The sequence below is a fragment of the Lotus japonicus genome, chromosome 5 (genome assembly GCF_012489685.1).
Source record: "Lotus japonicus ecotype B-129 chromosome 5, LjGifu_v1.2".
Taxonomy (NCBI): domain Eukaryota; kingdom Viridiplantae; phylum Streptophyta; class Magnoliopsida; order Fabales; family Fabaceae; genus Lotus; species Lotus japonicus.
In genome coordinates this window covers 59394806-59452648 of record NC_080045.1, presented here as the reverse complement: position 1 = coordinate 59452648, position 57843 = coordinate 59394806, and the positions used below count along the sequence as shown (strand labels likewise).

At 33.8% G+C, this 57843-nt stretch overlaps 5 protein-coding genes and 1 pseudogene across 6 annotated transcripts; 3 read left to right on the top strand and 3 right to left on the bottom strand.

Annotated features, from left to right (window-relative positions):
* Positions 1 to 10041: 10041 nt before the first annotated feature.
* Positions 10042 to 13872, top strand: LOC130720219 (leucine-rich repeat receptor-like tyrosine-protein kinase PXC3). The gene is made up of 2 exons (XM_057570845.1): positions 10042 to 12882; positions 13361 to 13872. The coding sequence occupies exons 1-2, from the start codon at positions 10311 to 10313 to the stop codon at positions 13657 to 13659; spliced, it is 2871 nt and encodes a 956-aa protein (XP_057426828.1). The 5' UTR covers positions 10042 to 10310; the 3' UTR covers positions 13660 to 13872.
* A 416-nt stretch (positions 13873 to 14288) lies between these two features.
* On the bottom strand, positions 14289 to 17965 carry LOC130720220 (dihydrolipoyllysine-residue acetyltransferase component 5 of pyruvate dehydrogenase complex, chloroplastic). Its single transcript, XM_057570846.1, has 6 exons — positions 16901 to 17965; positions 16320 to 16511; positions 16129 to 16216; positions 15062 to 15132; positions 14869 to 14952; positions 14289 to 14753 (listed from the first exon to the last, which is right to left on the bottom strand). Exons 1-6 carry the CDS (start codon positions 17960 to 17962, stop codon positions 14649 to 14651), a joined length of 1602 nt encoding a protein of 533 aa, XP_057426829.1. The 5' UTR covers positions 17963 to 17965; the 3' UTR covers positions 14289 to 14648.
* Positions 17966 to 20968: 3003 nt separating this feature from the next.
* Positions 20969 to 25663, top strand: LOC130720462 (tetratricopeptide repeat domain-containing protein PYG7, chloroplastic). 2 transcript variants are annotated; one of them, XM_057571107.1, is made up of 6 exons: positions 20969 to 21227; positions 21609 to 21696; positions 21925 to 21976; positions 24378 to 24661; positions 24912 to 25058; positions 25283 to 25663. In XM_057571107.1, exons 1-6 carry the CDS (start codon positions 21040 to 21042, stop codon positions 25565 to 25567), a joined length of 1044 nt encoding a protein of 347 aa, XP_057427090.1. In that variant the 5' UTR covers positions 20969 to 21039; the 3' UTR covers positions 25568 to 25663. The 2 variants fall into 2 exon arrangements, with proteins under 2 accessions (XP_057427090.1, XP_057427091.1); XM_057571108.1 differs by having other exon boundaries at positions 21088 to 21227; positions 21550 to 21696.
* Positions 25664 to 37615: 11952 nt separating this feature from the next.
* On the top strand, positions 37616 to 40241 carry LOC130718243 (protein SENSITIVE TO PROTON RHIZOTOXICITY 1). Its single transcript, XM_057568775.1, has 2 exons — positions 37616 to 37768; positions 38561 to 40241. Exon 2 carries the CDS (start codon positions 38580 to 38582, stop codon positions 40077 to 40079), a length of 1500 nt encoding a protein of 499 aa, XP_057424758.1. The 5' UTR covers positions 37616 to 37768; positions 38561 to 38579; the 3' UTR covers positions 40080 to 40241.
* Positions 40242 to 41700: 1459 nt separating this feature from the next.
* On the bottom strand, positions 41701 to 46103 carry LOC130721070 (uncharacterized; annotated as a pseudogene).
* Positions 46104 to 50799: 4696 nt separating this feature from the next.
* On the bottom strand, positions 50800 to 52539 carry LOC130718767 (GRAS family protein RAM1-like). The gene has a single exon (XM_057569391.1). The coding sequence runs from the start codon at positions 52389 to 52391 to the stop codon at positions 51012 to 51014; it is 1380 nt and encodes a 459-aa protein (XP_057425374.1). The 5' UTR covers positions 52392 to 52539; the 3' UTR covers positions 50800 to 51011.
* Between the last annotated feature and the right edge of the window lie 5304 nt (positions 52540 to 57843).

Genomic DNA, 57843 nt, shown 5'->3' with positions numbered 1-57843 from the left:
CTAGTAGGCGTCAGAATTGATTATAAAAAAAAGATGCTATGAGATAGTTACAGGGCCGTACATACCTAAACACAATACAAGGCAAAAACTATATAAGACAGTCATTCAGTACTCATCATCTGCTTCATGTGACTTTGATCATACATATCTCTCCTTGTTTATTTTTTTTTTCTAAATCGGAAAATTTCTCTCCTTGTTTATTAAAGGAGGATCAAATATAACTCCAGGTTTTAATATGTGATGTAACACTAGAATTTATAGCATCAGCATTCTACTTTGAAGGGGGAAACTAAAGGGAAAATAATTCATATGCTAATTTATTTTCCAAATAGTGGTGTTGAATAGTTGAGTCTTGAAGGCATCTTTGAACCCTTTATGAGGTCAAGCAATTCATTCATTCAACCACTACTTGTTAAAATGAGCAAATCAAGGAGTTGGGTTGAACAGAGTAAAATAAGAACTATATGTGTCTGATTGCAGGTTCAAGTCCCACGCTCTTAAGGTGGGGTTACAAGAGTATTTGGCTTTTCTATGCTCAAAATGTATGGTCAAGGAAGTTAACCGCATTTTTCCAATGACCAATTAGAAGTTTAGAACATCTTACTTGCATGATAGGCTAGAAAAGTTGAAGTTTGCCAATATTGTTGTTCCACAAGATGTATTAATTATAGAGTTTTAAAGGAAAAGACAAAAAGAAACGGATTCACGGTCAACATAAAATTCACATCTAAATCTAAATAGTATATAAAAGAGAACCTAAAAGATAGCAAGTTTTGACACTTGACATTCAATTCATTGGGAGATGTTTCAACTATTTTTCTAGGATTAAAAAAAATCAAAAAGAAATTAGTATTACTACTTTAGGAAACTTGAGAATGGCTCAATTGCTATTTGATATATAATTAAAGGGTGAGCATGTAATAAGCCATGTAAATTATTTTATTTTTGAATTTTTTAATCTGAAATATATCTTACATTAATCAAAACGCACAAGTTTTTATCCCACTACCTACCTCTAAACCAATCAGTTTTTAGCATATTAATAAATTTAAAAAATCTGATCATGTTATTGAAATGATTCAATAGTGTTGTTATTTAAGCATTGTGTAGTGCTGTTTTAAACTTTTTAATGTCTTTTTGAAGAAAGAAAAATTCCGTACCTTTCCCTTGACTACCTCTTTCCCTTCTAATTTCCTAATTTTGAAAAACAAATCAAATAATATAGCCTCCCAATCTAACCAATTAAAAAAAGGCTAAATAAATATCTGATCATTATGTTTTGTTTCACGTGCATAATCATTGCCTTGAAAAAATTCCAATGACATTAATTCTCTAAACTTCCCAAACGTATTTAACTTTAGTATTCAATTTTTTTGGATACTATCAACTATTGTTTGTGATTGTTTAATTTTGACAACCCACTCTGATATCATTCATGATACTTCTCCTATAAATAACTCCAGAATTTTCAAGGCAATACACAATATCTTCTTTCTTAATCCACTTTTCGTTTTTGTTAATCAAGTTTGTTATATTGGTGATGACTTAGTCTAAGTTTATTATACAGGTTTGTTTCCTATTCCTATATGAAATCTTCTAAGTTGTTGGCTATACTTTTATGCTTGATTTATGCTTCCTCTTTTATTTTTTGTCTATAGCTTTTATACCCGCACGATTAAAAAATGTTGGAATATATTAATCTTGCAAGAGATAATATGGAGCCAGATGGATATTGTAGATTAGAGAATCCATCATAAGCAAAATATATAGGTAAACTTCTAATTTCTTTACCCAATTTTTTTTTTCATATTCAGTGGTTCTTACAGTGTGTTATTTGAAACTTTGCAGTTGAATTTTGGGCTTTTAGTGTTTGAACGCTCTTCTTTGCGTCCTGGATTATGTGAAGCATACATTGACTCTCATTGATTTGGCTGCAATTTATAATGATGAGTTGAACTCAATTGCTTTTTAGTATTCTTCTTGATTCTTTCTACCTGTTCACTTATTCACAATTAATTTCTTCTTGGTTGCTTTGTAGTTATTAAAAGTAGGCAATGACTTGATAGATCATTCAGATTGTGAGTTATGGGTTCCATGATTGAATTGATTCTAATCATTCAATACAATCTGTTTCTTGGTTCATCATTTACGGCTTTCGTGAATTTTAAAAACCAAAGGCTTATTGGTGATCAAGGTTGTTGATGTACGTGTGTTGCTGGACTATGAGGAGATAAAGAAAGGGATATTCCTATGCACTATCAGAATGTCTTTGAAAGGCTGATAACTTTTGGTGATTTTTTCTGTACATGTAATGTAATATTGAGGCCTAAGTGTTTATGATCCTTTGTTGACTTAATATCTTTTGTATTGTGGCATACTTAAGAGTGTGTACTCTTTTTCCTTATCTATGTTTTTTCTAATTGGGGTTTTCCTAGGAAGGTTTTTATGAGACATACTCTCTCTGTCCCCTATTATAAGTTACTTTTAACCAATTATCTTTAATTAAGAAAAGTGGTTAGAATTAGTTAGCAACAATAAATTTCTATCATTTTTCCTAAATCACCCTCATTTAAAGGTATATTAATTCAATTAAACTCATTTACTTCTCTCTCCATATTAATGTTCCACTATCTTGAAAACCTCATTCCACCTATAAAAAATAAGTTTTGAAAGTTTTTTTTGGAGTAGATATAAATAAAAGTGGCCTTGAAAATAAATAAAAGTTTTGGAAAGTAGGAAAATTCTTTCAATGCTATAAGGTAAACATGGAGAAAAAAAATATTGTATAGATATTGTAAAGTGACTTATATTTTAGGACAAAAAAAACTCATAAAAAGTGACTTATAATAGGGGACAGAGGGAGTACTCTTTAGTAAGGTTTTTTAGAAGGGGTTTGTAATAAATGAGCTATAGTGTTTTCTTTTCCCCATGAGAGATTTGTTCTCATGAGAGTTTTTCTTCATCAATAAATCTTCATCAATATAGTTATTCACCACTACATTATGAGTAGAAATTAAATTGTCATCTGTATTGCTGATCACGATGAGTCTAAGTACCCATTTTAGTGGATAATTGAATTTGTGTTTTGCCTAATGTCACGCAGATTTTATTTCCTCCACCAATGTTTCCCTTGCTTTAAATTATCTTAAACATGAATTGACTCAAGTAACACCCTCCTAGACCACTGAAATGTTATTATCTTTATAATAACTTCTACTGTAAGTTTAATGTCATTGACCAGATCTATTTCATAAGATTAAAGGCAAATATATATAAAAGATGGAAAGGAGGTTTGTTTCTAGAAAGATATGTGTGGTTGGTGTCGGGGCATGTTTTAATTTAATTTTGTACTTTTTACAAATTTTTTAATTAATTTAAGAGTAGATATATAGAAGCAATATAATTTGATTGTGATTATATAGGGCTCCCATGAGGAAATAGAGAAGAATAAACATTTTAGTTTTGGATTATTTTATACACTAAAAAGTAAAAAGACTACTATTAATGACTAATTCAAATTGGATTCCCACTAATATTTTGTTGGTCAATCATATTTTTTCAGCTGATTATTTTCAACCATGTATTTATCTATAATTAAAACCACCTTATTTCAAAAAAAAACCACCTCATCAATAGCCAATCATATTTAATTAATTTAAACATTGTAAGTGTTCTTTTAAACCTCATAAATTCCCTTTTGATTCTTTTTTCTTTTTACTTCCCTTCCCTTGACTACCTTCCTATCTTCTAATTTCCTATTGTTGAAAGAAAAAAACAAAAATATTCTCCCCCCCACCCCAATCTGACCAGTTAAAAAAAGGAGAAATAAATAGCTTATCATTTTGTAATGTTTCATGTGCACGTACAATTGCGTGTCAAGAAAGAAGGAGGTCAAGAATTATTATTACATATGGTGAAGTCAAGAATTTTTTAATTATTATTAATGAGGTCAAGAATTTATAAGGAAATATCTTCTTTTAGTAATTCAGATGGTGAAGTTATAATTAAATATGTTTAGAAGTAAAAATATATAAAACTATGATAAATATGTCATACTATTTTCCACGGTATTTATCAGTCATTTTCGATAAAATTTTCTACACAAGTTTATGCTATTTTTAGACTTTTAAATTATTTTAAGAGAATATATATAGAAGCAATATAATTTAATTGCGAAAATTGAGAAGCCAGAGGGGAGAACATTTTCAGTTATATTTATTTTTGTTTAATTTTTTTTTAGAAAACAAAATGTATATATTAGCTAAATGCTTGAGAGCAAGACTCTCAAGCAAGAAGTACAATCCAACTACGGAGAGGAACATTTTGCATGAAAATGCTTTCAAGTTGAAACTAATAGAAAATGTTTTGTTATAATTTTAGTACTTTTCTTATACTTTTTAAATAATTTAAGAGTAGATATACATAAGCATTATAATTTGATTGTGAATATAGGGCTCCCATGTGGAATTAGAGAAAAATAAACATATTTAGTTTATATTTATTAATTATATAGCAAAAAGCTCCTACATGAGCAACATTTTGGATGAAAATTCTTTGAAACTAATAGAAAATGTTTTGTTATAATTTAATACTTTTCTCAGACTTTTTAAATAATTTAAGAGTAAATATACATAAACATTTTAATTTGATTGTGAATATAGGTCTCCCACGAGGAATTAGAGAAGAAAAGCTCCTACATGAGGAACAATTTGTTATTCATTAAAATATTTTCAAAGTTGAAACTAATAGCAAATGTTTTAATAGTAATTTTTCCATATTTTAAATAATTTTAAAAAATAGATATACAAAACCATTTTTATTTGATTGGGAAAATTTGGATTCCACGGGGAAAGAACATTTATATTAAAATATTTGAAGTTGAAAATAGCAAACAATATAATTTTAGATTTTTTTTCATAAGTTTAAAGGTATATAAAAAGTCTTTTATACATGAGTGAGAGAGAGAGAGAGAGAGGAGAGAGAGAGAGAGAGAGAGAGAGAGAGAGAGAGAGAGAGAGAGAGAGAGAGAGAGAGAGAGAGAGAGAGAGAGAGAGAGAGAGAGAGAGAGAGAGAGAGAGAGAGAGAGAGAGAGAGAGAGAGAGAGAGAGAGAGAGAGAGAGAGAGGAGAGAGAGAGAGAGAGAGAGAGAGAGAGAGAGAGAGAGAGAGAGAGAGAGAGAGGAGAGAGAGAGAGAGAGAGAGAGAGAGAGAGAGAGAGAGAGAGAGAGAGAGCCTTGAAGAAGGGGTAAGAAAAAATTCATCAAAGCGAATAACCTTACAAAGAATCATTATGTTTGGTTTGAAATTCAAAAAGATGATCAACACGTTATTCATGTTGGGGTCATGAACGAAATAATTTCGTGAAAAAATTCTCCCACCAGAAGTCAAATATTGAAATTTTGCAGTTGTGTTTTTTATTTTTCTTGGTGGTTAACAATTAGATAGATTATAAATTTTAAATCCAACAATTTTGTATGCTTTACTAGAATGTAGTGTTTTTCCACCAGAGATATCTATTGTGATTTTTAGTTAAACGTTCTTGCTTTTTGATAAATATATTATAGTATTTTATACAAGAGAATTATTATTGCATCCTTTAAATTTTTGTACCCATCTGTATTTATTTAAAGTTTAGAAAATCACAATGATATAGTGTAAAGAATGTAATTTAATATGTAATCCATATTCTCTATCAATTTTTATAAGTTATAAATTGTGTAAACTTATTTGGAGATAGAAAAAATGAAAAAAAGAAAAGAAAAAAATTATACAATTTATTATATTATTATTTCGTAAACAAATTAATCAAATAAAAAATAATATTTACATATACTTTTCATTTATACAAAATAAATGATTCTATATATTAAAAGAAAATTATTATGTACTTAGAAATATGTCCCATGCATCGACACGGGTATACATAGTAGTATCTTATAATTTTGAGATTTCTTATAACACAAATATTTATATGCAAGTATTTTATATGTATTGTTCTGTCGCTATTGTGGGTGGTGTTTCCTTCCAAGCGGAATTGAATTGGTTTTGGGGTGATGGTTTGTGGTGTTATCTTATCTTGTTCTGTCTTTATAGTCCCCTGGAAGTTTTGCTTTGATCTTAGTTAGTAGTACTCTTTTTCCTTACTAGGTTTTTCCTAGGGTGTTTTTCCTAGTAAGGTTTTAATGAGACTTATTTCTTTTATCTTTCTTCCAAGGTGGTGGTGGGGGGTGGGTTACCATTTTTAACATTCGGTTCATTTGCTTTTATAACTATTATCTTTTCTCAATACTTGTATAATTGTATTGGGTTGAAATACCTTCTTGTACTCCATTCAATATATATTTATAGCATTGCCTACCGAAGAAAAAAAATGTATTGTTATGTCGTTAGCACATGTTTGGTAGCGAAGAGATAGATAGAGAAGAGAGAGTAGAGAAGAGAGAAGTTGAGTAGAGAGAAATATGTGAGAAATATAGTAGATTTAATAGGTTGTTTGGTATGGTAGAAAGAGAAGAGAAATAGAAGAGAAAGAATGAGATGAAAAGTTATATTTTTATAAAAAGACATTTGCATCCAATAAAAATTTTTTAGTTGCAAATATACATCTGCACAAAAAAGGGTACTAAAGGACAGCGTCTTCGGTGGGTCAGTTAAAAACTGACTCACCGTAGTACACTTGAATTTTTTATTGTGATGACAGTAATGCCCTGAATTTATACATTTTTAGGACAATAATATCTTCATCTTCTCTACCACTCCTCTGAATATTCTTGTGTCAATCCCTACACATCAAAACCAGATATCTTCCATTGACATCAAAACTTTCAGATCTGGGAATTAGATGCTATTGTTATTCTTGTAGCTGTTCATGCTCAATGCTCAGTTGCCCACTATTAGTGTGCCCCAAAAACAGACATTAATTAGTCTTCAACAAATGCCCAAATATGAACTTTATTTGATTTTCTTCCAATAAGAACCAAAACAATCTGATTCCAAACATTAAATTACAAATCCACATTAAAAAGTCAAGCAAAACGGTTCAACATGCGTCGGATCGGAGGAGTGGAGCGCCAGCCTTGATGTTCTTGGTGTTGTTACTGGGTTCATTTTGTGAAAGTTTTGCTGTAGAAGGAAAGAAGGAGAGTACTACAATGGTGGATGAGGTTCAAGAGAAGGTGGGCGCTTCCATAAAGGTGGTGATGATGGTGAACGAGGCGGAACTGGCAACTGAAGACTGTGGTGGTGGCTGCACATGGGAGTGGAGGTGGAGGGTGGAGATCAAGAAAAGGGTATTTTAGTAGTTGTAGACTTTTTTTTTATTGAATCTGAACCATTGAATATTTAACATTATATCTAAGGGCCAAGGAGAGAACTGAACCACCGTGGTTCATTTTTTAACTGTCTCACCGAAACCAACACCGTACTAAAGGGAAAAGATAAAAACAAACTTGCGTGGCTTCATCTCTCTTCAATTTGAAGAGAGGGCAAAAAGCTGATGGCCCCACCACCTGCCATCTCTCTCTTGTGGGTAGGTGCAAACCAAAAAGAAGGAGATTATCTATCTCTTGCTAAACTCTCTTTATGGTACTTCTCTCTTCTTAAGTTCAGGTTAAGCACCTAACAAGTACTATGAAGGGATATGTATACGCTTTCTAGAATAGCAGAAACAAGTACCGGCCGGTTCCAGCACCAACAATATTGTTTATCGATCTCACATAAATATTTACATTTCGTGACTCATCCATCTGCATTCAATAGAGAAGACCGCCACCATATATATATGAGATTGTTTATACAGCGGTCACATTTTGATTTTTGTCATGTGGAAACTCATAAATGAATGTCTACAATTATGAGCCAAAGGATGCTGCAAGAAATTTCTTAAGGGTCCAATAGACCAAAGGTCATAAAGACAAGTATAAGCTCAATATCAAAGCTAAATTCTTCCCCAACTTGGGTTTGCAAAAATAAAGATATGGGTAGATAGAGAGTTCGAATTTCTCTGTATTGAGTAAAATCTTAGTTAGTGGATAATCATTTTTAAGACGATCTCTGACGCTCTTTTTTAGGAGGAGTTTTCTCGTGGTCTCTCCGGTATACTATTGTGTAGTTTAGACGAGTCATCTTACTATTCTACTATCATTTTTTAAATGCTAATTTTTTGTTATATCACAAGTCTTGAGCATACTAGAGTGCAAGAAGATTCATAGCCACTCAACCCGTTAAAGAGATCTAAAATAGTCTTTATATTCATGAAGAGACTAATCACCAGGAAAAAAAAGTCCAAAGATGAGAAAGAATAAGGCCATTAATTCTTTCAATTAGCCATCACAGTAAATAGGCCAAATATTCAAAATTGGCAAGAATTATTCAAATACTGCTATTTATCCATCATAATAATCCTTTTAAGCACTAAATCAACAAAATATTAAATTACAACAATTTTTTTTTATTAATAACTCTTTTTCGTTGAGGTAAGAATATCCATAGCCAACAACGTACATCAACTAATATCTTCATTACAAGTGTTTGTATTAAGCGGTAAGTACGGACTATAATATGAATTTCATTCTCATGCATAGTTGATGATAAAATCTTCAGCCCCATGGTTAATTAAGAGATCAGATGAGACGAACAACGATTATGTGGTGACATATACATATATATATATATATATTGGTAACTCTAAAATTAGATACATCGGAAACTAAAAAAGACAGTAAATCCTGAAAATAATTCTTAACACTAGCTATGCCCAGCTCATAATATAGAAAAGACCAATATAGTATATAACATCAACAACGACAGTATAGTACCTTGTGTGACATGGAATAACAGAGAAGATGAAAGTAAAAATGAAACTAATTCAAATATATTAAATTATGTTAATAGTAAAATAATAGAAAAGTATATGGGAGTATTTGTAACGGCATATAATATGAAAATTCTATATTGACTTTAGGTCAATGCACCTCTAGGACAAGAATTTTGGACAGGCATAATTGCAACGTATAGACCGGACCCAGAAAATTTGCGTCTAGACTCATTCATTGTCCATTAGCTCTACGCGTCTTTGAACTTTTAACAATTTACAAATTTCAGAAAACTTTTCAGTGTTCGTAATTGCTTCAGTTGCTAAGAATTCAACAACCCTATTAATAATGCTTGACTAAAAATCTCTATTATATTCATGTTTAACTAAGTGATGATTTCTATTGTAATGGAAGAATTGTACTCATCCACTCGTTGTCCTGCATGATCACATAAGTTATATATTTTGATATTTTTCTCTAACCAGTTATATATTAGTTATAATCTCAATGGATTAGTTTAGTAGAGCATGACAACAATCTAGTACCTAATAGGTTGCAGGTTCGAACTCCACTAGTTCCCTTACAATAAAATTAATTAAGTCTTCCGTTAATGCTCTTCAAGCACAACAACTTTCCCTGCCCTTGACTGGGAAACATCTCAGCCCTAAGTTTTTATATAAAATAAGGGTTATATATTAGTCATGGTTAATTAATACTAAAATATAATTAAAGTTAGAGTAAGATCACAAGATCGATCGATGAGAAGAACGATATCCCAAACATGGTGATTTTTTTTTTCAAGATAACCACTAACCCAACACATAATTTTCATGCATTCTCAATCCTCTAAGAGAGTTGCATGACTACGAATAGTTTCTTACTTTCTTTTAAGAACAATTGCATATAACTTTTTATTTCTATTAATAACTTCAATATATTTATACTTCCTTTCTATATTTTTTATGTAATTTCCACCCATTTTCATTTCTTTTCTCATCACATCATTCATTCTTTGTATATTTTACTTCTGTTTCTAATCTTATAACTTTAGGAGAAGTGAAATTAGTGTTAAACATTTTCCTAATTTTTATTATTAAAAGTAGAAAGAGTTGCAGGCAAGGTGATCAGTGTTGAGTCAGAGTCAAAGACCAGGAATAACTATAGCATAAGAAATTAAGAAAAAGACACTACTATAGTACTATTACCATTACCATACCAGCAATCACTATCCCAGTCAACTCCACTTCCAAAACTTCTTCTCTCTTTTCCACCAAATTTCCTTGCACTATGAAACCATCCCAAAACCCAACATCTCTCTTGCACAGCAATTTCTACCTTTATTACCACACTACATATTCTCTTCTTGTTCACTTCACTTGCTCTTTCCTTCCTCTGATTATGTTCTCTTCCACATGAACAACACAATAAAATAGATGATACATTATAGTACTGGAGGGTAATCACAGTTTACAAAGCAGACAGACAACACAGCTAGAAACATGGGAATTTGCAGGTATGAGTACAAAGCAACCTCTTTCCTGCTTATTACAACTTTACTCATGTTTGGGTTCTGTCCTCTGGTTTTGTCTCTGCTCTCTCAAAACCAAACAAACACCATGATCAATCTCTCCAATCTTCTCAACATCCCTGGTTGGAATGATTCCAAAGACCCTAATCCATGTGCATGGAAAGGGGTCAGTTGTGATCTTACAAACTCATCTGTGATCAAGATTATCCTATCTGGGTATTCTCTTGGTTCTTCAGAATTTCTTCCTGTTGTTTGCAAAATTGAAACTTTGCAGCACTTTGATGTCTCTAATAACCATCTGAGCTCTATCCCAGATGGGTTCATCTCTGAATGTGGAAAGATTGAGAGTATAAAGCTGCTGAATTTCAGTGGAATCAAGTTAAATGGTTTTTTGCCTACTCTTGATGGTTTTGAGGGTTTGGAAACCCTTGATTTGTCTTTCAATGGTTTGGAAGGGGAAATTGGTTTGCAGCTAGATGGATTGGCTAGCCTCAAGGTTTTGAATCTCAGTAACAATCACTTCACTGGGAATCTTCCTACCAACCTAGGAAAGTCTATGGTTTTGGAGCAGCTTCTGCTTTCAAAAAATCTTTTTGGAGGACCAATCCCAGATCAAATTTTGAGCTATAGAAATTTGACTGTGGTTGATTTTGATGAAAATCTTCTTTCTGGGCCAATCCCTATCAATATTGGGAACCTATCCAAATTGGAAAATTTGAGTCTTTCCTCTAATAGACTCGTTGGCGAAATCCCAGTAACGCTCATGAACATCACAACCCTTACAAGATTTGCAGCACATCAAAACCATTTCAGTGGTGCAATTCCTCTTGGAGTTTCAAAGTTCCTGAGGAATTTGGACCTTAGTTATAATAATTTATCTGAGTCCATTCCTGAAGACCTTTTATCTCCACCACTGTTGGTGGCTATTGATTTGTCCCATAACAAATTACAAGGGCCTTTACCTGCAAACATCTCTCCTAGTTTAGTCAGGTTGAGATTAGGGGGAAATTCCCTCACTGGAGCGATTCCTTCAGGTACTTGTCAAACCGTTCAAGATTTGACATACATGGAGCTGGACAGTAATAAGTTGACCGGTTCGATACCTCCCGACTTGGGTTCGTGCCGGAAATTGGCCTTGTTGAATTTGGCTGAGAACCAATTGACTGGTGCATTGCCTCCAGAACTTGGCAAACTTGGCAACCTTCAAGTCTTGAAGCTTCAAATGAACAAGCTTAATGGGACTATCCCAATTCAAATTGCTCAACTACACAAGTTATCTACCCTGAATTTGAGCCGGAATTCTCTGGATGGACCAATTCCATCTGAGCTATCAAGCTTGACATACCTCACATTCCTGCACTTGCAAGGAAACAATCTCAATGGTGCTATACCCTCATCCATTAGAAACTTGGGGTCTCTTATAGAACTTCAACTTGGGAAAAACCAGCTAAGTGGTGATATTCCACATATGCCTGTGAGTCTACAGATTGCTTTGAATCTCAGTAGCAACCACTTCAGTGGAACTATTCCTAGCAGTTTTGGTGATTTGGCTAACCTTGAAGTTTTAGATCTCTCAAATAACTACTTTTCTGGCACAATTCCTCAGTCTCTGACTAAAATGCTATCATTGACACAGCTGCTACTTTCAAACAATCATCTCACAGGTGTTCTTCCAGATTTTGGTTCTCATGTTAATATCGATAAAAGAGGAAATCATGTCACAGAAAATAGAAATGTCTCACCCAACAACAATTCTCCAAGAGCACAAAAGAATGGGAAATCTGTTGTTGCGGCAGTTCTTGCTGCAATTGCTGCTGCTGTTTTTCTGGTTGGCCTGGTCACCCTGGTGGTTTTATCAATCTCCCGACACTATACCAGGGTTAACGTCGAACAAATGCAGACCGGTGAAGGTGAAAATCTTCATCTTCCTCCTCAGGTCACTCATAGTAGTTTGTTAACTCCAAACAGGATCCATATATCAAACATTGACTTCTCCAAGGCCATGGAAGCTGTTGCTGAAACATCAAACATTACACTGAAAACCAGGTTTTCAACTTATTATAAGGCCACTATGCCTTCTGGATCAATCTACACTGTCAAGAAGCTTAACTGGAGTGACAAGATATTCCCGGGTAGCAGCCTTGATAAATTTGGGAGAGAGCTTGATGTCTTGGCAAAGTTGAACAATTCGAATGTCATGGTTCCCCTAGCCTATATTTTGTCCACTGACAGTGCTTATATATTGTATGAGTATGTCTCGAACGGCTCCCTTTTCGATGTGCTGCATGGAAGCATGGGAGGAAACTCATTAGATTGGGCTAGCAGATATAGTATAGCTGTTGGGGTGGCTCAGGGTCTCTCTTTTCTGCATGGATTTTCCTCTGGTCCAATACTTCTCCTTGACTTGTCTAGTAAGAGTATTATGCTGAAATCCCTCAAGGAGCCTCTAGTTGGGGATATTGAACATTATAGGGTGATTGATCCCTCCAAGAGTACAGGGAGTTTTTCTGCAGTTGCTGGTTCAGTTGGCTATATTCCTCCAGGTTAGACTTTCATTCCAATTATTCTTTCCTTAGTTTATATATTAGCTTTACATAATGTGGGGTAATATGGATTAAATTGGTTTTGAATTCCTCCAAATAAGACCACTGACTTGAAAAGATTATGTAGTATGAATAAAATTGTTTCTAATTCATACTAATACCATGTTTGGATCAACTTCTCTTTCCTCAGAATCAATTCTAAAACTCAGAATCAATTGTAGAAGCATTTCCAAACATGTGCTTAGTATTGGTTGTTTGGACTTATTTGTCTGTGACTGTTTGATCAGTTACGTCAACAAATCTCAATAAATTCAACAAAAACTATACTAATTATGTGGCCTGGAAATCGCTTTTATTTTCTTCATGTGCATAATCCCAAAGATTTAGAATTCAATGAGTGCAAAAATTGCTTTTTGGAGCACAAAACACACGCATTAGTGTTCAAAGCTCTAAATTATTCTGTGTTGTTGTTGGGCAGAGTATGCATACACCATGAGAGTAACAATGGCAGGGAATGTCTATAGCTTTGGGGTCATTTTACTGGAATTGCTGACAGGAAAACCTGCAGTGACTGAAGGCACTGAATTGGTCAAGTGGGTTTTGTGCAATTCAAGAAATCAAGATTACATTCTTGATTTTAGTGCTAGTAGAACATCACAGGCTTGCAGAAACCAGATGCTTGCAACTCTGAAGATTGCTCTTGGTTGTGTGAGCACATCCCCTGAAGCAAGACCAAAGATGAAGACTGTGCTACGGATGTTGCTAAATGCTAGATAAAATCATACTCACAATAGGTGTATTAAGTTTTCAAGAATTTTGTTTTAGGTGGTGTGTTAAATCTATAAAAGATAAATAGAATGTCTGATAGGGTGAATTTTGTTCAATACTATTGTGGTGCTGTAGAAAATTAAGGTGTGTAAAAGGAATCAGTTTGCTATCAAAGACATTAAGCATATAGTCATACATAAAGTTGATTTTTAGATATACAAATGGTAGACATTTTGTCTTAGATCATTATTACTGTTTAATTATACAGCCTAACCAAAACAGTAATGTTAAAAGCTACAAGTTTAATGAGAAAAGCTACCTTTTACTTCAATAGTATATGTTGTTGACAACGGTCTCAATATAAAATCACAGTGATGATATGTGTGGGGAGACAAAAATCACTCTATTGAAAGTTATTATCGATGTCTTGTCATGCACATACATGTGTTGATAAAAATGCGCACCTACTTATATATTGCTGGGTGCAGCTGCAGTGGGAGCATATTTCCCAGTGGGATGCACTAATATAGAAAATGTTCATTATTGGAAACTAAGACCAAATTTTTTATATGTCATTGCCACTAATTCAAAATGTAATGACAATAAGACTGCAGCAGTAATTTTCTATCACACAACAGTTTGCTTCGTAACATGATCATTGCTCAATCTCTCTAGTTTCAATTTTGTAGACAAACAATTCAAAAACAAAAACAAAATCAGGCGTACACAACTAAAGGACATTATTAGAAAACAATAGACATCAAGAGGTTTCTTTAATCAGAAAACAAAATAGAAAAATGAACGACTAAATCTCATTTGAGGAACCAGAACTCAGCTTTCCTATTCAAAACTCGGTTCCTGCGCTCAGCAGTCTGCGAAATTCAGGGTGATGGTAATTGGCTCTGCAGTTTCTGCTTGTCAACTATTGATGAGAGGAATTGTATGTTGTTTTCACTATTACTGAGAAAAATGCACCATTAAATATAGAAAAAATGAGACTAAAAAGTAAGATCTTTAGGATCCTCAATAATCTGTGACAGTGTTTGCAAGAATGAAGCCAGATCTGCACCGTAGATTACACGATGATCTGCTGTAACATTGACCTGTAAATTGGCATTCTTTCAGTTACAAGAAAACAGAATTCTAGACCTGGATTTACGATTACTTAACATAAAATAAGTCATGCGCCCACATGCATATATGACTGAATTCTCATACCTGCATTTGGTTCTTCATGCCGATGCGACCATCCTTGGTGGCCACAACAGATGGCTCCGATGCTCCGACAGCCATTATTGCTCCCTATAGAAATAAATTCAGAGAATGATCACATTCATGCTTTCCATCACAGTTCAAATTTGAATAAATAGTCAACCTCAAGGACAATTAGAACACGGGTAAGATCACTCACAGTTCCAGGTGGCAGAATAGCATCAAAGCGATCAACGCCAAACATTCCCAGGTTAGAAAGAGTAAAAGTACCTACAAAAACAATCAGTGAGGATAGGCAAATATACACAGAGGCCTTAATTTAGCCAATTGAATGTCCGTTCAACCATAACAAGTACACAAGATATCATGTTATTTAGGTAAATATCATCCATGTAGAGTAGTAGGATAAGACTTTGGTTATTGCCGTTATTGTTGATCAATGGTAAGTTTTTTATTTTTACTTAATCTGATCCTCCGTAAAAACCATCATGCCTGATAAAATAACATAAATCCCTGCTCTCCCAACTTTAACAACTCTAAGGCATGATATAAATAAATTAGCCCTCCTGCTCAGTCTTTCGAACCCAAATTCATTATTTCCAACCTTAAAGAACATATTCAATTTTTTTTTGAAAGTCAATTCAAAAATTGATGCATACAGGTTTTCTGTCATCATAACCATTCTTCAGATTTTCAGCTTATCACTCAAAAAAAGAATTCCGATGAGCACTCAGATGAATTCTTCAGTTTTGTCGTAAAATAACCATTCAGACTCAGGCTTTCTTTAGCATATAGTTATAGACATCTTCATCTATATGTTGACTGTCAATGCTTGTCTTTAATAATTTAGATATGGATTCATAAATAAGAAATAAAAAAGTTATCCTGAAAACAAGATGATCTCTAAATAGCAAATCAGCCCTGAAATCCAAGTCATACCTATACTAACAGTTCATAAGAACAAAACCAAGCAGGTGATAATCCATCAAACCATCGTAGTCCAATTTTCAGACTGGAATTAACTCGAGAAGCAAAAACCCACAACAATCATGAACTTCATTATTGTCCATGAAAGCTCTGGCCAATCTTTACTTTTAGACAAAGATATCTCCTATGTATATAAAAATACACTCTAACATCATTAATGTCAAGTCAATTATCAATATCCCTAGTCCTTACTTATAAAATTTGAGGATTCTGTGATAAATTGGAAAATTCACAGGTAAAAGTATATCTCAATAGAATATAAATATGTAACTACTGTACCTGTGCTGTATTCATGAGGTTGCAGCTGCTTGGCTCGAGCCTTATCGACCAACTCCTTCCACTTTCTTGACAATGTGTAGACATCAACCTAGGATGTATACCATATATACCTTTTTACAATTAGGCACCGTCTTATGTAGTTATGCAAGAAGGAAAAACATTAGAAGCAGCTCAAAATAGAGTATCAGAACCTTATCAGCGTCCTGGAGCACCGGTGTAATCAGTCCGCCATCAATAGCTACAGCAACTGCAATGTTGATGCTACTGTTATATGTAAAGCTATTACCATCTCTACAACTAGAGTTAATAACAGGGTGTTTAACGAGCGCAAGTGCTGTAGCCTTGGCAAGCAATGCTGTCATAGTAACTCCCTTCGACTTGATCTGATATTTTATATAACAGAATCAATCAACCAACAGATCTAGTATTACTCTCTAAAAATGTAATTAAATAAAGTCCCAAAAACCAATCAGTAATGCTCTATTATAGAAAGGAATCTTCTACAAAAAACAGAACCATAAAACCACAGTCCCAAAGCATTCAAAACATGTAGAACAGTTCAAAACCCAAGCATCAATGATCTATAACCATGAAGTGGCCTCGCTACGAAGTTAATTAAACATGTCAAATTGTAAATGCAACATTGCTCAATGCATAGAAAACAAAAACAAACACTTAGATGAAAACCAATATTATCTATAAGATTCAGCCAACTACTGAAAAAACAAAGGTTCCTTGCATTGCATTTCCAAGACCAGAATTGAAAATTCACCTTCTTGTACAGAGCATCAAGTGCATCGGTAGTGATAGTGTAACCAACTCTGAAAGTAGGAACAGCCAAACTATCCACCATATTCCTACTCACAGCATTCTGCATTGTTGTGAAAGGCACCACACTTCCCAATTCAACCCCAGCAGCCGCACTCTTCGCCGCCACCGGTGCCACCCCAGCAGAACTCGCGGAGGAAACCACCGCAGCAGCTGCAAATGCCTCAACATCCTTAGCCACAATCCTCCCCAAAGGTCCAGTCCCCAGGATCTGCCCCAATTCCACCTTCAACTCCTTCGCCAGCTTCTTCGCATACGGCGACGCCACCACTCTCTTCCCTCCATCCGACGCCGGATGCCTCGACGCAACCGTCGCCACCGCAGCCGGAGCACTCGCCGCCGCAACCGGCGCCGCATTGGCCGAAGCCTTCTCCGGTTGAGATTCTACAGCAGGTGCAGGAGCTGAAGGAGGGGAAGTAGAAGAAGAAGAAGAAGAAGAAGAGGAGGAGGAGAGGGCTTTGGACTTGGCCTGAGAAATCTCGTCTTCAGACTCAGCGAGGAAAGCGATAGGGGAACCGACGGTGGCGACGCCGCCTTCTTCAACGACGATGGCGGCGAGGTAACCGTCGTAGAACGTCTCAACGTCCATGTCAGCCTTATCGGACTCGACGACGACGACGCTGTCGCCTTTGGAGAGCTTGTCGCCTTCGGACTTGATCCAGGAGACGATTTTGCCTTCCGTCATGGTGGAGCTGAGCGCCGGCATGAAAATCTCACGGATCTTCGCACGGACGACGAGGTGGGCGGATCTCCGGCGGACGATAACGGCGCCGCTGGTGCGGCGGAGGACGGTGGAGGAAGAAGAAGGGATGAAGGGAGTTTGAAGAAGGTGAGACATTGTGTGGAAATTGGAAAATGAAGGAATGAATTGAGAATGTTTCGAAGAGTGAGTGAATGTATTGTTAACTGAGAAGAGAAGGGGTTTCCTCGAGTTCATCGAAACATGACGGAGGTTTTCAAGTTCAACAACCATAACCAGTGAGTTAGTGTTGTTAGTTGGTTTCATTTTGTTTTATTTTCATTCTCTTAAGTTTTAACATAATTTTCGATGTTAACAAATGTATCTCACAAGTCATTGTAATTGTAAACGATAGGAGACTCACCAATGAGTTTTTATCATATGACTAACAACTAACAAGTCATCAATCACATTGGCTAGTGTATAAATATATTTTGGTTCTTAATGCAAATGTTATCTATCTAAGTATACATATTATCATGAGGGTTTTTTCGCTATAGTTCCTACATTTTCACCTCTTTAGTTTTAGTCCTTAATTGCAAATAAAATAAGAGGTTTTAGTCATCATCGTCGATCCTTGTCACAAAAAAAATTGATACAACACACGCTTTCCACATCAGTCGTTAATCATAAATGACATCTTATCTGCCTTTTTAATCCTATGTGGCAGTTAGCATCATCTTGTATGAATACAACTAAGGTAACAAAATTCAAATGTGATTTATGATTCATCAATTCTGATTTTGTATTCTTTTCTCTTCACTTTTTACATGGTAGTATATGAGATCCTTCATTGAGGTTGTGCTTCTTTATGTTGCTATCATGATCCTGATCATGAAAACTATTTATTGACTCATCGCAGAGTCAAGGTTCTACGAGATAGTGAATTCTTTTGAAATTATGTTGATATTATTTGAAGATTGTTGTTGCTAGTTAGCATGTTTGAGCCAAGATTTGCTGAAGTTCGTCATTCTGCCAAAATCTCAAGATCTCAATACTCTCATTTCAAGTTTTACCTCTTGTTATGTTTTGTTCAATAAATTTTACCCTCTACCATGAATAATTCAAATTCACCCTTCTTGCACCCCAAATGAGAATCCTAGTGCAATGTTAGTTATTGTTATTTAGATTGGAATCAACGATCATTTATGATGTAGAGCAATATTTATGCCCTTACAATCAAATAACAAAATCTAGTTTGTTGATGGTTCTCTTCTGAAACCTAAACAAACAGGCTGATCTTACCATGGTTCAATCATTAATTCATGAATTTCTTGATCTTTCATCACTCAACGTGAAGTATTATGTGGATGAAATTAGCACATGAAATGTAGAGTGATATCAAAAAGAGATGCTTCCGATGAGATGTATTCAAAATATCAAAAATTCAAGAAGAGTTCTATTTGCTCAAACAAGGTGATTGTTCTAACAGTACATATTTTACTCATTTAAAATCATTGTGGCAAGAGTTAGAAAACTTGTGCACCATTCCTTATTGCACATGTGAAGTACAACTTGTACAAGGTCATTGTGAATTAGTGCCATTTTAAAAAATAAAAAGGGAAAAATTAATATTTATAGTTAAATTAAGGCTTAATACATCAGAAGGCCCCTGAAATTGTAAAGGGAATCAATTCCAGGGCTTGAAAAATTTTCGCATCAAATTGGGTTCCTAAGAATTTTTTTTTTAATTCAATTAAGGACAAAGTGTGTCTGATGCTGAAGTGGCTTCAATTTTAGCCTACTCAGCAATTCCACGTGGCATTTTGATTTTTTTTAAATTGAAAAATTCTAATACTTAATTTTTTAAATCCAACTCATTTATTAAAGCATAAATAAAAATAAAAAACTTTTTCAATCATCTTTTTTAATCTCCGTCAAAAAAATCTTCATAAATCAAAACTATTTTTTTATCCAACCAATCTAATCTTTCCACACCCTTCGGCCTTCACCACTAACTCAACAAACTAGATGAAGAATAAGAGAAAGAACAAGAGCACTTTCCCTCTCCGCAACGCCATCCACACCCACGTCCTCAGCGACTTCGTCTCCCTTCTTCATCCTTCTCGATTTTCCTTTTCCCTCCACCGAACTATTTCTAGGGTTTCGAGGTTTGCTTTAGCAGCGGCCTATTTCAGAAATGGGATCTCATGGACTGGGTTGTTGTGTTTTTCTGGTTTCGTCAAATTGAATTGGGGCAAATCTGCGACCACCGCCGGCGCTGCCATTGTCGTCTTCTCCGGCGAGTTCCAACCCTGTGATGATGATTTGAGACCAGATTCTTTGAAAATGAGGAAGAATAAGAAGCAGCAACAGTGTGTGCGAGAATAAGGGCAGAAAACACTCAGATTCATCACACCCATCTCTCTCTTTTTTCTTTCTTTCTTTCTCTAGCTTCTTCTCCTTCTTCATTCCCCACCGGCGGCCACCACCCATACCCTCTCCCTCCATAACTTCCCCTCCGCTGCCGTCGCCGCCTCTTCTTCTTCACCATGGCTTCCTGGTCAAAACCCCTAAATCCCCCCACCACACCTTCTCCTCCATCACCTCACACAGTCAAAACCTCTCCATCGCCCCTCCTCTTCTTCACCAAGGCCACCTTGCTTGAAATCCCTAAAACACCATCATCCACCTTCGCTTCTCTCCTTCACTATCGTTGTGTTTTTTCTAATATTCAGATTTAGGGCTCAATTTGGGGCTGAATAGGTTAATTAGGTTTTTAGATTAAATTAGGGATTATTAGTGATTAGTTTAGGTTTTGCATTAAGATTTTATTAAGTCTTTGTTTTTAATTTATGACTTGGAATTAAAAAAAATTAAGTATTAAAATTTTTCAATTTAAAAGAAAATCAAAATGACACGTGGAATTGCTGAGTAGGCTAAAATTGAAGCCACTTTAGCATTAGACACACTTTAGCCTTAATTGAATTAAAAAAAATTTCTAGGGACCCAATTTGATGCAAAAATTTTCTAGGCTCTGGATTTGATTCCCTTTACAATTACAGGGGCCTTCTGATGTATTAAGCCTTAAATTAATAAATATTCGTAACCAAAAAAAACTAAGTAACCAATTTTTTTTAATAAATATTCCATTCATTATATGAGTAATTTAAAATTACATTAAATTTATCACATATCTCACTTTTTAAATATTTCAAATAAAAATGAAAGCAATTTAAAGAATAAGAACAAATATAAATAAGTAGTATTTTAAATTTTTTCAAGTGTAATAAAAAATAAATAGTTAATATTTTAACCAATAATTTTTTTCTTTATCCTGTCGGAGAAGGATGATAAGCTCTGCGACTTGAACAGGAAACAGCTCAAGAAGCAGAACCTGAAGAATGGGGGGTTCAATCTTCACTCACTCCCTCGTTCTCTCACACTCTTCTTCTCCTTCTCTCTCCACTCTCTTCTCATCCAAACACCCCATAATTGATTCTACTCCTTCTACCTTTCTCTTCAACCGATTCCATTGCAAACTCACTTCTTCATGGCCTTCAGCTCCTCGCAGTTACTCCTGCTCTGTAAAGTAACCCCTCTTCTTAATTTTCCAACAATTTTACTTCTTGATTGACAAAGATTAAAGCTTGAGTGTTATAGATTCATGGGGTGCCTTGTTTTGGCTTATGCAAATTTAAGTCCTGTTAGCCATTAATGTTGCTTAGGAGAGTAGAGTTCTCAATTGGGTAGCTGTTTTTTGTGATATAGTTTGTTTTGATCAAGTTTCAAGCTGTGTGTGATTTGTGGAGGAGGGTGTATAGGGAAATGAGTTGCATGACTTATAGTGTTTCACATGTTCATATTGAAGGCATTCAGTTTTGTTACTCTCTTAGAGGCTCTTGTTTCTTTAGTGGTTCAGTATGATGCATGCATCGCATGGATGATTGTTAACCTGGAGCACCATTTACAGAAAGATGAAAGCCTTGGGAATTCAGCTAACAGGATCAGCTTCACATGGATACCATCTTGATGCAATGAAGAGCAGGATTGTTCTTCAGGTTCTTTTGCTTTCTCATTCTTTACACCAAATTAAGCATTTTAGAATAAATATTTTGTTCCATATTTCCACCTAATAAAATCAGGTCAAAGACTTGGTTTTGTCTAATTATTCATTCAAATTATCATGATCAGTTTAATCTTCAACCGTTTGCTATATACACGCTCTATGTTCGTACCTTAAGTTTTGGATACTAATTGTTTTTTTCTTCCATCATGGACGAAGCCAGATGTTTCGGAGGGCAATGCCAATGGACACCCTTATCTCAAAACAATCTGAGGGTAATTATCTGTTCTTGTTTTATAATTTTCTCATTCGTAATATTTTTGCATACCAGGAGTGAGTTGGTGTCACTTTGTAATGGTAAAAAGTGTATTTTTTATTCATTTCAAGTTTTCCTGCATGCTATTGGTTTTTAGATGCTGTCATTCTGATGATGCTTTGTTATCATATGATCAAACTTTGATAATCTCCAAAGCATTGTATCTATATATAATTGTCAAGAAATACTATGCCAATGACTATTATGCCCAGATTAAAAGAAAACTTAGGAAACAATTATGAGGTTTGTTGGGATGAACTACAGGATAAATTATCATGTCAGCCTTATACATTTACATTTACCAATATTTCTAGGTTAGTTACATTATTGTATATAATGTTAGTGATATAAGTTACTAAACTTTAACTTAGTTCCTGACAATCTGAACAACTCCTTCCAAAGCTGACTGATAAAGATGCAGTCACAATTGGAAACTATTAACTATTAAGCTATGAAAGCCATGGAGGCATATCATATCATCATTTCTTTTACAAAATCAGCTGCTACTTCCTTGGCTGAATAGCTCAGTGGAATAAAATGAACTGATTTTGTCAGCCTATCCACTATCACCATATAAATCCCTCCCATTCCCAATCGTGATTGGGAATTGGAAGTGGTTGAAGCTGTCCAATAGGGTTTAGAGCCTTTTATTTATTTGTGACACCTCATAGCCCTAAACATATTTGTCAATGTCACGTCTCATGCTTTCCAATGAAATGCAATAGCTATCCTTTTCTATTTTCTGGTTATTCCCAAATGGCCTCCCTAAAGAGAAAGTGAAACTCAGCTAAGATGAGGGGATTTCTAGCAGACTCTGGTAACCTGTCTTAAAACCACAAACAGCCCTTGGAGACGACTATATGATCAAGATTTCGATTGGGATCTTCAATTTAGTCCAGAGAATAGACTTCAATAGGTTATCAATCAGTGTCTCTTCTAAAATTTTGTCAAAATCTTGTTTATTAAGCAAAAGTATGAATTGAAACTCCATCACACATGACAGGGGTCATCCTATTTTCATTCCCTGACTTATGTTGTATCCAAAATCAAAGCCTAGCAACTGGGAGACCCATTTCTGTTGCTCTCCATCCCGGGCCCTTTGTTCCAGCAGAAATTTCAGACTCTGTTGTTCTTTTCTGTTAAGAAAATGGTTTCCAAACAAGTATTATCTTCACTTTACCAAAACAAAAACTACTGCAATAAACTCTCTCTTATAAACCGATTTAACTCTAAACTTTTCAGAGAAAGCTTGACTAAAAAAAGCCAAGGGTCTTCCTTGTTGCATGATGATGATACCAAATCTAAGACCAGAAGCATTAGTATCTAATCTCAATCTCAAATGGTTGATTGCAATTTGGCATAGCCAAACTAGGCAACTCCTCCATTGCTGACTTGAGCTCTTGAGATGTTTTTTGAGCATCTTTAAGTTGTCTTTAGGGTGTAAGTTTAGTGGACTCCAGAATCAACAGTTAATATTCCTTAACTAATTCTTTGATAACTCCATGTTGTGCTTCACTTCTTTCTGTAACAGGGTTACCATTCCCAACTTTGGTTCATGATACGCTCAACACAGTAAACTCTTGCTTCGTTCCTCGGTCCCTTCATCATAACTTTGAGTGACGCTGCTGTTTTGGATAAGGTGGGATCTCCACTGGTCACCATTTCTCCATTCACCTCCACATTAATCACCTCCTCAGAGTTTTCTTATATTGCCCCAGCTTCTCCAACTGTTAATAACCAAAACCAGATCAACTTCTCCTATATCAAGTAGATTGAAATCCCCACACTCCCTTTAAGTTTGGTAATTGAAGCTCCACCTTCACTCACGCCCCCTATTTTTACACCCTGTGATCATCCCCCACTTCCAATGCATATTCATTGGTTACTTCAAGTTGTATTCCCAGCATCCTTATTAAGTCACTCTATAGAAAGTTGTGAGAAGCCTCAAATCAACAATTTAGATCTCAAATGGAGAGGGATGAGGAGATAAATTGATGGAGAGGATCCAAATTCATATGCCACGTCTCTCTCTAAACACAATCCTCTACTACCTTACTTCTATAACATTCTTCTTTTTCCTCTCAAACTTGCATGCCCTTGTTAACAGGCCCATAATCTTTTATTTTCCGATAAATGATCTATTAGATATTTCCATCAACTGTAATTGTGTTGATTTATCTAAATATTCAAATTGCTAATCAAGCAAAATCAATGAAAAATCAATGTACCTTGTTAATTGTCTGCATTGTGTTAATCTAGGTTCAAATAAATGGAAAAATATGAGCTAATTAATATTGTTTTTAAATTGCAATACCACTTGAGTCATTGATCTTTCTAATCTTGTCTTACTGGATTTTCAGCGAACGACTTTACAACCACTCATCTTGAAGATTGGGGAAGGCCATCCACATGGGTTTCAGCATTCTTGTTTGGACAAACTATATCATTGATTTCTCCTGATGTTTCATATGCAAGCAGCTCTGTGAAGATAAATGAGATATATGAGGTTGGAGAATTGTTTGATTTAGGGATCCAACTAATATACTTGATATTGTTATTGAGTTTGCTAGGGTTTGGGACTTTCTATGTGATCCGCCAAGTTCTTGTCCGGAGAGAACTTGACCTTTCTGCCAAAGAGCTGCAGGTAAGTGCCTATGCTTCTTGCTTTTGGTTCTTTATGTTAATGGTTGTTTCTCTTGAACAAGACATTATCCTCCTTGATTCCTTGACAGATATTACACGCCCTGGTTTTACATGTCCATTATATGATTACTATTAGTTTTTTTACTTTTCTGGTTTGGCATCATAACAAAAATCAAACACAAAAGACAATTCGCTTCGAACTAGTTGTTTTATGATCCTATTTCCTTTCTCATTTTCTTATATTGTCCCAGGAACAAGTAAGAAGTGGTGATGCAAGTGCAATTGGACTTTTTGAACTTGGAGCAGTGATGCTTCGGAGGAAATTCTACCCAGCTGCTACCAAATACTTGCTTCAAGCAATTGAGAAATGGGATGGAGAAAACCAGGATCTTGCCCAGGTTAGATGACTTGCTTGATTGCTAATAAACCATTATTGGCCTTTTTTTTATCAAGACCTGTTACTCTGGTGATGATTATTAGAATTCGGGTTAGGCCTAATTCTATCCCAGAGGCTAGCTCAGGGATGAGGATTGCTATACCCTATATAAGGTCTTATTTAGTCATATATCTCTAGTCAGTGTGAGACCTTAAAAATGATCATATATCCAATTCATCAACATAGGTTCACAATGCTCTCGGTGTCAGCTATGTCCGCGATGGGAAGCTTGAGAAGGGAATTGCTCAGTTTGAGACAGCTGTGAAGATTCAACCAGGGTATGTCACAGCATGGAACAATCTTGGTGATGCTTATGAGAGTAAAAAGGATTATAAGTCTGCTCTCAAGGCATTTGAAGAAGTTCTACAGTTCGATCCCAACAACCAGATTGCTCAGCCGAGGAGAGATGCTTTGAAGGACCTTGTTCAAATGTACAAAGGAGCTCCTGTCAAATACAATGAGAAGAAATAAATTTCGTTGTATCAACTGACACTACTAATATTGTAGACTTGAGTACACAGTTTTGAATAACTTGATTGTTTGTTCAAAGGAAAATTGTTTTATTGATGCAGCTGAGGTAAACATTTTTACTTTGTTTCAACCAAAATTAGCAATGGTGTTTAAAACCTTATGCGTATTGCTTATGAATGGTTGAAAGATGGGTCAGTGCTAAATTCTCAAATGGGTTAATAAGGTTTAATTTGGATGTGGAATGACAATGAGTGGAAAAAATATGAAGAAAAGAAACTAAGTGGATTTTAGAGTTGTTTGTTCTGAAAAAGAAAAAGAGACAAGGTGAGATATTTAATTACTGTTTCATCATTTCCTTAATTATAAAATTATCATATTTTCAATGTCATATTTCTATGTATTATGGTTTTGGTGAATTCTTTTCTTTTAAATATTTTTAAATGCTAAAAATGGATTTAAGACTAGGGTATTCTAGTCTCTCACAACCCCCATCTCTAGTGATCTTTGCCGTCGGAAAGGAACATACTAAAAGTTATGATAAGAAACACAATAATGATAGTTATCTCCCTACACCTCCCATAATTTTCTACTAAATAAAATAGTCACCTTTGACACATTAACATTTATTGTAATTTTTCTTAGATTGTTGTGTGGGGAAAGATATACAAAATTTGCTTGCAACGACATGACAAATGGAGATGAAGGGTACTTTTGGAATATGTGGCCTTTTCTTCATAGCTAGCTCATTTTCATAACATGATGAACAAGATTTCAGACAATGCACTATATGTACATTTTTCTTCTTCCATCTATTTTTATTGCTGATCCAAATGACTCAAATTAAAAAATTTCCAACCAAAAACATTACTTATTTTGTTTCCTCCCAAAATAAGTTAAAACGAACAGTCCAAAATGTGTGCTCTAGTGCTTATTCACGTGTTAAAATTCCTCTTTTCTTTATATTTTCCTTTTTGATAAATGGTCATTTTCATGCATTTGTTAAAGTGATTCTTTCACCAACTTGCCATTTCGTCATTGCTTAAGTCATGCTCTTAGCATTAATATCCATGTTCTGGCTCTGGGCCTCCACCTTGTCCCAGTAGAATATGGCTATGGTTATGGTTATACTAAAGTAAAAACAGACAAAAAAAGAAGGGAACAAAAGTTGAATTTCTTTGACTTGATGTTCATCTCTTTAGTCTAATTTTATCTGTTAGAGTAGACTCATACTAAAAACAACTAATAAAATAAGAGATACAATTCTCACTTTTCCCAACAAATTCTTTTTTTATATACACTGCTCATGGATTAAACTTGGCTTAATACATCAGACGGCCCCTGTAATTGTAAAGGAAATCAGTTCCAGGGCCTGAAAAATTTTCACATCAAATTGGGTCCCTAAGAATTTTTTTTTAATTCAATTAAGGCCAAATCTCAATTTTGTCCTAGTCATCAGTGACACCTGGCTTTTATAATTTTTTTTAATTAAAAATTATTAAAAAAATAATTTTTAATACCAAGTCATCAAAATAATCAGAAAAAAAAATAAAAATCTTAATAAAAACCTAATCTAATAATCCTAAAATAAACAGTCTAATAATCTAACTAATAAACTAATCTAATAATCTAACCTAATCTATAAATATAATAAAGGAGAAGTTTTTGCAACCTTGAGGGTAGAATAGTAGTTCAACAATTTATTACACTATATTTAAAATTTGACTATGGTCATTTTGGTAAAAATGCAAATTATTCTCTCAAATTCAATCACAGCCGTCTATTTTATAACAATCTCATTGTCTTTTTGCATTCCTGCATTCACTAAACTTAATTGTAAAAATCAATGCTCTCATTTATAGGGGATCCTAAGAACCTTTTAAGAGACCTTCAATATTCATCAGTTTTTTAGACCTTAAATATTCTTCAGTTTTTTAGACCTTCAATCTTCTTCCGTTTTTTTACACCTTAAATCTTCTTCAAAGCTTAAACTACAAGTATAAATACTCCTTTCCTCCATACTTTTTTTTGCCGGTTTTCTTACCTTTACTTTTTCTTCATATTTGGTTTAAGTAGATTCGGTCATTGACACTCCAAGCTTGATCAAAATCTCAAATGGTGAATGCTCTTTCACTGTATCTTTTTCTTTTTTTCTTCTATTTTATAATTCCTTTGTCTTTTGCCAATTTTTTAAAAAGTAAGTGGGTCTATCAACGCTTGAGCTTCTAATTTTGAATATCATAATTTGATTTCTGTTAATTTCAGGTTCAAACTGTGTGAGTGGAGAAGAGGATAAATGAGATTGTCCTGAGGGAACAAGGAAAGTAAGACAAATGTGTAAAGAAATCATGATTTGTAAGTTAACTAATAAATTTGTATTCCTTCCCTTTAAAATGTAGTTTTATTTAAACATTCATGCTTGGATTTACAAATTGCTATTTTTTGGGTGAGGACTCAACTTGCACCATTTTTTGGCATGGCTTTGACACACAAAAAGAAAAATTTGTGTTTGCAATTTGGTTTAAATAACTAAATTGAAGGAAGTCTTGCTTCCATAGCTGAACAACTTGGAAGACAAATTGAATTGACTAAGAAAATGCACGCTATGAAGGGTAGTTGCTGCAACCGTAATGATACGAGTGATGAGGATGACCAAGCTCCCAAATCATGATTTTTATCTTTACCTGATGTGGTATATGTTCATTTACTCTTCTTACACTTTTTTTATCCTTAAAAAAATAATAACATTGTCTTTCATCCATACATCCTTCTAATATTGACAAGACTTTGAGTTAAATATTTCAAGTGATTTATTCTTTTGGTGCTGGAAAAGAAGGAGGATATCCAACTCTAACTGAGACACATACATCTTTAGAAGTATGGATTCGAGAAAAATGAAAGAGACAGCGGTTGAAGAACCTAACATTGCTCATCAAAGTTTTATAAATTCTTTGAAGAAGATTGAGAACTCTGGTGACTCACAAAGTCTCCATATTGCAAAGCCTGTTATGTAAGATATAAAAGTATGCTAGAAATTCAAAGCAACAAGAGCATCGATTTGAATTACTTTAAACCAATGTTAAATCTAGAAAAAGTTGTTATGAGTGTAATCCTTGGTATATTGTTTTTTTTTTATTTAAATTATTAGTAAATACTATAATTATAAAAGTTGTACATATTAATATGTATTTATTAACATAATAGAAATTTAAGACTAAAATTGAAACGCAATAGGTTGAAGAATATTATTGAGAAGTTGATGGAAACTAATGGGCTATCCATGTCATTAGCTAATGAAGTGTAGGTTGGTTTTTTTTTTTGAGTGTTCTTTGTAACTTAAAGTTAGTTTTGTCTCTGAACCTCTTTGCATAGAAGAATTGAATAATTTGTCTTAAAGGATTTTGAAATTTATTATGATATGAGGTTGATACATTCAGGGACTAAATTATATTTGTTTTGGGGGTTGGTATCCATTTCAATACATTTTTTCTTCGAATAAAGAAACTTATATTGTTTAATACTTTTATTTTTTTTTAAGCAAAAAGTTAGTGGTTAATGTATTTATATCTATCTTTGGTGCTTTTTTTTTCAAATTACCTTTGGTGATTGTTAGTGGACAATGTTTCTTTGCTTTCCCAATCTTTTTTATCGAGAGTCCAACAACCATGTGCATTGCACCACTATACTAGGTTGATTGACAACTCGTGAGCTAAATAGAGTGAACTCTATTTTGTTCCAATTTTAAGTTTCAAATGGATAAAATGAATAACTAAATTGTTCTATTTTAATATCACAAAAAATAATAGCGGACCAAGAAATATAATATGAATAATGTTTTTGAATCCAATCACAAATTAATAAATCTATGAGTCATTGAATATGAAACAATATCATTTACAAGAAATTTGGGTGAAGCTTGCAAGTGGATAGTAAAGGAGCATAAGTTATAAAATTGAAGTGGATTCAACAAATTTATAGCAGTTATAAAATGCAAATTTTTCAAGTTCCATTCTATATTAATAATTAAAATAATTGATTTCATTATTAAAAATTAATATATGACGCTCAAACATATTTTTTTTTTACTGTAGTTGTAGGATGGAATAAATGAGATATGTGAAAATGTTCAAAAAAAATTAAAATTATAAGAGTAATATATGAAACTTGATTAAAATAATTTAAATTAATAATTAAAAAAAAAATAGAATTATTTATTTTTTAAGGAAGACATATCCAAGATATAGATATGAGATATATATCATACCAAGTTAAATATTCAAAATGAAATAAATACAAACATTTTATTTTAAAAAATACTTTGAATTTTAATTTTAATTATCTAATATTAAATTATAAATTAAAATAAATATCAAATTTTATTTAATTTTAATTCATATTTTATTGATTTAAAATAAAAAATAAATTGATAGAAATGATACAAATATCATCTATAATCTATAATCCATCTATAATCTATAATCTATAATCTATATCTATATCTATCTATAATCTATAATCTATAATCTATAATCTATATAAAGGAGAATTTTTTGCAACCTTGAGGATAAAAGAGTAATTTAAAAATTTACTACATTATATTGAAAATTTGACTATGGTTATTTTAGTAAAATTACAAATTATTTTTCCACATTCAATCTGAGCCGTCCGTTTCATAGTAATTTCATTGTCTTTTTGCATTCTCAAATGCATTCACTAAGCTTCATTGTAAAAATAAATGACGTCATTCATAGGGGATCCTAAGAATCTTTGAAGAGACCATTAATCTGCTTCAATTTTGTAGATTATTTTCCAAGATTCAATCTCAGCCGTCGGTTTTATAGTAATAATTTCATTGTCTTTTTGCATTCCCAAATACATTCACTAAGCATAATTGTAAAAATAAATGATGTCATTCATAGGGGTCCTACGAACCCTTGAAGGGACCTTCTATCTTCTTCGTTTTTTAGACCTTCAATCTTCTTCCGTTTTTTAAACCTTCAATCTTCTTTAAATCTTAAACTGCAAGTATAAATACCCCTTTGCTCCATACTATTTTTGGAGGTTTTATTACCTTTATTTTTTCTTCTTATTTGGTTTAAAGTAGATTCAGTCATTGACCCTTTAAGCTTGATCAAACTCTCAAATGGTGAATGCTCTTCCACTGTATCTTTTATTTTTTCCTTCTATTTTATCATTTCTTTATCATTTGCCTATTTTTTAAAAAAGTGGGCGGATCTATCAATGCTTTAACTTCTAATTTTGAATATCATAATTTGATTTTTCTTAATTTCAGGTTCAAACTGTGTGAGTGGAGAAGAGGATAAATGAATATGTTATGAGAGAATAAGTAAAGTAAGACAAATGTGTAAAGAAATCATGATTTGAAAGTTAACTAATAAATTTGTATTTCTTTCGTTTAAAATGTAGTTTTCCTTAAACACTCATGCTTGAGTTTACAAGTTGCTATTTTTGTTAGGCAATGACTCAACTTGCACCATTTTTTGCTAGGGTTTGAAACGCAAAATAAGAATTTGCGTTTGCAGATTGGTTTAAATAACCAAGATGAAGAAACTCTTGCTTCCATAGTTAGACAACTTGGAAGACAAACTGTATTGACTAGGAAAATGCACCATATGAAGGATAGTCGAGGCAACAGTAATGATACGAGTGATGAGGATAACCATGCTCCCAAATCATGATTGTTATCTTTACATGATGTGGTATCTATTCCTTTACTCTTCTTATAATTTTTTTAATCTTTAAAAAATTAATATTATTTTGTCCCATCCATTTATTCTTATGCTAGATATATAAGAATGGTGGACAATGAAACAAAATTGGGAGGGGGTAGGAAGGTAGGGAAATGTTAAAGCAACAAGTGCATCAATTTGAATTACTTCAAACCAATGTTAAATCTAGAAATTTAACTTAAATTTGATAGAAGAATGTTCAAGTTCATCGGTATATTGCTTCTTTTTATTTATATTATTAATAAATTATAACAGTAAAAGTTGTGCATATTAATATATATTTATTAACATAATAGAAATTTAAGACTAAAATTGAAACACAGTGTGTTGAAGAATATTATAGAGAAGTTGATGGAAACTAATGGGTTATCTATGTCCTTAAGTAATGGAGCGTGGATGAGTTTGTCTAGATTCTTTGTAATTTAAAGTTTAGTTTTGTCTCTAAACCTCTTTGCACAGAATAATTAGGTATTTTGTCTTAAAGGCGTTTGAAATTTAGTATGATATGTGGTTGAGACATTTAGGAACTAAATTATATATGTTTTTAGCTGATATACATTGTTTTCTTCATAAGAAAAGAAACTTATATTGTTTAATACTTTTATTTGATTTGAGGCAATAAGTTAGTGGTTAATGTTCTTTTATCTACCTTTGGTGATTTTTTTTTTAAATTACCTTTAGTAATGATTCATGGATAACATTTCTTTGTTTTTCCAATCTTTTTTCTCGAGAGTCCAACGACACCAAATTTAAAGATTAAGTTCAAGGGGTAAAAATCATTTCACTTCTACAACTTCATTTTCATTTGCTTACTATATAAATCATTTCACTCTGTGTTCTCTGAAAAAATTTATCTCACATAAACTATTTCTCAATCCAATATCTTCATCAAAATTTGACATTATTTCTCAGCCCTTAACGTTGTTGCATGTGCCCAAATCTCAATAGTATATTTTACATTCTTTGAGGAAGATGACTTAAAGATAAAGCTCGCATGCATAATTCATTTCGTCGTGATATTCTGCCAGCCATACAAGTAAGTTTAGTTCATATCAAAATTTTAAATTAAACATTATAATGTATTTAGTGAAAACACATTAAAAACATAAAAACACATAAAAGAAACACAGAAAAACATGAAAATAAATTAATTGAAAATGATAACGTATTTAGTGAAAAAACATTAAAGAAAAACTGAAGGTGAATGACCAAGGTTCAAACTCTAGAGAAGACACATTTGTATTTTATTATCATTTGCCTAAAAAAAATTAACAAAATAGATTTTTATTTTATTAAAATGTGTCTTTAAAATACATATTTTTATATATTTATTAAGTAAAATATTTAAAACTTAAAACGATAGTGAAAATAGTAGTTACAAATTACAAATAAAAATGAAAGAAATAACAAAACTTAATTAGAATAAGTCTTAACACTTCATTTGGATTACATATTTATTTATTAAAATATTTTTAAAAATATATATTGATTATATATCTATTAATTTAAATATTAAAAATTAAAAATACAAAAATAAAAGTAATTGCTACATATGAATTTAAAAAGAACAAAAACTAAATTATATCAAATTGTTATTAAATAAGTCTTAAAACTTAATATTATTATTCTTACCATGAAGGTCTTAGAACATCATGTTGGTTACATATCAATTGATTATAATATTTAAAATTATAAATATAAGCATACAAATAGTGGTTATATTTCATACATTGATATCCTTTAGGAGTTATATGGAAGCTAAAAAAAATAAAAATCTTAGATATTGAATTTAAATCCAATTTTGAAGTGCTTAATTATGACAAAAAATTTAACAATTGAATTAAGGGAAAAACTTTTCCACTTCTACAATTCCATTTATGTGTGCTTACTATTATATATAATTTATAAAATAAAAAAATATTTACCTCATTTTATATGAGAATTAAAAAATAAAATTTAACAGTACATTAATTTTAATTTTAAAAATAGATTTTAAATTCTAAAACTAAAAAAGTTATAAAATAGATAGAAATGTTGCTGAAACATATTGATAACACATTATTATTATAAACTTAAATAAGTTTTCTTTGCTCTACACTCCCCTCAGAAAAAAGGTGGTTACATATTATCAACTAATGTCATTGATTAAATAGTTATGTAGAAGTTGAGAAGTTTATAACCTTCACGATTGTATTTAAATCCCACACCAAAGTGTTTAATCATGACACCAAATTTAAGAATTAAGCCCAGGGGAAAAACCTTTTCACATATGTAACTCCATTTCCATTTGCTTACTACATAAATGGACAGCATTAACGGCAACGATAAGATCAAAGGACGAATAACTCATTACTTACAAGCATTATTTTGAAGTTGTAGACAGAACACTCAGAGATAATATTACAATATTTACTAGTAAGCACATATTCAACCAACTTTTGGAGGAGAAGTTGTTGTCTCAGGTGGAAAAGTTGTTGTTGTGGAATGAAAATAACAACTGAAAGTTTCAACCTCCATGAAAATAGTATCACAATTTTCAAGAAAAAAAATTAATTCAAAACAAAAAGCAAAAACCAACTGAACTAGATGTCGAAACAGAAGCATCAAAATTGACATTCACAACATTTGGAGAAGGTCGAGCCCAAGCCGGAGGAAGCTCCCTGGAGGTTAAGCGCATATGAGGTATTTGTTGTCACCAAAGATGGACGCAATGCAGCAACACGTCACAACAAAGAATCTAACGAAGCTACGTTGGTGACGGAACATGTTATTTTGATCTTCCCGAATGGAGTAGAAAAGAGACTTGAGGATATCCGCACTACCAACATCAATAAAGGTAAAAAAAAATCACAGATAAAATCCTGCATATAGGCAATACAATCCACTATATTTTCATGAAAACACGCAAACAAAAAGGGTTGTAAAACAAGACAAGTTAAAAGTGTATGGTGTGTTGTCTCAAGGGAGACAAGATATCCCAAACAAAAAAACATATTTATCACAAAAAAACTCTTTAAAAGTTCTAATATAAAAATAATATATTAATACAAAAATATCTTTTAGAAAATAATACAAAAATCATAAAAACACACAAAATAAATAAAAGTGAATATCCCCGTGCATCGCACGGGTAAAAAATACTAGTCTAACATATAATCTAAACATAATCTAATTATTACCAAACCCAAATCTTTCCCCAAATTGAATTGACCTTGTGCTTTGTTTCATTACATGAAAAAGAAAACAGGGGAAAAGCAGGGGAAGAAAACTGCACAAAATTGCCCTCACCACCGTTGAAGAGCAGACCTTCACCACTCAAATCTGAGTAATCAACTCTTATTTGCTTCCAATCCTACCAAACCCCATCATCTTCATCACCATAACCTTCTTCACACATTGAAACAGATACAAATTTACCAACACAGCAAAGATCACGACGAACCAGAACCCTAAAATTAAAAAATTTCCACCAGAACCACCATTTTTTATTTCCAAAACCTAGGTTTAGAACCTAAAATTTTCTCTTCAAAATCTTCATCCCCAACATCACCAACATCCAGGAACACTCAATCACCACCTTGATGATCGCCGTCGCAAGGAGAAGGAGATCCAGTGGCCCTTGCTGTCGCCGTCGCTACTCCGCCACTGACCGCCGTCTCCGGTCGTCATCTCCGGCGACCTCCTTTTTCATAAAGGAAGGTACTTTCTTGAAGATCTTCCTCTCCTCTCTTTGAATCTGAGATCAGAACAAAGAAAGGAGCCTGAGAGAAGCTTGATTCTAACTTGAGTTTGAGGTTTCTGTATTGAGATTTCTTAGTTTGGGTTTTGGGTTGGAGATCCTGATTATGGGATTATTGGGTTAAGATTTATGGGTTTGGGTTAAGAAGAAGAAGGTTGAGGAGGAAAAGATGAGAAAAAGAAGGAGGAGGAGGAGATGAGAAAAAAAAAAACGATGGATGAAAGAAGATGAGAATATCAGTCAGAATTATATTATTGGATTAGTTTAGGGATGGAGATCTTGATTCTGGGATTATTAGGTTAAGATTAGAGAGTATTATTGATTAGTTTAAGGTTTGTATTAAGTTTTTATTTTAAATTTATGACTTGGAATTAAAAAATTAAGTTTTGGAAAATTTTAATTAAAAAATAAATTAAAATGCCATGTGGAAAAGCCAAGTAGGCTAAAATTGAAGCCACATCACCGTCTGGCACACTTTGTCCTTAATTGAATTAAAAAAAATTTCTTAGGGATCCAATTTTATGCGAAAATTTTTCAGGCCCTGAAACTGATTCCCTTTACAATTTCAGGGGTCTTCTAATGTATTAAGCCATTAAACTTTAAACTAAATATTTAAGAAATTTAATTACCTACCGGCTATACTATACTTTGTTAGTGATACAATTCTTCTTTGATTCTTTTGAAATTGTACTTCTTTGATTCTCTGGAAATTGTACTTCTTTGAATTCTCTAAAATCTTCATGTCTTCATGTGGTAAACAGACAAGGTTTGATTAATTTTTTTTTTGAAACATTGATTAAAACTTATTATTTAGAAAGAAATATAACACAAATCTTTCATTTGATACAATTACTTGAAAATATATCTTATAAAAAAATCAGTTCCCACTATGTCCTGTATAGTTTTCACCACTTCTTCATCTTTCAATACCTACCTCTATCATCCCTCACTCTCTTTATCATAAAATAAGACATGATTGGGTTGGTTTTCACGCGTATGCCACGGTTTATTATTGTTTATATAATGCTTTATAGAAATTTTATTGGTTATATAATAGAGATCGATCAACATACTTGAACATGCTAGAAGACAAAAATAGATCTTTTTCAGAAATTGTCATCTTCCCCTTAGGTGAAACAATGGATTCAATGAATAAGTTCCAAACATTAATTGCAAGTGTGAAAATTAATTTCCAATGGCTTAGTTTTCCAATTAATTACTCATACTTTAGTAAGAAAATACTTTAGTCATTACTAATATCAGTAATTTTTTTTGTCACGAAAGACAATTCAAGTGATAAGAACTAGTGGATATAGATATTTAAATTGGGAAAGGGGTCGAAGGATCAACTCTGAAGGGCGATAAGACTGTAGTTTATCATTTTGATATAAAAAAATGTTTAATACATTTAATTGGTAAGTAATATAGACATGATAGGGTGATCAAACATAATTAGTACCGAGTAAACAAATACAAATAAACTTCTTGTTATTGAAGGACTCAGGTAGCAAGGGGTCCTATACCATCTTTTATAGTTTTATTCCTACCATTTCTCATGATAATAATGGATTTGCTAAATACAAAAAAAAAATCATGACATTAACAAAATAATGCATCACTAAAACTTTATACAGATATTAAAATAATTTGTATGAACAATAAATCACTCCATCCCCACATACCCAAAGTCTAGGTGTTAACTGATCAAGGCTGTAGTATGATTTGTTATTGGAATTGCATTTTACTACTTTACAAAATTTTAATTAAACAATAAAAACGCACGTGTAAGAGTAACCATGGTTTGGATTTGCAAGTTCCTAGGTTCAATGCACGATGAGGTCATGAAGGCCTGAACTAAGAACTTTGTATACATGGAAAGGAGCAACAAAGCCACATTTGTAGGAAACGTAGCTTCCTGGAACTTCATTTTCTCTCACAAGTTTCTCCACCTACTCAACAATTAATTGCACTGTTACTATTTTAAAAGCCATGTTCAATTCAAATTTCCATGTATGCATGCTGCGTTTCTATGGAGAATCTTCTTCATCATCATCCAAGCTGTCTTGTGTGCGACCTTTCCGCCATTCCGACTTCAACGTATAACGTATTTTTGGATTTCCGTTAATTTTAACGTGAATATACGTTTAAGCTAATATGTCAAATTCAATCTATTTCTATGATCCACGTTAGCGTTGGCTCAAACGCTAAACCAAACATGCATTAAGCTCTCGTGTCTCCATTTAAAGTCTCATCAATAAAAATTTAATATATCAAATAAAAAATGCATGAATATAACCCCTATAATACCTTTAGCATATTGAAATTTTATTGGTGAGAGGTTTGTGATTTTACCTTTCAACTCTAATCAAACAAAGCTCAACTCTTTTGTCCTCAAAATCTCATCACAACACCACCAACGGTTGTGATTGATGAATGCAGAAACAAGGTGATAAGAAATACCCCACCGGTGTGGGCCCCACCGGAGTGAACAACATTGACCAAAGGAAATATAGTGGGGTTGACCATCCATGGTTCTACCTGTGTTCAGTAAAACTGAGTTAAGCATCTATCTCAGGTAACTTTTGATTGCTTATATAAGCATTCAGTTCAGTTCCTATGTTTTCTTTCTCATTCCATGTTTTTTTCTTTTTTTGTCCTCTCAGAAATGGAGTTTTCAGATTGTTAGAGCATTCATTCAGCTTTGCATCTGTGACTGTAAGTTCTTCCATCCCATAATCTAGTTTTTTTTTTAATATAGATTTCTGTTGGTACTTTTTAGGGTTTGTTCTGAATGCTTGCCTCTTTTCCCTGCACCTTGTCCCTTTTTTGATTTAATTTTTTATACTGATACCATAAATGGTGTGTTGAATCTTTTGATGAGTTTTCTTTGAGCTGGCTCTTCTTCATTTCCTCCTTTTCTTTGGTCAAAAATCTGAATTGGTGTTCAGTTGCAGTGCAGGCACTTCTGAATTTGATATGTTGGAGCTAAGAGTAGTTAATGATTGGAATGAAAATAAATAGGGTACTAGAATATGCAGATTCATATAGAATTAAATGGTGATGATGAGGTGAGAGTTTTGGTTGGTTCTGATTGAACAAAAAGAATTCATCTTTATTGGGGAAGGGGAAAATTTTGAATTTGGATCTGAAGATATCTGAAGTGAAGAATAATAGGGGCTTGGGAGTTGAAAGTACTTTGTAGGTATTGACTGAATTGAATCCTTAGATTTTACTACCTAACTGGCCAAATAGCCATCAGAAGTGGATTGATTTGCTAGAGAAACTTAGATTTCATGAATTTGATACCAATTTTCAACTTATGGTAGCTGATATTTCTTCTAGTGATCATCTATAAATTTTCCCACTTCATCATTTTCATTCAGATCATCTTGTTGGGTCTTTCAAGAACTATCGATCTAATATGCTATATTCTTTTCTTCGGTTAGTTTTTCGTAAAATATTTGATGTACATCATGTGTTCCTTACACATGTGCCTTTGATTGACAGGGATCTTGATTCCTAAGAAATGGATCCAAAAGGAAGCTTATGTGCTAACAACTGGGCAGGGTCCTCTTCTTCCTCAGATCCTCCTCCTTTCTATGGGGTCAGGACTGAAGCACCTTTCAAAGAATTTAACCAGTTCCCTCCAACTCACTCTGCACTTCCAGGTGAATCTAACAAGGTCCCTGATCAAGAAAGTTATCCGCCAAGGGACTCGTCACAAGCGAGTAAACTCCAAGATTGGGATCCAAGTGTGATGTTGAATAACCTTTCATTCCTGGAAGAAAAGATTCACCAGCTCCAGGATCTAGTGCATTTGATTGTCAACAAAAAATGCCAACCTTTTGCTCAGCCGCATGAGCTCGTGACTCAGGAACAGCAACTCGTCACAGCTGATCTTACATCAATTATTGTTCAGTTGATCTCTACAGCAGGTAGTCTTCTCCCATCTGTTCGGCACACCCTTACAAATACAAATCCATTGGTCAGTCAGCTCAGCCAGCTTCGTGGGATGAACCTTCCCTTCGGACCAGGCTCAAATATTGGTAATCAGATGCAGCCACAAAATAATAGTGGAAGTAAATTGTTTGATCAGTCCATTCAGAATGATCTACCTCATAACTGTGAAATGGAGCAAAACCACAATGTGGAAGAACATGAACATAAAGATGAGGAAGATGTGGATGATGGAGAGAACCTTCCTCCTGGTTCCTACGAGATTTTGCAATTAGAGAAAGAAGAAATCCTTGCACCTCATACGCATTTCTGTACAATATGCGGGAAGGGGTTCAAGAGGGACGCGAATCTCCGAATGCACATGCGAGGCCACGGTGATGAGTATAAAACACCAGCAGCTCTTGCAAAACCACATAAAGAAACCGGGTCTGAACCAAAGCTTATCAAGAGGTATTCCTGTCCCTACACCGGCTGCAAGCGTAACAAGGAACATAAGAAATTTCAGCCTCTGAAGACTATTTTATGTGTGAAAAACCACTACAAAAGAACACACTGTGATAAGAGTTACATTTGCAGCAGATGCCACACGAAGAAGTTTTCGGTCATCGCAGATCTCAAAACTCATGAGAAACACTGTGGCAGAGATAAGTGGCTGTGTTCATGTGGAACAACATTTTCGAGGAAAGACAAGCTTTTTGGACACATTGCCCTTTTCCAAGGCCATACACCAGCAATTCCTATGGATGACGCCAAAGGAATCGGCGAGCAGCGTGATCACTGTGAAACCAAAGAAAACAGCAGTAGGGTAGGAAGCATGAACTTCTGTTTTGGATCAAATCCTTCAAGTGATCAAAATGGAGTTCAAAACATTATGGATGTCAAAGGAGATATTGATGATCCTATCAGTTATTTCTCATCCCTGAACTTTGAAGGCTGTAACTTTGGTGGGTTTAATGAATTCTCACAGCCTCCATTTGAAGATTCCGAAGGTTCTTTCTCTTTCCTCATGTCCGGATCATTTAATTATGCTCCAAAGTCTGGGGGTGAACCATGTTCTGACAATCTGTAGCGACAGTTTATGACAATGTTACTCTTCTACATTATATCTATGTTTTATTTATTATGCTGTTAAGTAATAAACCTTCTGTTTCTCTTAAGTTTGTAATTGTAAAGCCAGGTAATATCATATGTACTCACCATTTCTTAATATAGAAAAATTAATTCTCTTGAAGCTGTTCTTTAATCAAACAGAGGTTCTGTTTATAGGATCTTCACTGTGAAAAACATTTGCTTTACAGATGCAGCAAATCAACCAATAAGTTCTTTAATATCAAAATAACACACATATATTTATTTTACGTATGTATATATATATATAGTGTTAGAAATATAATATAAGAATAACTCATGTGTGTTCACCCACATAACTTAAGCTTTTCAGATAATCGTCGAAATTACTATTTCAATAAAAAGAGTTGAATTTCAACACAATGTGGGTAGTCTGTGCATTGTTCATGCTTCAAATCCATTGAGTTCTAGGGTGAAGGAACATTTTAAAAATATAATCTAACTTTTTCAATTCATCATTGAACAGTCACAACTTTTCCTTTGCCAATTATGTTCCTTTGTGAATTCTGTAATAGTATCAGAGGTCTCACCCTTGCAACGCCTAAGCCTTCTTCACCAGACACTCACAATTCCTCAAGCTTTCTCATTTCCCCTTTTCTGATATTTCAATTATCATAGTTGGTCAAGGTCTATGAAGATGAGTCTTTTAACAAAGAACATAGCCAGGTTCATCCATGGAAGCATAGTGGAACCCAGTGAGGTGGCATATGGTAGTTGCCTATAAGCCACTCATTCTGGAACAATTCAGATCTCTCCTGATCTTGTTTTGGCTCATGTTTTGCATTTACCAAAGTTTTCACTTCAATCTCATTTCTATTACCAAGTTTACCTCAAACTTTAGTTGCAGCCTGATTTTTTTTCCATCATTCTTGTTTAATAAAGGATTTCAATGTCTTGAAGATGATTGGTCTAGTCTAGCTAAATACAACCTGGTTCAGTTGCACCAATCCACACTCATCTGTCAACCTCACTACTAATGATATGCAGGCTGGCACCTCACTCCAGATCCAAAGAACCTCTAGCATCTTAGATTAGGACATCCCTCTCATGATAGACTTAGTTTGTTGAATAAGAAATTTCATTTCATTCCATTTAATAAATCCATTGAATGTGAAGGATTCCAAAAATGTTTTGGGTCTTATGATGTTCCACATGCAACTTCTTCTCTACTAAATAGACTTCCTATACCTGTGCTAAACAATCAACTAATCAAAAAGAGGTAATTGTCTCAAGGGATGTCCTTCTAATAGAAATTTGACCCATCTCCTACTTCACCTATATGACTGCCAGCTAACTTCACCTCCACCACACACAGATTATACCCCAGTTATTCCACCAACCACTCCACACCCACCAATAATCTAATTGTACCAACAGACCACAGGACACAACATACCCCAATCAGAATTCCTCAGAAAACCTCCACCATATCTCAGAGATTACCACTGCACCGGTGCACCCTTATCTTCCACCTCCAAAATAATTTTGAATCAATACACATAATGTCACTAACTTAAAAATCAAATGTTAGAGAGCAGCACTTCTGCAATAAAGGGAAAATGAAATTTAAATCAATTGAAACAGAAGTGCAATAAGGCAGCACTAAGAGAGAATGGAGGTACATCACCACTTTTCCTGTAAAGATATTTAACTAACGTGATTTTAATCCATGAAAAAAAAACTTACAATGAAATTCCTTAATTAAACTTGTATACATTTGAAGTTACTGCATGCTTAAGAATAGCTTACACAAAGAATTGGAATTGAAGTTTGAAAAATGAAAAGTGAGAGCATTTAAGGACGGTTTAAGTAAGTCAACGAAACTGTTGAGTAGTGATGAGCTTCAAGCCAGCCCTAGATGGTAAACCACAATATTTCTCCCTTAAAATTTCATCATCTTGGCAAGACCAAGTCAGTCCTCGTGGAGAGCTCGTTGACCACATGAACCTCTCAGAGAAAGGGTTCACTAAACTCTTCCGAAATTCCTCAACCGTCTCACTAAGCAACCCCTGCAGCAAGAACATTATGAGTTTACAATGAGAATGATACATGACAAAGAGATAGTTAGTTATAACTGTCAGTCAAAGAGTAAGAAAGTACCTCAGCCTTGGATTTTATTTTCAAGGTGACATCATCACTAAGCAGGACAATTTGTCCAACATTCTTCTCCTTTCTCTTATATAGAAGAGCAAACTCAAGTATGTTATCTTCTTCAACCTTTGAGCTCTTGGGACCAGGAAAAAACTGAGTCTTCTGAGGTGACGACGCAGGAAGGGGTGGAGCACTCAGCCTGCATTCCTCCATTGAGCTTTGGATATGAATCCACCACTTTGTGTTCTCCATGCATTCTTCAATCCAATCCAATGCCAAAGAAGCCGCTGAAGTTCTGCTAAAAAATCTGAATTGTGCCTTAATGCTGCCCAATTCCCTTATGACTGACATGAAAAAGTGTTCAGTCAGAACTATTTTTGTGAGAAACAACAGCATAACATTTCAGACAAAACAGATGGTAAAAAGGGTAAGCTATGATCTAAAAACTAATTACCAAATTTTGGAATGATTAAACGAGTCCCCTTGAGACCTTGTAGAAGCTGCAAAGCTTTCCTAGACTCCTTGTTCAGAAGAGATGCAGACAACCATGTCCCAGCTTCTTTTTCTTTTTTCACTAAATTGCTGCAAACAAAACAGATGTAATAATCTTTAGCATAGATGAACTCTTGATCCATTCACAACATAAGAAGGATGCATCATATGTTTTGTCTTACAGAAGGTTTAGTGCACTTTTCTGAAATCAGGCCACAATTACTGGCATCTTTAATGCTTTTTGCAGCAGAAACAGGACCACGGGTCCTTAATTTGCTATAGTCTTGAGAGTTTGTTAGTGATTGGAAAGGTACCCTTTTCACTGTGTTCTTTTTTAATTCCATATTATCGTGTTCAGGAGGAGCCAAGTTGATATGACTCTCAAGAGGCTTTCTTGGTGAACTCCATTGTTGGGCTACTTTTGGAGTCAGGTTATCTTTCTTTGAAATGGAGCTGATCCTTTCAGCTGAATAGATGTTACTAAAATTAGCCTTCAAAGCTTGTGAACTTTGTGATTTGGAATGCTTAATTTCTTCCAGCTTTCCTTTCTTTCTCATATACACGCCTGAGCCTGAGTTTTCCTTATTTGGAGAGAATATTTCTTCATCCAAAACAAAGAAAGGATCCTTTGCAACTGACTTAGTCTTGATATCCATTTCAACTTTGGTGTCAACCTTACCTTTGCTCATAAATTTACTCTTTCTGGTTCGAACCTGAGGAGCACTAGCAGCCTTCCCTCTTCTTGACCAAACATTACCAAAGCTTGAACTTTCCTTTGCTACTTCTTCTACACTGCTCTTAAGGATTTCCATCTCAGAGCATCCTGTCACGGCGATGAGAGATTGAGCGGTCTGGTTCTCGATCTTGTTTGTAATGCTCAGAACAGATTCCTGAGGCACTGAATAGTTCACTGGTTCTACTTGAAGTGTCGTGGGGCTGATGCTTCCCATGCACTTGTTTCTGGTGTCTTGAACTATTTCATCTGATTTATGAGTAGACTTCCCCTTCTCCGTTGCTTCTACATGGCTTTCCAGGATTTCCACCTTATTAGACTGAGAGGTCTGGCTCTCTTGCTTGTTTGTTATCTCTAGATCAGCTTCCTGAAGCATTGAAGAATTTGGTGATACCACTCGAAATGATTTTTCATTATCTTCACCTATTTCAGCAAGTGAGTTACCTTCACAGGATTTACCACTCATATGCAACTTTGACTTCAACTCCTTGCCACATTCATTTTGTTTTTCTCCATCCGGCAATGAATCTGCAACAACTTCTTCAACAATCTTGATTTTCTGAAATCCGGTTACAGGATTAGCTTCCTCAGTCAGCAAAGATGTGCTTTCATAATTGAAAATTCTTGCTCCAGTAGTTAAAATATCTTCAATCCTGTCATCATCTTCATCTGTGCATCCTATTTCATATTCTTCAGGTAAAACAGTAACTGCAGTGACCCCTTTTTCATCAAAAGATGCAGGATCTATATATTTAATGCATTTGTTTCCAATATCCTCAAGGACTTCAACTAGTGAATTCCTTTGCTCATGGCAGGATTTAGCATTTGGATCATGCATCTTTGACTTATACTTTCTACAACATATATCTTGCTCTTCTCCATAGGATGGAGAATCCATTGAAACTCCCTCAACAACCTTGATTTGAGGAAATCTAGAATCAGGAATATCTTTACCAAGTACCGAACATGAGTTCTCGAAATTGGAAGTTCTTGCTCCAGTAGTGAAAGTATCTTCATCTTCAACATTGTCATTATATCTGAGTGTGCGTCCAAATCCAGATTCATTAGGAATTTCAGGCACTTCAGCATCACATTCTTCATCAAGATATGCAGGATCAATATTTGAAAGCAAGCTGAGCCAATGCTTTTCAATGGAAGGTAGTTGTGTATGGAGTGAACCTTGAAATTGCTTCATATTGGTTCCCTTGACAGACTCCACAGCTGGCAGACAAATGTTGTGTTTCAAATATTCTCTCAATGTGCAAAACAAATTAGTTTCCTCAGGCATCTCTAATTCAGGTAAAGCTTCACTTTTCTCCTTGTTATCAAATTCCTCAACAGTTTGCACATAAGGTGGGGATAGAACATGTTTTTGAAAGCCACACAGTTTATCTTCAATTTCAGAGTTTGGAGCCAAATATGATGTTTCAGTTCCTCTCAGAACTTCAAAATCTTCATCTTTAGACTGGCCCTTCCTCATCATTTCTTCATCACAACAAACAGGAATCCCTTGTTCCACACTGAGTTTCAAATTCTCATCCGATCTCGGGTCCTGCAAGCTCAAACCAAAAAGAGAGAAAAATCAAAGATACTAACATTTAACATTGCTTAACAAACACCCTGAATGAATAAAAAATAATCAAACCACTCCTTCTCAAGCTCCTATACAATTAATTCAACAAACTTGGAAAACTATTTCAGCTCTGAAAAAAAATTCATCATCCTAAGTGAATGAATAACAAATAATCAGACCACTCCTCCTCAAGCTCCTAGACATTAATTCAACAAACTTGGAAAACTATTTCAGTTCTGAAAAAGGGGTGAGTATTCAATGATAATTTGTGCTTTTTAAGCTATACCTATATATATATATATATATATATATATTAAATTAAATGCTGTGTTTTCTAAGAACATCAAAGTGAACAATTAAGAAAGACAAATGAAATGAAAATCAAATAAAATCAAGAACAATGTGGCTCTTTTCAAAAACATAAAGAGAAATAGATAAAAAGCATACCTTAACAAAGGGAACCCAGCTGAGACGATAAAGCCTAGTGGAAATCCCAAGTGTGAAGGTGTCACCTTCCTTGAGGTCCACACTCTCCCCTGGCTCAAGCTTCCTCCCACACACCCACGTTCCATGCACTGCCTCAACACAGAATCAAAACCCATCAAGAAACAACAAGAACAACGAAATATAAAACCATTGTGGTTTCGAAGGAACGTACCAGAAGACAAATCAACGAGGGAAAGGGTGCGAGAAGAAGGGGTGGAGAGAATCTTGAGGTGGAAGCGACTGATGCTGGGGTGAGTGAGGACTATGTTGCAATCTGGGTGTCTTCCAAGAACAAGGGTGTGGTTGTTGATCTTGTTGGGTACGATGAAGATGTTCTTGATGATTGAGTTGTTCTTGAAAACTGTCAATACTGGAATTCCACCTTCTCCTTCTTCTTCTTCTTCTTCTTCTTCTTGTTTTGAGATGTTACTGTTACTTTCTGCCATTGGAGAAGTGGTAGCAGCTTGTTTGGTTGGAGTTTCGAGAATGCAGAGAAACTGAGTATTTGGATTTTGACTATTTTCTAGTGAAGGGAACGTTGAGTTAGATAACGGCTATGATTTCATAAGCGTTTATTTTATTTCATATTTCAAAATCAAAGTAACCAAACGTTGGGGCCTTTTCTTTTCTTCTTCCTACCAACAAAATAAGGTTGTTTGGAAGTGTTTTCAATGATTTAATTGTTGAAAAAATTCTTGTAACATTTCATGAGAGATATGAAGCATTTATAAATTCGTTAGAGAACATAAATGATTCGTCTAAAATCACTTTGGCAGAAGCGATGTATGTTTTTCAAGTCTAAGAACAACGAAGGTTGATCGGAGAAAGTCGTGCTATTGAAGGTGTTTTTCCAACCAATTATCATGCCGCTAGATCCAAAAGAAATAATTTTTTTAAAGAAAAATCAACTAATAAGCAGTGAAATATTTCAAACAACCACAACGAAGACATAGGTAGATATAATTACTCACCTTGTGAACGTTGCGAAAGATGGGTAAAATATTCAGAAGGCCTTGAAATGCTAAGGTAAAAATAAGGAGCAAGAGTTTTTCATTTGATTCAATAAATGAGGAAAAAACTGAATTTCATGGTGATTTGAGCAACAAACCATAACTTTTCCTAGTGTAGGAGACGATGGAGAAGAAAAAGAAAGAGAAAGCCAAAATAGCAAATACGACAATAAGGGTGCTACTGTTGGACATGATGATGGTGCTGCTGCAATCGCCAACGTTTTTGGTAACTAGCTAGTCAAAAGGTCAAGAACTTCAATGACATGTCCAAATGACAAGATCTCAAGGACCAGTTTAAATTTCTAGACCGCCTAATGATCAAAGTCCTCTACATCATCACATCTACTCAACACATTACTATGTTCATCCACTTCATGCTCTCATTTACAACAAAAACCAAATAGTGTAGCGTATTATATATGCACCTCTGCAACTGTATTCCTATGCACATGTGATGCGTCCATGGAATGAAACTGAGCCTCCAGAAGCGCATATTCTTGCATGGTTGATCTATGAAATTGGAGAAATTGAACATCTGTAGTCTCCAAGGCAAAGAGGAATGTTGAAAGCGTGTCTTTGAATGCTTTTAAATTTATTTGAATTTGAATAAGTTCGATTTTAGTTTGTTAGTAAATGAGATATTTTTTGTTTATTATGATTAGGTATGAGGCACTTTCTAAAATTATGAGAATTTATCTTCTATTTTATTATTTTCAGGGGTATTTAAATTCAAATAGCATCAATAAAATATTTATCATTTGCATCAATTATTTTTATATAGATATTTCTATATAGACCGACATGGAAAAAGGAGTGACATTAAAAATAGTGTGCGGCGGCAACCAATTACACACTAAATTTATAAGTGCATAACACAAATCATACATTCCGCAAATTGAAAACTCGATAGGAGATGCAATGAATATATAACGGGGTGGTGAAAAAGTAATAGCCTTCATTTTGAGTTTTAAACGTAGAAGTTTGAACTTCAAAGGTAAATTTATAAGTGCGTGCGTTCATTTTGAGTTTTAACCGTTCAAAGGTAAGTGCACTGCTTCTCCATTATTAGAATTAGGGAGGTTTAACTTAACCCAAAACCTAACTCAAGAGTTAAGGATTACTTGACCCTTTATAAACATTTGTTTGATCATATCTCTAGTAAATATGAGACTTCTAACACACATTCTCACGCTCACAGCTGGACATCTGGAGCATGAAATGAACATATATTTGGTTCACCCGTTGATGTTCATTCCACGCTCCAAATGTTCAACCTTGATTTTAAATGTGAGTAATCCTCAACTCTTAAGCTAATTCTTGAGTTGAGTTAAATCTCCCGAATTTTAATACTCATCCACCTTTCACCAACATGATGTCTGATACTTCTTCACCACCACTTATTTGGGTACTGGGTACCTTGTTTAAGGCCAAAAAAAAAAAGACTTCCATCCAGAAAATGGTCATGATCATGGGTCACGAACCCCCAAAGAGATAGCAAATTGTGATCTACTAGTACAAGCTAGTAAATGTCGACTATATACACATGCCTGTCTACATAGGAGACATGGAAAAGAAAGTGTAGCTAGCTAGCTGCATTTATATGCTCCTGGTCATTAATAGCATCTGCTACATGTGTCAAACTAGATGGAGTTTGGTTCCATGAGAACTTGAACCTCTGCACGAGGTGCAGTTTTATTCCAATTTTCTGCCATACATAATGTTCCTTTTTCTTTTGTTCGTTTCATTAATAGATCAATTTTTTGTTTTACAGATCCCAATTAATCCAGGGTTGATGACATGCACTCACACTTATCAACATCGATCTTTGCTGCTAAAATTAGCATCCCTCTAGCTATGACAGATTTGTGAGTATTCCATCTAATTCTGTTTTGCACAAATTAACATGAGACAATTCCCAATTTGGCACAAAAGTTATAACAATCATATATGCCTGGTGACACACACAAACATTAATCGGATCAACACGAATAAGCAAAGATATTCAGGTACATGCTACAACGATCCTACATGTATATATAGAGAATATATCATAGCTAGCTAGGCATAGGAACTTTCAGCAGGCATTTCGTGTCATTTGGGTTACATTGCGCGTTAAGTCTCTATATTTCCAAACGTTTTTACTTTTATGAAAGTTAGTTTCAGAAGGTTTTCAAACGTTTTTACTTTTATATCAATTATCACTTGGACCAACAACTTATTTTTTTTGTTGTTTATGGATATTTTTCATATAAAACAATTTTGTTTGAGCTGAAAACCTTTTAATTTACATCAAGATAAAACTAACTTTCAATGAAGGTTTTTCCATCCACATGACTTGAACTTGATACTTTGCTTAAGAAAAATTAAGCACGAACCACTTTAACCAACTAATTATTTTAGCATACACAATAAATAATTTTAAAAAATAACACTGAAGACTATTTGAAAGTAATTATGGTAAGGAAGTAAATTGGTATAATAATCGGTGAATTATGTGGTATCCAAAATTTATGTTCGCGCGAGCTGAAAACATTTAAATTTATATCATAATGAAACTAAATCTCAATGAAGGTTTTTTCCATCCACAAGATTTGAACTCTTGTTTAAGAAAAATTAATCACGAACCACTTTAACCAACTAATTTATTTCAGCCATACACAATAAATAATTTTTAAAAATAACACTGAAGACTGAAAGTAATAATGGTAAGGAAGGATTTTTTTTTGAAAGTAATAATGGTAAGGAAGTAAATTGGTATAATAATTGTGAATTCTGTGGTACCAAAAAAATTTGTTCGAGCTAAAAACATTCAAATTTACATCATGATGAAACTAAGTCTCAATGAAAGTTTTTTTCATCTACAAGACTTGAACTTGATACCTTAGTTAAGAACAATCAAGCAAGAACTACTTAACCAACTATTTAGCTATACACAATAAATAATTTTAAAAAATAACATTGAAGACTATTTGAAAGTAATTATCGTAAGGAAGTAAATTGGTATAATAATCGGTGAATTATGTGGTACCCAAAAATTACTTTGGGTGTGATACTTGTAATAAGTGACCTATTAGATTATTGCCATATAGGATAAGGTTAAAACCCATCGAGACTTATTGAAGACATCTGGAGATCGGGATCGGCGAACGATGAAAATAATAGTGTACGACACCTCTACTTTAGAGCAAAATTTTGATGATGCAGAATAGAAGAATGGTTGAGAACTTTTTGAAGGATTACTTTGCAAATAATGATAATAATATTAACATTTAAAGTTTAGAGCATGTATGACTATAAAAAACCAAGTGGTGAAAGTAGAATTTATGATAAGGTCACTTCATCGGGTAGCCAATACACAATCTAAACCGTTCATCATTACAATTCAATAGTGAGTGTGATAATTCATAAACCATGAACTTATCTTTAAAAATCTATTAGTTTTGACTAGCTTATGATCTCATTAACCTCCCTCACTAATCAATATTCTTGTAATTGGTTGGAGTACCCATAGTACTCCCTTTCAATATCAATTTTGGCTTATCTAAAAAAAAAAATTCTTGTGATAAACTCTAAGGGATTGATCTAGTGGAATAAGACATGATTTTGTATCTAGCAGGCTCACTGGTGCTCTTGTGGTGAGGTAAATATAAATCTTTTATATGTATTCTTTGAGTCCGACAACTTTATTTCTCTATTTTGGATTAAGACATCATTCCATTGTTCTAACTTTTGTTTTAAAAAAAAAAAACATCATAATATTTTTGACTTGATAGTTATAAATATTTTAGGTTCTTTTGTTCCACCTTTCACTATCTTTGCGCAATACCATTTTTTGACTTTCATATACTTGTTGTCAAGGATAATAACAGTTCCCAACAGAAATGAAATATTCTTTATCTATTCCTATACTAAGACGATTCCTGAAGTACTCATCGGTAACTTCAAAAATCTTAGATTATACATAAAATGACATTTCAGGATAACAAGAAACCGCATCTTACTCAAGCAAACCTGAGTTTCACAAAAGATATGCATCAAAATCAACTTCTATATATTTTTCACATGATCAATTCTTCAATATAATTGCCCATAGAAGTTACTCATAGAAGTTTTAGAATCAATTTTAGAAGAATATTCAAACATACACATGTATGTTCATGACTTGATCTAGGGTTCTTCAACTTCCCTCTTAAGAAAAAGGAAAAAATTAGGGTTCATACTCACATCATGCTAAAAATGTAATTAAGGAAGAGAAAGTGAACAACATTCCGAAATTAATATATGATATATATGCTTCATATATTTATATACCTGAATCCTTACTTGAACAATAATAGCTACCATCTAAGGAAAGCTTCCAAGACATCATAAATAAAATATCATAGCTAGCTAGCAAAAGAAAACAGATCAAAATATTAGGTAATCATTCATCATTTTGAGAGCAGATTATTACCAAAATGATGAAAAAGGGTTAGAAGACACACTCTATCAGAGTGGTTGCCATGCTGATACTGTAAGTAGAAACCTATTTTGCCACCCTAATGAGATAGCCCTTCCTTCATCTCTTTCAGAAACCCTGAAACCCCCACCACCACCTCCATCTTCCTCAAACTGTAGTGGACAATAATTAGTCCTCATCTTCAAAAGCAATTTGGCTTGAATCATAGACTTTGAGCTTATTTTCATTCCACCAAACCCATGATTCTCCATTCTCAACTTCCATGTCTCCATCCTCTCATATTTTGGACAATCCCCAACACCATCAACATCATAGTTGAGCATGCTCTTGATCTCTTTCCCAAGAAGCTTCTTCTCAATCCTCAACCTCTCAGCACTCTCCAATGGAAGACAATCATCCAAAGAATCAAACATGGCTGCAAAGTAGTGAAGAGAATCAGTGAACCTTGACAAGAATGTTCTAGAACACCTCCCACCTTCTTGCTCCACAAGCACAACAATGGAAGGGTTAAGGGAATGAACAAATCCCAATGTGTCAGAAACCTTCATGAAACAGCTCAAAGTGTTTAGATAAGAAACCAAGTTAACCGCCACAGTTTCATTCTTTTTCTTCCTCAAGTTAATCACCCTTGACCCTCTCAACAAGCCTTGGAACTCGAAAACAAGGTTGTGAAACCCTTTTGAGAAGCTAACTAGTCTTGATTCAGTTTCTTGAAGCTCCTTCATGTTTTTTCCAAACCCTGTGATCCTGAGTGAGATTCTGTTGTTGCTTGTGGCTTTTTCTGAGAGGGATTGGATGAGTGAAGGCCATTGGAAGCCATAGGAGACATCAAAGTCAATGACATGAAGGGATTTGTTGTTTTTCTGTTCTTCTTTCTCAAAGGCTTCTAAGATGGCTTGGTTTGCTGTGAAGTGAGCAAACTGGTAGTAAGGTGAGACTCTGTAGAGATCTGTGAAGGCTAAGAACTCTTCATCACTTGTTGGCTCCTCCATCACCATGTCATAGAATGGAGATTTTTTTGTGAGGAGCTTTGCAACTAAGCCATCTGCAAAATAGGCCACCACTCTTTGAACTGAGTCACCTGTTAGGGAAACTGTTTGGTACAAATCTGTGAGATTCTCCAAAGAGGCATCCAAGTTGGTTTCATCAACTGAAGTAGCTGTTGTGAGAAGCAAGTGGATTAAGGGAAGACCATTATTCTCATCTTTTCTCCTTTGATCTTGTCTCAGCATTTGCTCTCTCATTTGGAGAAGCCTGAAGATTTTCCCTTCACAGCCTTCGTAGGTGTTTCTTGTAACACTCACACAAACACCACTTTCCCTTGTTGTTTTTCCTTTCCTCTTTCTCTCTCTATCAGCAGGAACTGAGAGGCTCAGATTCAGAAGCTCCTCTTCCTCTGAATCTTCCATATCTGAAAAATAGAAGCAAAAGAGATGAAGAGAGAAATTAAAGAGTGTGTGTGAGATAGTCTGAGTAATCTATGGTGATGCTAGGTTGTGGACTTTTTATAAGGGAAGAAGATCTCACAAAAAATCCCTCATGTCATGACATGGCTATGGCTATATATAGGACCAAGAAAGAAACCAAGATAAAAGTATCACATATTTTTTCACCGTTTGTATAGCTTAGTTGGTAACGTAGATTAAGTATGTTTGAAGAGTTTTTAAGTTTGATCCTCAAACAATTCTCCCGTAGAAATAATGAAGAGAATTTTAAGTGTGACTAAATCTTAAATATCTTAAATTTAATTAGATCTTTATCTAAATGGTGATTGGATACCAAATAATAATTTATGTATACTAAAAAAAATTAATTAAGACGGAGAGATTAAGAAGAAGGGTATCTTTTTATTCTTTAGAATCAGTGTCTTGGGTCAGGAAAACACATTGATCTTTTCATTATTATAATATTGGACTGCTTTTGAAATAATAATGGATTAGTAAAAGGGGTTTCTTTCTACTCCTTTGGTAGTTGAGAAGGCTTAGAAGATGCCATATGCATTGGACAAGAGACAGCGGTGTCAATGGGGAATCAAACGTACCGTCCTTCCACAATTGTCTTTATACAAACTACTTTTCCTTCTAATTAACATTGCCTTAACAAGTTAATACCCTTCATGATCATATTCCTTTTCTCCACTAGACATATCCCTTTCCTTAATTTGATCAATTACCTCGCTAGAGTTTCATGTTATGAACTAAGAATTCTATGACATGTTTTGTGTCATACTATCAAATTTAATTTTCTTCTATCAAAATGAATTCTGAAAAACAAGCTATATATAAGAGGTTTTTTATAGATTTAATTTTTTGATTTCAGAATTAATTGTAGCAAAATTTACAAATATACAAATAATAAATACGATTCCTATATGCTACATGCTATGGCTATATCATTAATTACTTGTTGTCAAACCATTGAGAATAAGGACTATATTTGAAAAGAAATAAACTAGGCTAGTCAATGACAAGCATCTTGATCATATTTGAGATTTTTATTCATATTGCCTTTGATGGAAACAAAGAACTTGGGATTCCTTATATATTCTTCTCAACATGGTTTGTAATTGACACAATTTAGAGCGACTATCAAGGATTTTGGCTTTCTCATGATATATTCCTTATGTACATAGGGATCCTCTGCAAGGAAACTTTTTGACACTTTCTCACTCGTCATAATATGCGATGACAAATGGATGCTAACAAAAAGTGACCCATGCAACTTTACCCGTGTGAGATGAGAGACCATATTTTTCTTTATGAATGTGCTCTATCTTTATAACCTATATATGCTTATTCAAATGGATTATCTTCTTTTGGTAGTAAAACGTGGACTGTGCCTGAATGGAAGAAAAAGGATTTAGTTACTTTGAAACCACAAAGCATCTAGGGAAACTTGATCATACTAGGCAATATATTTCAACTTTTAGCGCTCTCTCTATATCTCTCTCTCTAAGCATCCATGGACAACAATGTAGCATGTCACTTAGCATGTAATTCTTAAAATTTCTCATGTAACATTTTATTTATTTCAGATGACCATCATCACTAGGTTTGCATTTCACCAATAATAATATAGAAAGAGTTTATTTTTTGCACAAGGTATATTTGTTGATCAGCCTCGTTATCCATATATATCTATATGTTTAATTAGATTTAGAACTGTCTGATTAAATGATATACTTAATTACTTATTAAGGTGATCAGGGATGATTAATTTTTTGGGTTACATAGGAAGATTAAGGGATGATTAATTATTTTTCAAACATATTTAACTAATAAATACTTAAAATATATAACCAAGAAATTTAAATAAGTTTGGTTATAAATTTAATTATAACTTTGAAATGATTAGGTTAATTTGTGTAAAGAATCTATTTGTAATAATTTCCCAGGCTATCAATCATTCACCATACATAGAAAATCATTTTCCCGTGTAGAAAGGAAAAGAAGGAGTTATTCCATGGGAGTTGGTATTGGTGTTTGAAATAGTCATAGGTAACAGTGCTGGATTCTATTAAGGTCACATCAAACAGGGGAATTGTTTTCCCAAGGGGGTTTTCTCCCAGTAAGGTTTTAATGAGGCCTTTTTTATAAAGCCTTTTTCCATTGGGGTATGGGGTGGGTTAGTTTTGGTTGTAGTAGGTTGCCTTGTATTGTTCTCGTTTCAGTCTTTTTCCCTTCTTTCTTCCTTACTTGTATTGGGATTGAAGTACCCCTTGTACTTCTTTTCAATATAATTCATATTGCTTATAAAAAAAACATCAAACAGGGAAAAGTTCTTAATTCCTGATTGTCTTGTTAATGGAAGACACATTACTTGCTATTACTATGCTCCAAATAAGACACATTAATGAACATATGCGGCCGTTAATGCCTGACATGTGGCAGTTTCTTGGATGCACTAATTTACCAGAATATATAACTAATAACTAAAGAGGATTATAAAAATAATTTTTCACAAGTGATAGCCAGACATACAAATAGTGTAGACATACAAATAATACAGACATCCAACAGATTTTTTCAATTTTCTTTTATATTTATCTTTAACATATATCATATTTATTACTCATATATCTTCTTCTAAACTGAGATATCTACATTATGTGAAGGATTTTCCTTTCAATATCAATATACAAAGAAAGGAAAATAAAAGAGAGAATGAATATAGAGAAGTAAGAAAGAAGAGAAAAACCCAAGTGCAAGGAAGGTCTTTGTCTGAAGCTGATGAATGGAAAGGTAAAACGAGGAAGGAAAGAAGGAAAAGTGGTAAGGTGGAAAAACATGCCTTGGTGTCAGATAAACCCACGTGAGGCCTCTCTGTTACCCCATGTCAAAGACAAAAATGAAATTATCTTTTTAAAAAATTTAATTTTCTTTCACCTTTTGCGTGAGAAAATAGATCAAAAAGAAAAAAAATGAAGAAAAACAAAGAAAAAAGCATTAGGGGTACGTGCGTGTAAAAGATAGCATGAAGTGGACAGAAGAGAAGGGCATGATCTGAATATCTCTCTCATTCAGGTTAGAGAAAATTTTGGAGTGTGTCAGACAACCCCACGTGAGGGTTTCTCATGGCTCTCTTTTCTCAAGAAACAAACAGAAAATTTGTATATGTGTTTTAATTTTATTTTAATTTCCTTTGCGTGAGCATGCAGTGTTTGCGTGCTGAGATGAAAAAGAAGAGGGTAAGCTGGAAGGAGTGGTGGGGGTTGAATTGAAGAGTGAAGGTCTGCATAGCAATCGTGTCTGTCAGTAGTCATCAAATTGATGGATGGGGAAAGAGCAGTGGAGTAAGTAACTCATCACTCATCAACCCCACCACAACTCTTTTCCTTTCCAATTTCCATACCTCACACCAAGCCAAAGATCGACATAATAAAATGATCATATAATTCTTAATTAATTACCCATAAGCTAGATTATAAAAAGAATGTTAGGTATATGTTTTAATTTGATTCCATGCACGTTTATCATTATTAGAATTTTTTCTATATATACTCCTATGATCGATCAACTTTTGTGTTTATTTGTTTAAATGTTAAATTTCCCTATTACTATATGAGAAATGGGAAACAGACACAAAATAGAGAAATGGAGATCATAAAGTCAAATTACACGACCAAATTCAAGATCTTTAATAACGACATAGGGTACTTTAATGAGAAATAGATAGACAACATGTATTTATATCTCAATACTATATTCATTTACTTTGAGAAAAAATTTAAAAGCAAATAAAAATCTCAAATGGAGAATCATCAATATGATATGTGAGTTGTGCAAGTTTACAAACCGATGCTAGCGCGTAATGTTAGTCTGCACTCAAAGTTAACTTCAGGTCATTTAATGTGATTGTCAACGCTGATGCTAAAAGCATATGCTAATTAGTGATTTTCTTATAATTATCTCAGATGTAAAAGCTTATTGTAAATTAGTGATTTTTTTGCTTGTAAAAAATCCTTATAGTTATAGAAAAAAAATGTAAGTATATTCAAGCATGAGATCTTAACTCACTTTTACAAAAAATGAAATTTATTCACAATTTTTGTAACATTGATGCAAACACTAGTCTAAGTATAACCAGGATAGTTTGGAGATATGTATACAAATGTGTGAACATCATGGATGCATACACGTGTTGTCTTGATTATAGTATTAATTTTAACTTTACATGTTATTTTTTACTTTTTGCTTATCCGCAACCCTTATACGCTAACAAATCATGAAACTTACTCGAGTAGTAAAAATTGTAGTATCATTTTATAAACAGGGAAAGAAATTAATGTAATAATCTTGTGGGTGGCCCTCCCTCACATTCACATTCACATATATGACATGATCCGTGAAATAATGGGTATGTAGGTTTTTGAGTATCGGGAACACCTTTATTTAATTGGAGACACCAGCATCCAGATGTTAGTTGTCTGCATCCTATGATGCAAACTATTTGCTTCTACAACTGTTGTCTTCGATCACTGATCTCTTATAAATTAATACCAGTAGTTTAATCAACAATATAATATGTTCAACATAGTTAGTAGAGAGTTAAATTTTTTAAGTATTTAGGTTTTATTTTTGAACAATGTATATGAAAAAGAATTTGTTAAAATAAATCTATCCGATTAAGTGATTTCAGAATTTCGAAAAAATTAGTCTCATAATTTTCCTGGTTTTGAGATACCTAAATGCAACCAAAAGAATTTAATAGTAGTTGTTTGGTTGAGGATGCATGGTGGGTGTAATTATGAACAGTAGTACTATGAGTTTAGGGGATCTTCCTGATATTACGATTCTTGCACTCCAACTCTTGGCATCTTTGACACTCTCTAAATAGCAATAATGACTTTGTGTGTGCGCTATCATTAGCAATGGAGAGATGCTATGCCCTATGACTTATGAGTGGAGAGGATCCATGAGTTGTTCTCTCTTTTATATATATTTATATATATATATATATATATATATATATATATCCTTGGAGATCGCAATAGTTACATTTAAAAACTCTGTTAATTCTACATGCTTATACTATATATTATCCCTTGTATTTTTTATTTAATAATTATCTTGAGCACTTTTGATATTATTTAATGAAACTTTGCTTTTCCCTTGCGTTTTCAATTGTCAATTGTAGATATTAAACTTTCAATGTTGCGAAGATCCGTTTTCTATTTCCTTTTAGAAGGTTCTCAATATGACCAAATCACCAAGAAGTTGAGAGAGGGGGCCGCAGCAAAGAGTAGTGATCATCATAATAAGGATGCTATTTCAAGTGTTATCATATATTAATCACACCTCTCATATTAATTAAATCATTTATCACATTTTTACTTTCTCTCTTTTCTTCTTATCTCTTTTC

Excerpts from the sequence above, each read along its gene's own strand:
- LOC130720462 (XM_057571107.1), top strand. The coding sequence starts at position 21,040 with ATGGGGGGTTCAATCTTCACTCACTCCCTCGTTCTCTCACACTCTTCT. Across the intron at positions 21,697-21,924 it reads AGAGCAGGATTGTTCTTCAG|ATGTTTCGGAGGGCAATGCC; the intron begins GTTCTTTTGCTT and ends GGACGAAGCCAG. Across the intron at positions 25,059-25,282 it reads AAAACCAGGATCTTGCCCAG|GTTCACAATGCTCTCGGTGT; the intron begins GTTAGATGACTT and ends TCATCAACATAG.
- LOC130718243 (XM_057568775.1), top strand. The coding sequence starts at position 38,580 with ATGGATCCAAAAGGAAGCTTATGTGCTAACAACTGGGCAGGGTCCTCT.
- LOC130720220 (XM_057570846.1), bottom strand. The coding sequence starts at position 17,962 with ATGAAACCAACTAACAACACTAACTCACTGGTTATGGTTGTTGAACTT. Across the intron at positions 16,512-16,900 it reads TTGATGCTCTGTACAAGAAG|ATCAAGTCGAAGGGAGTTAC; the intron begins GTGAATTTTCAA and ends ATAAAATATCAG. Across the intron at positions 16,217-16,319 it reads TGCTCCAGGACGCTGATAAG|GTTGATGTCTACACATTGTC; the intron begins GTTCTGATACTC and ends TATACATCCTAG.
- LOC130720219 (XM_057570845.1), top strand. The coding sequence starts at position 10,311 with ATGGGAATTTGCAGGTATGAGTACAAAGCAACCTCTTTCCTGCTTATT. Across the intron at positions 12,883-13,360 it reads AGTTGGCTATATTCCTCCAG|AGTATGCATACACCATGAGA; the intron begins GTTAGACTTTCA and ends GTTGTTGGGCAG.
- LOC130718767 (XM_057569391.1), bottom strand. The coding sequence starts at position 52,391 with ATGGAAGATTCAGAGGAAGAGGAGCTTCTGAATCTGAGCCTCTCAGTT.